The sequence below is a fragment of the Carcharodon carcharias genome, chromosome 1 (assembly GCF_017639515.1).
Source record: "Carcharodon carcharias isolate sCarCar2 chromosome 1, sCarCar2.pri, whole genome shotgun sequence".
Classification (NCBI taxonomy): domain Eukaryota; kingdom Metazoa; phylum Chordata; class Chondrichthyes; order Lamniformes; family Lamnidae; genus Carcharodon; species Carcharodon carcharias.
The window spans coordinates 183,832,579-183,904,667 of NC_054467.1; positions in this window are offsets into that span (position 1 = coordinate 183,832,579).

Below are 72,089 nucleotides of genomic sequence, written 5' to 3' on the forward strand. Positions count from 1 at the left end.
TGCTATTTTACGTGGGCGAGCCAATTACGGCCCGCCCAATGTGACGCACATTGGTAGCGCTCAGCGCTATTTGTACGGGTGGTGGGAGGAGGGAGAGTCAAACATGCACAAAATTGTGCAGAAATCTCCCTAAGGCACGGAGATGCCTCAGGGGAAATTAAGTTCATGTCAAAATATTTAACTAAAGAAAGGTAAAAATTATTTATACATGTCCCCTCATGTGACAGTGTCACATGAGCTGGGACATGTTTATGAAATGTGAATAAATTATTTATTGATTTTATTAAACCTTCAGGGAACCTCATCCCGCCCGTGGATGAGGTTTCTTGAAAAACACAAAGGCCGCTTGGGCTCTTCACCTGCCGCCAACCTTAAGGTTGGATTGGTGGCATTGATAATTAGTTTAATCGGCTTTTTACTGGCCTTAACAGACCTTTGACAGTTCAACGGGTGAGCAGCCACCTCTGGCACGCGCCCACCAAACGAAAGACCTGAATGATGCGCGGTGATGTTGGGACGCACGCCCGATGTCACCACGCATCAATTTATGCATTGATGTGCAGGGCCTGCCCCTCACACCAACATGAAAATTCTCCCCCAGGAAGAATAAAGTCCTCTACCGACCCACAGCACATGTATCTAATCCAACACCTTCAACTGAGCTTCATGATGAAGTGTTAGAAAATGTCTCTCACTTCCCATAACTTGGGAACTACCTGTCTCAAAAAACTGACATTGATGAAAATGATGAATTTAAAAAATTCATTCATGGGATGTGGGCTTCGCTGGCTGGGCCAGCATTTATTGCCCATCCCTAGTTGCTCTTCAGAAGGTGGTGGTGAGCTTCCTTCTTGAACTGTTGCAGTCCATGTGGTGTAGGTATACCCACAGTGCTGTTAAGAAGGGAGTTCCAGAATTTTGACCCAGCAGCAGTGAAGGAACGGCAATATATTTCCAAGTCACGATGGTGAGTGACTTGGAGGGGAACTTCCAGGTGATGGCGTTCCCATCTATCTGCTGCCCTTGTCCTTCTAGATGGCAGTGGTCATGGGTTTAGAAGGTGCTGTCTAAGGAGCCTTGGTGAATTCCCACAGTGCACCTTGTAGATGGTACACACTGCTGCTACTGTGCATCGGTGGTGGAGGGAGTGAATGTTTGTGGGTGTGGTGACAATCAAGAGGACTGCTTTGTCCTGGATGGTGTCCAGCTTTTTCAGTGTTGTAGGAGCTGCTCTCATCCAGGCAAGTAGAGAGTATTTCATCACACTCCTGTCTTGTGCCATTTTGATGGCGGACAGGTTTTGGGGGGTCAGGAGGTGAGTTATTTGTCGCAAGATTCCTAGCCCCTGACCTGCTCTTGTAGCCACAGTATTTATATGGTTAGTCCAGTTCAGTTTCTGGCCAATGGTAACCCCCAGGATGTTGATAGTGGGGGATTCAGTAATGTAATGCCATTGAACATCAAGGGGATGGTTGGATTCTCTCTAGCTCAGCCTATGTTAATTTACTTACTCAAGATTTCAAGAATCATGAATTGGATATAAGACTAAACTCAAGATCTATTGGGCAGTGATTGTCCCCAAGCATTTATATGGACAAATTATCGATGCCATTTCAAAGCCTGAGAACAAGACTATCAATGCTGTCCTAAAAGGATCGTGCAAATCTAACAGGAGGACAAACCATCTTGACCCTCAAGATGCAGATATGCCAAGCATAGGTGCCATAATAATCTCACAACATTTGAGACGGACAAGACATATCGTCAGAATGCCCTACTCAAGATGACTCAAACATGTGCTCTACTCAGAGCAACACCTGGGACCTCATTCACACAGCGCCCAAAGGAAATGTTTCAAAGACAATTTCAAAGTATCCATGAAGGTCTGCTCTAATAACATCAACACATGGGAAGTAGATGCCCAACTGATATCTAAATGGTGATCCATCACCAAAAATGGTGTCAAGACCTTCCAAATCAACATGAGCAGCCGCTTAGAAAGAAAGGTGGGAGAGACACAAAGAGAGGGTAGCTGCTCAAGCTAACAATCCAGCACTATCTTAATAGGCCAGCAACCAATGACTCACTGAGGGAGAGCCTGCTCATAAGCCATTGGTGAACCCACAGCCAATACTGACATCACACTTAAACCCAGCCATCCACAAGGAAGAATCATCCTTGATATAAGGGTTTGAAAATTATAAGTTTCCCTATAGCCCAGTGGCACTGTGGCCAATTGTTCTGTAGCTATTGATACTCCGGTTCAAGTTAGCAAATAAAACAGACAGATAATCAGATGTTGGGCCTTTCTGTGTGGCTCATTTCCACAAGGAGTGCTTGATGTATCAACTCAATTTAATGTAAACTAATTAACGATGGAACACAATGAGAATATAACGTGGCATTTTGTCTGCCAAATAATGGGCTTCCCAATTACATTGCCTTTACCCAGTGGATTTTAAAACTTTTTGGACTAAGTTAATGCAGAATTATTTACTTATCATCACTGAAGATTGGAGGCTTCAACACAATATCTCATACTCAGTTCACCCAGCTGCAATCAGCCAGCATATATGGTAATATGGTTAAGGACTCGAATGCTTTTTCAAATCTTCTAATATCCTGTCTGATAATTCTAAATTAGCCACACAATTTGGGCTGTGTGCTTGTTTTTAAATGCAGTCACCTAATACTTGAAAATAGGGTGTGAGGTGTGTGTGCACACATCTGATGGTGAATGTTAAAGGGGTTTGCACACGCAAGCTTAGTAATTGTTGGCAGCATGTAGAGTAGGCAAATCTTGGCGTGAATCAGTGTTTGACAGAGATTTGAAGCCAGCGTTACCATTTTTGAACTACACATTCCAGCCAATGCCCTGCACAACTGAACACAATGTTAACAGAATGAAGGACCGTCCATCAGTGTCACTTAAAGAGATCATGAAGTACTTACAGGTTAGTTGCTGGATTAGTTTTTCAGGCTTCTGATGTATTTGTATGCATTTTCTGAGCTTCTTATAGTTACTTAAAGTTTCTAGAGATTACAGGGGGTAGTTTGGCTGGTGCTGAAATGCTATTTTGCTCATTTAAAAGCTTGTGCTGAAATAAATTTATTCCAGGCATAAGTGGCCTACTATGTCTTCCTCTGAGAATTGAAAATGGCTTGGAGAATAAAAAATGAAGAGAGGTCATGCAGATCAGGACAAGTTGATAGGAGAGGGAGGAGAAGGAAGAGAATGGGGAGAAGGGCTCTCTGCAAGAGGTCATATTCTTCAAGGATCTTTATGGAACAATTCTCTTACTTCAACTTGATTGAGAACCAATGCATGATAGGTCTTTGCTTCACAAATGAGGTTGTGGTAGAAATCTGCCAACTGCTGTAGCCATAGCTGCAACATCAAAGCAAGGCGAGGACAACATTGCCTCTTGCTGTCTAGATGTCTGTGGCTTTGAATTTTTATGCATCTGGAACCTTCTATATCTCCAGCAGGAGTCAGAGATATAAACAATATCTTGTGGTTTGCAGCGCATTGCTGCATAAAGGGTGTCACTGGAGCTCTTTATACAAAAAGCAACCATTTATTCACATTCCCTCTTGCAAGTGACATGAAGGCGAAGCAAGCATGAGAGCAGAGTGCTATTGATTGCACACATTGCTTTGCATGGATAAAAGGAAGGAACTGTGGATGCTGGAAATCCAAAACAAAAACAGAAACAGAAATACCTGGAAAAACTCAGCAGATCTGGCAGCATCAGTGGAGAAGAGCACAGTTGACATTTCGAGTCCTCATGACCCTTCAACAGAACCAAGTAAAAATACTTAGTTCTGTTGAAGGGTCATGAGGATTCGAAACATCAACTGTGCTCTTCTCCGCCGATGCTGCCAGATCTGCTGAGTTTTTCCAGGTATTTCTGTTTCTGTTTTTGTTTTGCTTTGCATGGACCTCATTTGACTGTGGCATTTTCATGAACTGAAAGATACTTTTTTCCCACAAAGTTGGCTTCAGTCTCAGCGAGGCCTCTTCTCTTGATGATCAGCACTGTTTCCTTCATGAGGATCAGATATACAGTTCTTTTTGCTGCTGACTGCTAGGTGCCACCTTCTCCTGAAAGAAAGATAGAAGTGTGTCAGTGAGTGTCCTACATTAGATTTGGATGGTGCGGCTGCCATTGTTGAATTAGCTGCCAGTATGTAAGTTTTGAATTGTGTGAGAGGCTCTCAACAGTGCCATACGTGTGAAGGTGAATTTTTGGGTTTAGTACGGATTGATGGGGATTGTTCATAGGTGGGTAATAGGGTTGTAATGAATTGAGCAATGTATGTGGTACAATTGGTAAGATATGCCATTTAAAGTTAAACTCACCTTGATAACTCATGCCAAATTGGTAAACTTCTTTCTGCTCAGTATCCATGCTTTTGGAGTAACACTCTTGGCATTGACCCGCCAATGCTATATCTTCTCACTGTCTCACAACACATGGCTGGAGGGCCCCCTGCCTCCCTAAAGATACAGGATTTCTCTCCTTTCCACTTCTTGTACCAAAACCTCCAGAGTTCTGTCAGAAAACTTTGGTGCCTGCTCTCTCGCTTGCTCAGACACTCCTCAAAGTATCACTGTCCAGTTTCACTTTTCTAAGATGTACCTTCTTTTAAAGGAAGCAGTCTACTTTTAACTAGTGCTAGCCACTTGCAATATCAAGTCCCCTGCTGATGAGTGCAGCCAATTAACAGCACAGGGAGAGTGGATTGCCCTGACTGTATGCAGGAATCTTGAAACATTTAACACGCTGCCTGCAACGCAATCAGCTGGTGTGGGTAATTGTGCAGCACAAGCCCACACCAATATTCAGGGAATAGCCAACTTTACCCCTAGTGTCCACTCTTATTTTTTTTTTGGGTGGGGTGGGGGTGAAATTTAGCTGCTTGGTAATTCTTTCTCCTGCTAACTTTTTCCACTATAGCCTCCGGGGCATTTTCTGAGAATTGTGGAACTCTCCCATCAAACATTTTATCATACATAGGAAAAAAGGCATTACCTGCACAGCTAGCAGCTCTCCTTTAAGATGTGCATTTCTCTAGGAACTGGTATAAGGCCCATCCCAAAATTCCTCCCCTCCCTGCCAGTTTTGCACCTTTTCCCTGTCACTGCCACACACCCCCGACCTTCCCATGGACAATCTGTTTAATTACCAGTGCAATTGACATTGACAGTTCACCCATCAATTTTAAATGAGACACACCCAGAAAATGGCTCATGCCCCAGGCTGACACCATTGGGCAACACCACAGTCACCCTACTGCCTTTTGGGGACAAATCTCCCCCTCTTTTCAAAAAATCTGCAAGTAACACACAAATGATTATTTGGAATGTCAGCAGAGCAGTGTTAAAATTCTTTCTCCATGAGGAGGGTCAGGGGAGTGGAAGGATGGTGGTGGTTGGGTGGATGTTGGGGGAGCATGGGCGACACAACAGAGGGGGTATCATAACTGTCCCTTGTTGTACGCCCGCCCAATATTATGGCTGACTGACTTCAATAGAACTACATAACAGAGTGTTGCCTATTGAGCAAAAGATGTGATTCAACAGCTTTGTGTTCCTGCCTGATTCCAATTTCGCTGTTATGAGCAATAAGTAATTTTTCCAAGAACCACAGATGATGCTCGGCAAAAATAGGATTTGATTTACAACAAGACTAGTAGAAATAAGAACACATTCTAAGCTCGCAAATAGTTTGGATTAGTTGCTAATTCAATATAAGGCAGAATCAGTAGGCCTTTGGTGCACTAATCAATTCAAACATCCAGTCTTTACTAGTCGTCATCTAGAACAAAAGCATATATCCAAAGCCATTCTCCTCACTCATCTTAAATGCAGGGAGTTTATAAATATTTTGTAATAATCAAATTAAACAGGTTATTTATTGTCAGAGGAAATTAAGAACATTGGATTACTGGAGGCAACATGTGTTTTCTCACATACCATATATTTTCTAAAAAAAATACATTGTACTTTACCGTGCTCAGAAGGTTTGGAAGCCATTAATGTCTAACACGTAATATTTACTCACGTTTACAAATATTTGAACTGTACAGATTTTATCTGTATCATTAATCTTTGCCATACTCAATTCTGTTTTAACCTTCTTGGATATAGGAGTATGCGAACTGCAGCCTTTAGCTTTCACAGTTAAGAAGTAAACAATACAGCAATATGCACCCCATCTCTCAAAATCTAACAGACAAGATGATATAACATATTTCATGTGTATCTGTGCTTTGTGTGTAAAAAGTTCCTTAAATATGTAAAAAAGCTATCTTTATAGGTCTATAGATTTTAGACCTATAAATCTGAATCTGTAGAAGTTATACTCAGCAAGGGAACACAGGGAGAATTGAGGCTTTAATTCTTAGACCTTTTCTCTAACTCATTCAATGGCTTTTGAGTGGCGAACACTAAATTTATCCTTAGATTCCTACATAAACTTATTGGCCAAAAAGTTACTGTTCTACAATATCAATGGATGAATGCTTGATGTGTTGGCATGACATTCTTTTGTCTACTAATTTGCAGTGCAATCAACATCATTTTCTCCTCTGGTTTGAATTGTTGTGATTGTTTGAAATTTGGCATTTTTGGGTTTGCCTTGATGAGTTCAAGATGAAAAGCTACAATAACATATCACTCTTTTCAGCAATATTCAAAAACTATTAGTGCATTAAATGCATTAAATAACACACATAGCATTTTGATATTCCTTTTGTGTTTCTGATTTTTTCTCATTCTCCCTCTTAGCCTTTCCTATTCTACTCACAAATTGTTTTGTTATTTTCTCATATTCTACATTTTAAAATAAACTCTATGTTCCTTCAAGACCTCCATTTAACAACTTTAATTGGTTTCTAACCTTTTTATGTCTGCATAGTATCCTGAAACTGCTCATAGTTCCCCTTTTTCTTCATGAAATATACTTATTCTGTTTCTTTGAAATCCCTGTTGCTCCGCAGTGCTGGGTGAATTTATCCTTTCGCCTTTCTCATCTGATTTTTCTAACTCTACTCCAGTCCAACTCGATGTTCCAATTTTTGTACTGACTTGTCTTTCTAGTTGAGTTTAATCCTTATCACATAATGGTCACCATTCCCACAATGCTCACACTCTCACCTCCCTGCCCTATTTTGTTACACATAACTAGATCTAGCTATGATTCCACCCTGTAGGCCCACCTACTAACATACTGCTTGAGGAAGGAATTCTGTGCACATTTCAGGATTTCCAATCCCTTTCCTGCTTTCACTGCTCCACTGTCCCAAACAATAAGTAGATAATGCAAGTCTTCCAGCATGGCGATTTTGTTATTCTAATCTCTCTAATCTAACTACTTTCTTTCTCTATTAGTTTCTTCCAACAATTTGGGTAGCTGTAATATACTTCCAATTAAAGTGCAAATCTTTTTAGTTTTGAACTATAATCAATATTTACTCTATTGGTACTGCTTTCTTTACAACATCAACTGTACATATTTCCACTTTACCAATATTGTCTCTCAGTCACTTTTATTATTTTTTCTACCCCTCCTAAATACATTGGGAGCTAAATTCAATAACCCACAAAATAAGGACATGGAAGGGTGATGGGTGATTAAAGTGCACTTGAGGTTATCTGACATTGCACTGGAGGCTTTAGTGGATGAGGTAGAAAGGGTAAGAGATGTTTTGTATTCACAGGGGCCAGGAAGCCTTCCAAACACATGCTCAGAAGACAATGGGAGCAGACAGCTATGGAAGTTAATGTTAGGCATCACACCTGAGGATCTGGATGCCGTGCCACCAGGGGCAGCATTTTCTGTCGGTGAGCGGGGGGGTGGGGCCCGCTCGTCGACGCATAAAATGATGCGCAGTGACGTCGGGCGTGTGTCCCTACGTCACTGCGCGTCATTTAGATTGTTAGTTCGGTGGGGGCACAGCCAAACTGTCAAATGTCTATTAAGATATGTTAAAAACTAATTAACTCAATTTAATGAGCTGCCCGTCCAACCTTAAGGTTGTCGGCAGGCGAAGATCCCAGGTGGCCTTTGCATTTTTCATGAAACCTCACCCACGGGTGGGATGATGTTTCATGGACTGTTTTAAAATCTAATAAAAATGTGTACATTTATTCTTTGACATGTCCCAGCTCATGTGATAGTGTCACATGTTTTAAATGTTTAAAAATCCTTTATTTTAAAGCTTAAGACTGAAACAATCTCAAGGAGGTGCGCATGCGCGAAAGAGCGCAGGGAACCATTCAGGGAATCCCCTTCTGCCCACACAGGGAGTGCACAGCACTTTCGGGCGAATGTGACAATGGGCGGGCCTTAATTGGCCTACCCAGATAAAATGATGGCGCGGCCCCGATTGGGTTCGCGCCCTCCCCTGCCTGCCCTCACCCAACCCCCCAAAAGGGGGAAATTTCTGGCCCAGAAGTTCAGTGACCTCATATGATTGGTTGAGGTCAGTGAACACAACTTCAATGCTAAAACCAGCAAATCAGACACTATTAAATTCACTGCAAATCCATCATCTACCAGAAATCATGATCAATCAGGACACATAGCTAACAATCATATGGTCCACTGTATGTGTACATTATACACTTATCACTGTTTCAAGCCTCACACCCACAACTCACAGTTTGCACACCTTACCAGTTATTTAACCATGACAGTCACTGACACACTTACAATCTCTTGCAGGACAAGGAGGGGCACATCCAAAGTAAATAGGAGCTGGCCAGAAGGGGAAAGATGCACCTGGATTTCCAAATACCCATGGAGGAGACAGCACTGGCTATTACTGAGGCCATGGCTGGTGGCAGGGCTGAAACCATCAAAGATGACAGTATCTTTAAACCTAATTCTCCTTCTCAAATGACACCTCTCGCTCGTCAAACACTTGTTCCTGATATGCAAACTGCAAACGGTGCAAGCATGCGCCTTTACCTTCCCCACTCCTGCACCTCAACTTTGCATCTTTTTCCTTTCAGATATGCAACCTGGCCAGGCACTAGAGGAAAACAGGAAGAGAGTGGTGATGAAGATGTAGCACTATAGTTGTTTTCACACTCATGTTACCAATTCAGTTCCTGACACTGCATGTATTTTGGCAGATAACAAAGATATGGAATCTGCATGTGGCTGGGTATCAGGTATGAGCAGCCTGGAGTTTGGCAGGTGTCAATGATACACAGCTCCAGCTCACCTGAGGACAAAGTTGCATAAGAGTTCAGCTGCAGAGGATTTCTTGAAGAAGGCTGAAGGATATGATATGAAATGCTTGGTGTATTGGGAACTGGCCAGAAAACCTGTATGCAATATCAAGCAACATGGAGGAATCCAACACCAATTTGGCATAGGGTTTTGCCTCGAAATTGGCACCCATCCAATCCAGCATGGAAAGGGTGGCCAACTCCATTCACACAAATGTAGACACAGCCATTATACAGCTGCTGATGGCAGAAGTCACAGCTTCTGTTGCAGCACAAAGAGCAGCCACCCAACATCTGTGTGCTGTACTGGATGCTCATAATGCTGTCATGCAAGTTTGGCTTGCTGTGATACAGCCTGTTGACACCATAGCTGTTGATTACAGGGTTAAAAATTGGTTATCCTTGTTTTTTGGTTGTGGGCTGGTCACAATATAAAGTGATATTAGGAAATATGACCAAAAGGGTGGTGAAAGAATAGGTCTTATGGAGCATCTTAAAGGATGTTACGATCCAATTAGAGGCTGTTAACGTTTCAAGAGAAAACCAAATACCTCGTGATTAATTGATGGAACTACCCCACAAGATTTCATGTTTTAATAAAAAAACATTTAATGTACATAAAAGAAATAAAGGAATATAAGCACTATTAACTTAACATTACAGTTTATGCTATGAATACGGTCCTACTTTATGCTTCCTCCTAAGAGTTCCCTCATACAAGAATTTTCATTCATTCACATTTCCCGGGACCAACTCAAAGGTATGCCTTCCAGAATTCACTTTAATTCCCTCAGTGTTATAGCTATTCTCTGAGGTAGGACTTTATGGAAGTCCTTCCATTAGCTTTTTGGCTAAGCAACCCTCCAAATTTTATTTAATACCTCACAACAATGAATGCCTCAGCTCCCTATTTTCATTGCCAGCAGATATCCATCTGCCTTCTCACAGCCTCAAAGCTAACTCTACTGACTGCTTTCTGTCACAAGGTTCCGTGAGGATCACTATAGATTTCTTCCTCTTGCTTCAAATGAGGTGAATTTTCCAGCAGCTATATCCCTCACAAAATCCAAACTGAGCATGAGTCCCACCCATATTCTGTGTAGTGAATGATAAAATTAGTGTTTACTTTGCTTAAAGTGAAGATCTGACTAACAAACATCTCCCTTTGGCTCTCTCAATCCAGTGAGATTTGGTCTATGCCATAGCAAAACTACAACTGTATGCATTTTAAGCAAACACCCATATAAATTAAACAAAGGAATCTTCTACCCCTACAGCCCATCTCTATGACAACGTGGCATGCTTTGAGATGGTCTCAAACAGAAATGCAAAGTAATTATTTTCCCATCAACACAACTCTCTGATTATGGAACCCATATGAATAATTTATGTTTCTACTGGAATTTTATGACTGTCTTTCCCAAAATTGCTAGTTTTTAGTTTCCTCTATGGAGCTAATGAGAGACACCCTGGCTTCAAAAAGAGGTCCACAAATGGGTCATCTATTGTTTAGTATTTATATTCCTAACTCTGTCCTTGAGTATAAACATAGGTTAGCTATTAACTGTAATTAACCTCAAGCTTGAATGAATTGCATTTACTTTAGGGTTGCTTATCAGTTCCTCAATTATATGTTTCCACTGATCTTACAGTTAAAACTTCAAGTCCTAACTTAAGAAGTTATATTCAACTAGATATTCACCACAAGTGGGAAAGAGGGAAGTAGAAAGGCATGGAGGTTTAAGGGAGGGAATTCCAAATCTTATGGTCTAAATTGCTGAAGACACTGTTGCCAGGATGGGACAATAAAAATCGTGGATACACAAGAAGCCATAAATGGAGGAGCTCAGCTGGCATGAGAACTGCAACTGGGAAATTGCTTCTGGGTCAATCTATTCAGGAAAGGTCCCAATGGATTGCAAACCACAAATGCAACACCACTATTCAAGAAAGGAGGGTGACAGAAAGCAAGAAACTGTAGGCTAGACGGTATAACATCTGTCATTGGGAACATGCTAGAATCCATTATTAAGGCAGTTGTAGCAGGGCATTTAGAAAATCATAATACAATCAGGCAGAGCTATTTGAGTCAGGGTCATTTTCAGGTTGGCATACTGTAACAAGTGGGTTGCCGCAGCCATCACTGCTGGGGCCTCAACTATTTATGATCTGTATTAATGACTTGAATGAAGGGACAGACTGTATTGTAGCCAAATTTCTTGATGATACAAAGATAAGGCGGAAAACAAGTTGTGAGGAGGACACAAAGGGCAGAATTTTATGATTGTCGGGCGGGTGGCGGAGCCCGCATGTCAGGGCTTAAAATGCCACACATGGACTTCGGGTGAGTGTGTCAACATCAGCACGCACCATCGCAATATTTAGCTGGGCGGGCGCTATGAGGCATGACGCAAGCCCGCCATTAATTAAAGGCCTTGTTAAAGCCCTTAACTCGGCAATCGATGCCGATTTTGAGGTGCCCGTGCGATCTTCGGCATGGCGCATGGGCCCAATCGGCAGGTGGGTAACTGATTTTTTAACAAACCTCATCCATGGGCGGTATATGTGGGCTCAGAGTGGTTGTTAATGTTTTATCTGAAGTATTTATTGCATAAAGTGTTTTAAACTTGCCTGTGTGATTGTTAGCAGTTCAGATCGATTTCCAACAGCTTTCTCTATACTTTGAAGCTTCAGCTCAGCAGTCTGCAGACAGTAATCTTTATCGGGCCTGCAGCTTTCTGGAGGCCTCCATTTAGCTTGGGGGTAGGGGTTCTGACATCTCCACTGGAGGCAGCTCCTCTGAGGCGGAAGGAAGGGATAGAATAAGGAGGAGGCTGGGAGTGGACAATCAGCCTTCAGGGGAGCCACCTATGGGAGGCCAGGCGCAGACACAAGAGGCACAGGGCCAAGAGGTTGTCCAAGGTGGAAGGGGCTGCAGAAGACTCCACTATCCTGCTGCCAGGATATATAGACGGCGAAGCAGCTACCTCAATATGACTGAGGTGCAGTGCTGAAGGAGGCTCCAACTGTCAAGGGGGACAGTGAACTATTTCTGTCAGATGATTGGCCCTGAGATCTCCCTTTACTGTGTGGGTGGACACCCCACGCCAGCAACTCTGAAGGTCACAGTTGCCCTCCACTTCTATGCATCTGGCTCCTTCCAGGGCTCGGTGGGTGATTTTTCGGTGTCCCCAATCAACTGTCCACACTTGCGTCAAGCAGGTTACAAACGCTTTGTTCAGGCGTGCATTGAACTTCATCCACTTCCGCGGTGACCAGGCAAGTCAGACACAGCAAACCAGAGGTTTTGCGGCCATTGCTGGCTTCCCCTATGTCCAGGGTGCAATAGGCTGTACACATGTGGCCATCAAGGCGCCAGCAGGTGAGCCCAGTGCCTTTGTCAACAGGAAGGGCTTCCACTCCATGAACATGTAGATCATGTGTGATCACAGGATGCAGATTCTGCAAGTTTGTGCAAGGTACCCAGGCAGCTCCCATGACGCCTACATCCTCAGAAACTCCCAGGTGCCTGGGCTGTTCAGTTCTCCGGCTTGGCTGGATGGATGGCTGGTGGGTGACAAGGGCTATCCCTTCAGAAGGTGGCTCACGACGCCTCTCCGCCATTCAAGAACAGAAGCTGAGCAGTGGTAGAATAGGAGCCACTGCACCACAAGGGCTGTGGTGAAGAGAGCCAACCGTCTTCTCCAGATGTGGTCCCGTTGCCTAGACCGCTCAGGTGGTGCACTCCAGTACCCTCCAGATCGTGCCTCTGTGACAGTGGTAGCATGCTGCACTCTGCACAAACATGTGCTGGAAGGGGGGATACAGTTGACGATGAAAACCTTGACGCAGTGGATGAGGCTGCACATGATGAATCCAGCAGTGGCTCAGAGGATAAGGAAGCACAGGGCAATGATGAGGGGCAGCACACCGACCCACTACTACAACAAGGAGGCAGGGACATCTGGGACACTTTAATCCAACGAACCTTCAGCTCGCTCCACACACATGGATCAGCAGGACCAGCATTGCTAGCACTTCCACACATGGCACTTAGCTGCCACATCTTCGACCTCATCGGCTGCAACTAAGGGCTTAGTGCATAAACATCAATGTCCACTCAAACACTCATGATATGTCTGTGAAATATGCAAATGCAGCACAAAGGAAACACCCTCAGCCATGGTTAGAAAAATGAACTTTATTGCCACTAAAATAAACAAACAACGTCGCTCTGAAGCAGATAATGAAACATTCCCTAATCTAGGGCCAACACAAAATCATCAGTGACAAACCCGTGGAGTTCCTAACGTGCCTTATGCTTACGTTTGCAGATGTTACGTGTAGGTGCCGCCCCATCGCTCGGAGTGGCTTGTGAGACAGCCTGCTGACTCTGCTGTCCTGTTGGCCTCGATGACCTTGGCGGGCATCCTCTGGCCCGTGGAGCCTGTGTTGGCCCCGTCTGGGAGGGAGAGGCCAATTCCAGAACTGGGGCACCTCCCCAGTTGTCGCTGCCTCAAACACCGTCATGCAACCCTGCCAGATGCTCCCACACACCCTGCCGCTTGTCCTGCAGCTGCTGCATGGCTGACATCTCCAGAGGCACATCATCACTGCCAGACTCAGCATGTGCCTGGTCCCCTAAAGTCCTCGGGCTGCTGGCGCCATCGGCACTCTCTGTCCGTGCCATCTCCTCCAGCGATTGTGAAGTGCCCTCTCCACTGTGCCCCGGGACACTAGCCGAAGTCATAATCCCCACCGATGTGGTAGTCGCTGCACTGGTGCCTGGCTGGCTGAAAGGATATGATGCAAGTTGCAAGTGACACCCCTCAGGTGTGGAGGGGGGGCTCTGGACTTGGTGCTGGTGGCCATGCAGTGGTGATGCTGAAATTAACAACAAGGACAGTGCATCAGTTAGTGTTCAGTCAGTAACACCTTTCATCCCTTTCCCCCCCAGGCTCATAATGCTCTCAACCTTCAAGAACCTAAGGAGGTAAAAATTGGTGGGGTGGTAAATAGTCAAGAGGAGGCCCAAACGTTACACGCGCATACAGATAGGCTGGTCAGATGACCTAAGGAATGCCACATGGAATATTATGTGGATCAGTGTGTGGTTAAGCACTTGGGCAAGACAAGCAATGTACGGGAATACATGAGTAATGGTAGGACTGTGGAACATCATGATGATTACAGGGACCTTGCTGGGCAGACCAGTTAAGGTAGCAGAACAGGAACATAAGGCATTTAACAAGTCAAAGCCAGACTTGCCTTTATTAGCCGAGGAAAAAATGTAGGAAAAGGGAGGTCATGTTGCAAGTGCAGAAAACGCTGTTGAGGCCACAGCTACACTTCTGCATTCAGTTGTGACCTGCGCTTCATGGGAGGGATTGCATTGGAGTGGGGAGAGTGCAGAGGTCCCTGACCTGGATACATGCTGGCCTGGAGAGTTGGGATTATGAGGAAACATCGCAAACACTTGCGACATTTGCTGTGGAGCACAGGAGATTGACAGGTCACATTATTGACCTTTATACTGTTATGAGGGGCATAGAATGGGTGGACAGAAGGCAACATTTCCCCTTGGCGCAGGGATGAGTAACGCTGTGGCATTTGTTTAAGTTGAGTGCCATGAGATTGACAGGTGAGGTGCTGAGGACCTTTTGGACAGAGTAATGTGGGATGCACTGGCTGAAAGGGTGGTGGAGGTACAAACCCTCCGAAGATGCAATAAGACTTTGGATGTGCAGCAGCGATGCCATGGCATGTTAGGCCATGGGGATAGTGGACAAAAATGGGATAAGGTGACTTTGGAAGGTGGTGGAGACATGCATCCTCAAGGGGCCGAGGGACCTTTGTGTATGACCCACACGTCAGAGTGTCTCAGTCTGTGAATGAGCAGTGTTGCTGCATTAATGATTGCAGCAGTCATCAGTGCTTTGGATGGTGGGCACACAGAGTGGATGGGACTGTGACCCCAGCCTCACCAATACCTGCTGACCTGGCCACTTGCCTCCTCCCCAGCTCCATGACCTGCTCCTTAAATGTGTTTATGTGCTGCAGCACGGCGTGCCCACCACCAGTCCGCAAACGCTCCCAGCTATTGTGCTCTGTTTTTTCCTGAAGAACAGAAAAGAGCATTTATTGGGGCTGATCGCTCATGTACCCTGCACACGCATGCCACACCCCAACCACAGTGGTCCATCTGAGGCCTCCAGCGGCTCCTGTCCACACTATTGGTGATCAGTCAACAGAAGATAGCACAGCTGCTCCCAACCCCCTCCCTCAATGGCCACCTTGGACACACTCAACGTCCATCACTTTGAATAACACATGGGTCTTAGCGCCCATGGCAAGGTGGCGCAAATAGGTGCGGTGTTGAGGCCAATAGATGGCTCTTGGCCACGACATCTTGAGGCTCCCCTTCCACCATCTCATCACCATCTATAAGACATATGTTGGAGTTCTGAGTGTGTGTCTTGCTGCCTCCCCTGCAGGTTGCCCCCAGACTACTCAAATGTGACAAACACCAACATATGTTGCAGGGAGAACCCAGCTTCTCCTCAACCACTAAGGCTGATGTAAGCATGGTCACTATCTGTTTGCCCACCCAGTGTGCGCCAAATGCCCAATGCAGTAACGACACCAAGGCGTGGGTGGGGGGGCCTCAAAGGCTAAGTCTACCTGCTGGGTAAAATGGCCAAGACCAACATGGTACTCACCCTTCCAGAGCGCAACAAATCACTGAAGCATTTGCGGCACTGGGTTCCTGTGCGCCGCACAGCATCTTGAGCGCTTACAGCCTCCGCCACCTCCTGCCACACCTGCCTGGTCACATGGGGGGCCTTCCTCCTCCCATCCTCAGGAAACAACGCCTCCCGACGATGTGACACCTCTTCCAGGATGGCAGCAAGGCAGGCATCGGAGAACCGAGGGGCACATTGGCACCCCGCTGGCCTACCCTGCAGCCTGCCCCCTCCTCCTCTGTCCTGACCTCCTCTGGAGCCCAGTCGCTGGCCATGGTGAACAGCCTAAAGGAGGCTGCCTGGCCTTTCTTTATATAGTCTGCCGGTTCCCCATTGGAACCTGCGATCTGAACATGCCCGTCGCACATTTGAATTTCCTGCTGTACATGGGAGTCTGAAATGCGCTGGCTGGGCCTTAATTGGCCTGCCCATGCAAAATGGCGGCGCAGGCCATTTCGCCGGCAGCGATCGGCTCCGTGCTTGCCACTGATTGGGTCGGGCCCGCCCGTCCAACAAACATAAAATTCAGCCCAAGGTGTCTGCAAAGGGACATAGATGTGTTAAATGTGTTGAATGGGGAAAAAAATGGAATGTGCAGTATAATGTAGGGAAACATGAGGTTGTCCAATTTGGCAATAAGAATAGAAAAACAGAATATCATTTAAATGGAGAAAGACTACAGAAAGCTGCATTCTGAGGGACCTGGATGTCACGTGAAGAAATCACAAAAAGTTAGCAAGCAGGTATAGCAAGTAAATAGGAAGACAAATGAAATATAAAAGCAAAATACTGTGGATGATGGAAATCTGAAACAAAAACAGAAAATGCTGGAAAAACTCAGCAGGTCTAGCAGCACCTGTGGCGAGAAAGATTTAATGTTTCCTGTCCGTATGACTCTTCTTCAGAGCGTCAGGCGAGCTCCCCGACGTCATTGCGCAGTACCAGGGTATTTCATTCGGCGGGCACACACTGGAGTTGGCTGCACGCCCGCCCACAATTAAAAGGACGATTAAGCCATTTAGAAGCTAATTAAATTCAAATTTATGCTGCCTGTCCAATCTAACAGTTGGTGGGCAGGCGAAAAAGCCTTTACATTTTTTAGGAAACCTCATCCCATTGCGGGATGAGGTTTCCTAAAGCAAATAAACATCAAATAAAAATTTTAGTTTTCAATTATTAACATGTCCCAGCTCAGGTGACAGAGTCTCATGAGGGGACATGTCTTATGATAATTTTATCTCCTACATGCCTCAGGGAGATTGAAGTGGTCTTCCCCATGCATGCACAAAGGTTATGCTTGGCCCGCTTGCACTCTTCCCCCTGCCTGCTCGCGTTCCATGCTGGGCAGACCTTAATTGGCCCGCTTGCATAAAATCACGGCAGAGCCAATCGTGGGCGGCGGCCAACTTCCCGGCTGCCCCTGCCAGCCCCTGCCCAGCACACCTGCCAAGGGCAAAATCCTGCCCTATAATACTGAAGCCAGTGAATCAAATTGCTTGACCCAGCACCAACTTTGTGAGGCAGCTTATGCTGCACTGAGATCACATCTGGTTCGGGCATGATCCAATTACTAGGCTGGTGTCCCCGAACATCAGCCTTTGCATGGCATGCTGCTGACTGTTCACATTATGACTCAATGGTCCAACTACCTCTTTCTGACAGCTTCACGAGGATTCACTAATTTTAACAAGTCTTGTGAAAGTCTTTTAAAAAAATAAATCTGATGTGCCTTTTAAACTCGAAAAGAACCAGCAATTAAACATAGATGGAAAAAACACACAAGGTGTTTGCATTTGAATTGGAAGACCTGCCTTTTCCTTTGGCACCTGTCAGAAACAATCAAGACCATTTTCTGTAAGTGGTTTTTAACTCTATGGAGTAGATTTTCATCTTCATAAAGGGCAGATATTCACATTGCCCAGTTACCACCCAGGTAGCAAAGATGAAAATCTATCACTCCATGTGCTGTGATTTAGGTGCTTAAATTAAGGGCAGATTTAAGAAAAAAGGTTTACATGATAACCATGAAAGGAAAGGGGATGTAACCTTATTTTAATTAGGATGTTCTTTGATAACATTTTGACAGATTGCCTCCAGTCAATAGCAATAGCTCAACAATAAGTCCTCACAAAATAAGCTCAGAGCCTCACATATCAATTTAACTCTTTCACTTATTAATGAAAGAAAAGAAAGTCTTGCATTTATTTAGCATGTCATATTCCAGGGTTTTTGACTACTTTTGCAGAGAAAGGAATTGGGGAAGGGGGAAAAATACCTCATTTTTAAATGCTGGGTTTTTAAAAACAAGTTAATGATGGGTCACGAGGGAGGTGCCAGAGAACTGGAGAACAGCTAATGTAGTTCTGCTATTTAAGAAGGATTGTAGAGATAAGCCAGGGAACTACAGGCCAGTGAGTCTCACTATTGGTGAAAGTTCTGAAGGAGAGTATCTATCTCCACTTGGAGAGGCAAGGTTTGATCAGGGATAGTCAGCATGGCTTTGTCAGAGGGAGGTCATGCCTAACAAATTTGATTGAATTTTTTGAGGAGGTGACCAGGTGTGTAGATGAGGGTAGTGCAGTTGATGTAGTTTATATGGATTTCAGCAAAGCCTTTGACAAGGTCCCACATGGGAGACTTATAAAGAAGGCAAATGCACATGGGATACAAGGTAATTTGATAAGGTGGAATCAAAATTGGCTTAGTTGTAGGAGGCAGAGGGTGATGACAGAAGGATGCTTTAGTGACTGGAAGCCAGTGTCCAGTGGCGTACCACAGGGATTTGTGCTGGGTCCCCTATTATTTGTCATTTACATAAACGACATAGATGACTGTGTGGGGGGTAGGATTAGTAAGTTTGCGGATGACACAAAGATTGTCCAGGTGGTTAACAGTGAGGTTGAGTGTCTTGGGCTACAGGAAGATATAGGCGGGATGGTCAAATGGGCAGTTAAGTGGCAGATGGAATTTAACCCTGAAAAGTGTGAGGTGATACACTTTGGAAGGAGTAACTTGACAAGGAAGTATTCAACGAATGGCATTGCACTAGAAAGTTCTGAGGAACAAAGGGACCTTGGCATGTGTGTCCATAGATTTCTGAAGGCAGAGGGACATGTTAGTGGGGTGGTAAAAAAGGCAAATGGGACACTTGCCTTTATCAATCGAGGTATAGATCACAAAATTAGGGAGGTCATGTTAGAGTTGTATAGAACCTTAGGCCACAGCTGGAGTACTGTGTGCAGTTCTGGTTGCCACATTATAGGAAGGATATGATTGCACTGGACAGAGAGCAGAGGAGATTCACCAGGATGTTGCCTGGGATGAAACATTTAAGTTATGAAGAGAGGTTGGAAAGACTTGGGTTGTTTTCATTGGAGCAGAGAAGACTGAGGAGCGACCTGATCGAGGTGTACAAGATTATGGGGGGCATGGACAGGGTGGATAGGGACCAGCTGTTCCCCTTAGTTGAAGGGTCAGTCACACGGGGACACAAGTTCAAGGTGAGGAGCAGGAGATTTAGGGGGGATGTGAGGAAAAACTTTTTTACCCAGAGGATGGTGGAGGTGGGTTGCTTCACATCCTTTAAAAAGTACCTGTATGAGCACTTGGCACATGATAACATTCAAGGCTCTGGGCCAAGTGCTGGTAAATGGAATTAGGCAGGTAGGTCAGGTGTTTCTCACGTGTCAGTGCAGACTTGATGGGCCAAAGGGCCTCTGCTGCACTGTGATTCTTCGATTCTGTGTGATGGGTGATTGAAATGCTAATACTGTTAGTTTATTCATTCTCATTCTCAGAACATGGGCAATGCAGGCAAAGCCAGCACTCACTGTCCATTGCTTCCTGTCCTGAGAAAGAGGTGGTGGGCATTCATCTTGAACTGCTGCAGTTTCTGAAAAGTTTTATGTAACTGAGTAACTGCTTGCATAAGAATCAACCATATGTGATATAGTGCTGGAGTCAGATATATACCCGACTGGGCAAGAACAGCAGATTTTGTAAAGAATATTACTGAATCATTTGGGATTTTACAACCATCCGACAGCTTCACAGTCTGTTTTACTGTTACCAGCTTTTTGTTTCCAGATTCTAAACACTGAGTTCAAATAATTAAACTCATATTCTCTGGAATATTAGCCTTGCCCTCTGCACTATTAGTCCAGTAACATAACCACAACACAACTGTATCCATTAATGAACTAAGCTTTGATGTTGCTTCCAGAATCACTGTAAATAAGAAACAATTCATTTTCCTGATTCAGCAATCAATAAGCAGCTCATGCGTATTGTGTTGGGGAGTCTTTTGTCCCTTCTTGCTGTGAACTGAGGAAAAAAAAGGACAGAGACAGAATGATTACAGACTGTAACATCAGTATAGCTTTGAATATAAAACTGAAGGCAAGCTTAGAAGGCTCAGTAATTTAACATACAGGAGGTTAGTTAGGTTTATATTCTTTATTTCAAGTAAGATAACCCATCATTCTTACATTCTTCCATTCTGCCGTTCTGTATTTAGATATTGGATACCATTGGCATACGCCTCTACTCCAAGGGGTCAACCTTGACTTTGTGTGACAGTGTAAAATAGATGATAGTGAATTGACAGCCCATTTTACATCTGTATCAATTTTTATTTCTATTGACTTCAAAGGAGACCTGAAATGAAAATTAAAAACTCAGGTGCTTGTGCCACACAGTTCCTTTTCCAACAGGTTTGACCAGATGCCATCACTACTCCTCTGCTCTGGCATCCAGCTAAAATAACAGATTAACAGATCAATGACATAACCAGACAAATCTGCATATTTAAAAAGGAACCCCGTGTCTTGCTTCTCTGCTGAGAAGAGCTGGTTAATATTCGGACCCAGTGTCTGACAGGCAGGGGGATTTAAAATCGGAGCCATAATCTCGGAGAAGTTGATCAATTTATGCCGACTGGCTTTGGTGATTAATAAAAAACACAAAAACAATAAACAGGTGCCCATTAACAGATAAACATTATTTTCACTGTTGCAAAGTGGTTATTATTCTTTATGATTTTTTATTCGAGGGGAGCAGGTACCAAGTTTTGTGAAAGGCTAGTCATGTGATCAATGATAAACATTTCTAGGAGCTGTTTGAATGTTAGGACAACAACAACAGTTCTGGGTCTAAAAACCTGCACATACTCAAGGCATACATTTCTCACAGGATCCTGAAGAAAAACGTTATTATAAACAATTAAGGGCAGAAAATTGTATAGGTAATCACTTAATCTTTTCCTGAGCTTTCTGATTTTTTACGCATGAATTACTTCTGTTACTAAGCAGAATGAATTTCTATACGGATTTTCCTGATCCGTCGCTGTAACTTTGGCGGCAAGATAAAAATCTCTGCCACAATTTTGTATATGGATAAATGAAGTCGTTAGGCAGACAGGCTGGGGATGGTTTTCTTTGGGTGCCATGCAGAATGAAATAATAAAAATTTACAATTATGTTACAATTAGCTCACTGCAAAAATCTTTGCATTGTCACCTATGGTGAAAAGTGTCTAGACCCTGATTGTGAATTAACAAAATGTTCAAAGTTTTAAGTTTTTAAAACTACAATGTAATATTTCGTCACTGAATACTCAAATGTTTGTTTTGTCAATTCAATCAAAAGTATTCTGATCAGTGTCATTGCTAATAACTGTATGGGGCATCTCAGTTTTTGTTTGGCATTTTAAAATAGAATGGTTAAAATTCTATTTTGTATTCCCACACAGTGCAACAAATGAGCTCTGTTCGCACCTGATTGCTGCATCTTAGATTGCACAAGATGGGGCTCAGCTAATGCGTTTCTTGAAGAGGAGATAATCTTGAAGGTGACCCACAGATAGACAGAAGAGACCACTTACACTTCCATCACTTCAAAGACTTCACCATTTTCATTTTCCAACTTCCATCATTTCTGAACTTGCTAGCGTTCTGAAAGTCTGATGTAGACACCGCATCGACCCTGTGCAATCACTCTTTCCCAGAGGCGTGAAATGGTGTAGCTGCACTTTCATTTTATAATTGCGGCAGAATTCAGTTTTCCATTAGTGACATTATTGGTATTTCGGTCTTTGGTTTCCTGCATTATTTCTGATGTCACTAAAACTCTCATATTATGTACTCAGATGTCTATTAGATTCCCTGAATGAGATGAACAGAATCAAGTCAAGCCGAAATTTGATTCTGCAGCAGATCTGCCAAGTATTTGAGGATGCAATTATTGTACACATATACCAATCAAAGTACCACAGCGAAAAATGAACATTATAAAGGTTTTCTTACAATTAATTCAATGAAGCTTGCCACGTTGTTTCAAATATAGCTGCAAAATGAGCTGGACGTATTCTGAATTCATGTTTTAAGGAAGTAGAATTTTTGTTGCAGAAAAGGCAATTTTCTTTTTTTATGCCTAATTTTCTCTAAGTTTTCACCTCCATGGCTTTATGGAGGAATGAAGGATTTTCAGATATATTTCCCTGGTTATCTTCTGGCCCCTTGGTCAGTCAGCTATTCTGGCAGCTCTTGGGCTGTGAATTCTAATTCAGTATGGAATTCAGGGCTGTTCAGGGTAGTCGACTTGCATCCACTAGGAATTTGGTAAAAATTACCCAAACCAGTGCCACATTTAAAATGTCTGCCTTCTGTAGAAGGCCTCAAGTTTCATTTAGTTAGAATGTCAAGTCTTCCCTTGTAATTGTGATCTCAGTGGTCCCCTTGAAAAGGAAGCTGCTTTAAAAATGATAACTCAGGCCATGATTCTGGCCTGGGCCTCATGTCAATCCAACAACGGCACACCTGACCCCTTTGAGGCTAAGGTAGCAGGAGCTCCTTACCTAGGGGGCCCGTTCCTTTGGTTCTGCCCACCAATGTATTGATGGCTACATTTGGGACAAGCAAAAGGTCTTTCTGCAACAGACCAACATGGAAATTTTCACACAAGACTGGACATGGTGTCTCACTTCTGACCTAATTTCCACAAATTCCCTCCAAAGTTATGGTGGGGGCACATTGGAATGCACAGTGAGAACATCCACCCATAATCTCATGGCCTAGCATATCCCTCACTTTAACATTAGCATCCAGCCAGGTGACCAACTCTGATTCAGGTGTGTAGACATCATGTATTCCAATCCAGAAAGCCAGTTGGTGAAGGACAGAAATGGAGTCAATCTTCATGCACTTTTGTATTTATTTACAGTTACATATTATAAGTACACATTTTCTTCTCTAACAATCACAATAGCTCGTGATGACGTTGGGCCAGCGTCCCAACTTCATCCCACGATCGTACGATATTTTGGTCGGCAGGCGCACGTAAAAGCCGGAAGCGCGCCCACCGACAATTAAGAGGGCAATTAAACCCATTAAAATTTTAATTGTCCCTGACTTTTCTAAGTCTGTCCAACCTCACGGTTGGCAGATGGGCAAATCGACCAGGCGGCTTTTGCATTTTCCATGAAGCCTCATCCGAGGGTGGGATGAGGTTTTCATCATTAAATAAAAAAGACTATGGACAGAACTTTTATAATGAATGTGTTCAGGTGACTTTTTTTGATGCTTGAACATTTTTGCTCTGATTTTTTTTTATTCATTCACGGGATGTGGGCTTCGCTGGCTGGGCCAGCATTTATTGCCCATCCCTAGTTGCCCTTGAGAAGGTGGTGGTGAGCTGGCTTCTTCAACTGCTGCAGCCCGTGCAATGTAGGTACACCAACAGTGCTGTTAGGGAGTTCCAGGATTTTGACCCAGCGACCGTGAAGGAACGGCGATATATTTAAAATCTTCATTTAATACTTTTGAAGTCTTCAGCTCCCTGAGGCAGCTCTCTGCTTTCAGGGAGCTTTCATTCCATGCTCGCCTATGCCCACGCCCATGTCAGTGCCCACCCACCTTCCGCCCCCACCCTGGCAGCACTGAACATTTCAGCGCATGCTTCACACTGGCTGGCTGGTAATTGGCCTGCCAGCGTGAAATCATGGTTCGGGGCTGATCGCGGTAACTGTCCATTCCCCAAATCTGACAATCATGCCTGCCCGCCAGCCTGAAAATTCTGCCCCATCTTTTGTATAAAGCATTACATTATGAGATACTATTCTTCTGGGACCCTTAGCAACTTCTTTGTACATGCATTTATTTTTGTCAAACAATGAGACAGTTTTTCACCCATAAGAAATACTATGAAACCAGCTGCAATAGGAAGATAAGCATGTGAAGCACAGCTAAAAAAATGACTAGTTTCACTGGGCATCTGAGCATGGGAACTTAAGTATGCAGTCCTTCAGATTTACATTTTTAATGTTCTATTTGAAATTAAAACATTCTTCACTTTGAGATGTTTCATCTTAACTCCAATACATCAGAACTAGTCTGCATGCCCACCCAGTTTAACTGACCAATCATGCTTCAAAATTGCTCTGTCTCTCCTTTGGCTATAACATCATCTTTCTGGGATGGTCTAACACAAGTAATTGGGATTGGAGTAACACTCTCTAAATAGAATTGCTGATTTAAAGTTATTCTAGACCCAAACTGCTTAATCTAAACCAATATATTAAAAAAAACCTGATGGCCAATTTTAAATTCTACCTAATTGGGCAGAATTTTGCTCTTGTCAGGTGGGCTTGGTGGCAGGAAGCTGACCACCACCCACAATCAGGGCTGGACTGCGATCTCATGCTGGTGGGCCAATTAAGGCAAGGAGGCAAGCAGGGTGAGCTGGGAACTTTGCATATCCGTGGGAAATCTCTCGGAGGCACAGAGCTGCCTCAGGGAGATAAAGAGTTCTGAGAAACGAAAATAAGGGATTTTTAAATGTTAATAAACATGTCTCCTCAAGTGATGTAAATTATTTTATTTTATTTTTCTTTACTTTAGGAAACCTCATCCTGCTTTTGGATGAGATTTCCTAAAAAGTCCAAAGGCTGCTTGGCCTTTTCGCCTGCCTGCCAACTGTATTCATAATACAATCCAGCTATGTGACAAAGCTGGTTGCCCGTTATCTGGAACCTCAGAATAAACTCCAAATACTCTCCAATCGTTAATTCCCATTGTTTTGCCTATCTTTATCCTCAAGTTTATTGGCAGCTATCAGAAATTTAAGATCATGAGGACTTTTCCTTCTAGTTCTGTTTCAGAACTGCTCTGTAGCCTTTATTTTATTCGTAACCTATTCAAACTACAACCTCTACTTGCACTTTAATGTCTGTTGGGGCTACTACTGTGAGTTTGCTTTCACGTACTTTCAGGGGGTTTTTCTCCTGCGTCCGATTGTTTTCTGATGTAAGGTTCACTTTCGGACTACTATCAGTGTACTTTTTTACTCTCCAAACTTTCACCCCATTCTGCGTGTTCACTGGCCTTGTTTCTTGGCCATCATCCTGAACATTCAATCAAACTTGAAACTTGTCAGTAGCTTTTCCTTCAGGTCCCACAGTTGTCACATCCTGGACCCCTCTACAATGTGCACCCAAGTACCCAGCCTAGGGGTTTTGCATTTGAATGTAATAGCTCTGTCATATGTGGTATGATAAATCATATTACCACTATCCAGCCCTTCATCTACCATATTCTCACAGTCCAAAGCTTAGTAATTAACTTTAATTAATTGTGAGGAATAAAGCTTAATAATGCATACAACAATGTCTGACTGGATAAACTGCAGATCCACTGACTTTCCAAAAAATGTCAAGTTCCAGTCAAGATCCATTTGTGTCTTTTTCATAGAAGATTTACTCAACAGCATATGTATCTTATTACAGACGAAATTGGTACTTATTATAAGGTTTACTCCAGCTATTTTACATGGAATTACAACACTGTTTAATGAGTTCAATGTATTGTTATTTACAAACATAAAGCAAGTAACATTTTTATATTCCTTAACTTTGCCTTCATCTTTACTACTTTGTGAATCAAGGTACCATTTTAACCAAAAACAAAATACTGTGGATACTGGAAATCAGAAATTAAAACAAACAAAAAAATAATGCTGGAAATATTCAACAGGTCAGGCAGCATGTGTGGAGAGAGAAACAGAGTTAACATTTCAGGTCAACGCTGCCTAACCTGCAGCATATTTTCAGAGTTTTTACCAATCTGTTCCACATACTGTATAATATCCAACACTTCACAGTTAAAGGAGTCTGAGTAATACATTCATCAATAAAACTGCTTGAGACCAGTACAATTTGTTCATCATTATTTTCATCCTCTTCCTCAGAATTCTCTTTGCCATGTGTCATTTCAAGGACCCTGCCTCTCTGCTTATGCAGTTCACCGCATAATGATACTTCGAGTGACACCTGAAGCACCAATTAACTATTCCTTATACATTCCTGGGATTCATTCACCATTCATTCATCATTGCTATTCCAATTCTGTCTTATGCTGTAATAGCCAGATCTACTAAAAGTACTTTCATCCACTCTGCCTGTCTTTAACCCTTCCATTATATTAACACCAGTGTTCAATATCTGAAGCTTAACAAAATTTGGCAATCACTGAGTTCTCTATTCTTTGTGTCATTTTTTTTAAAAAATCATTCACGGGCTTCACTGGCTGGGGCAGCATTTATTGCCCAACCCTAGTTGTCCTTGAGAAATATAGAAACATAGAAAATAGGAGCAAGAGTAGGCCATTCGGCCCTTTGACATTGCTCCACCATTCATTATGATCATGGCTGATCATCCAACTCAATAGCCTGCTCCCGCTTTCTTTATCCTTTGATCCCTTTTACCCCAAAAGCTATATCTGACTCCTTCTTGAAAACATACAATGTTTTGGTCTGAACTACTCTCTGTGATAGCGAATTCCATAGGCTCACCACTCTCTGGGTGAAGAAATTTCTCCTCATTTCCTAAATGGTCTACCCCATATCTTCAGACTGTGACCCCTGGTTCTAGACTCCCCCACCATCAGAACATCCTTCCTGCATCTACCCTGTCTAGTCCTGTTAGAATTTTATAGTTTTCTATGAGATCCCCCTTCATTCTTCTGAACTCCAGCGAATATAATCCTCACCGACTCAACTCTCCTCATATGTCAGTCCCGCCATCCCAGGAATCAGTCTGGTAAACCTTCGCTGCCCTCCCTCTATAGCAAGAACATCCTTCCTCAGATAAGGAGACCAAAACTGCACACAATATTCCAAGTGTGGTCTCACCAAGGTCCTATATAATTGCAGCAAGACATCCCTGCTCCTGTACATGAATCCTCTGGCTATGAAGGCCAATGTACCATTTGCCTTTGTTACCATCTGCTGCACCTGCATGCTTACCTTCAGTGACTGGTGTATGAGGACACCCAGGTCTCGTTGCACTTTCCCCTCTCTCAATTTATAGCCATTCAGATAATAATCTGCCTTCCTGTTTTTACTACCCAAGTGGATAACTTCACATTTATCCACATTATACTGCATCTGCCATGCATTTGACCACTCACTCAGCTTGTCCAACTTACATTGAAGCATCTCTGCACCCTCCTCACAGCTCACCCTCCCACCCAGCTTTGTGTCATCTGCACATTTGGAGATATTACATTCAGTTCTCTCATCTAAATCATTAATGTATATTGTGAATAACTGGGTTTCCAGCACCTATGCCTGCGGTATCCCACTAGTCACTGCCTGCCATTTGGAAAATGACCAGTTTATTCCTACTCTTTGTTTCCTGTCTGCCAACCAGTTTTCTATCCATCTCAATACACTACCCCCCAGTCCCATGCGCTTTTATTTTACACACCAATCTCTTATGTGGGATTTTGTCGAAAGCCTTCTGAAAGTCCAGATAAACCATATCCACTGGCTCCCCCTCATCAACTCTACTAGTTATATCCTCAAAAAACTCCAGTAGATTTGTCAAGCATGATTTCCCTTTCGTAAATCCATGCTGACTCTGTCCGACTCTGCCACTGTTTTCCAAGTGCTCAGCTATTAAATCTTTTATAATGGACTCTAGAATTTTCCCCGCTACTGACGTCAGGCTGAATGGTCCATAATTCCTTGCTTTCTCTCTACCTCCATTTTTAAATGGTGGGGTTACATTAGCTACCCTCCGATCTGTAGGAACTGTTCCAGAGTCTATGGAATCTCAGAAGGTGACCACCAATGCATCCACTATTTCTAAGGCCACTTCCTTAAGTACTCTGGGATGTAGATTATCAGGCCCTGGGGATTTATTGGCCTTCAATCCAATCAATTTATCCAACACCATTTCCCTACTAATACTGATTTATTTCAGTTCCTTCCTCTCACTAAACCGTGTTCTCCAACATTTCTGCAATGTTATTTGTGTCCTCCTTTGTGAAGACAGAACCAAAGTATGTATTTAGTTAGTCAGCTATTTCTTTGTTCCCCATTATAAATTCCCCTGTTTCAGACTATAAGGGACCTACATTTGTCTTCACCAATCTTTTTCTCTTCACATACCCATAGGAACTTTTACAGTCAGTTTTTATGTTCTCTGCAAGCTTACTCTCGTACTCTATTTTCCCGTTCTTAATCAATTCCTTGGTCCTCCTTTGCTGAATTCTAAAGTACTCCCAATCCTCAGGTCTGTTGTTGTTATTGGCCAATTTGTATGCCTCTTCCTTGGATCTAATATTATCTCTAATTTCCCCTGTAAGCCATGGTTTGGCCATTTTTACCAATTTACTTTTGCGCCAGACAGGAATAAACAATTATTGCAGTTTACCAAGTACTCTTTGAACATTTGCCATTGCCTATCCACCATCATCCCTTTAATTAATATTCTCCAATCCATCATAGCCAACACGCATCTCATACCATCGTAGTTTCCTTTATTAAGATATAGGACCCGAGTCTCAGAATCAACTACGTCACTATCCATCTTGATGAAGAATTCTATCATGTTATGGTCACTCATCCCCAAGGGGCCTCGCACAACTAGATTGCCAATTATTCCTTTCTCATGATGCAATACCCAATCTAGGATGGCCTGTTTTCTAGTTGGTTCCTCAACGTATTGGTCCAAAAAACCATCCCGTACACACTCCAGGAATTCCTCCTCTACAGTGTTATTAATTTGACTTGCACAATCTATATGCAGATTAAAGTCACCCATAATTACAGATGTTCCTTTCTTGCATGCATCTCCAATTTCTTGTTTAATGCCATTCCCAACATCACCACTACAGTTTGGAGGCCTATATACAACCCCCACTAATGTTTTTTGCCCCTTAGTTTTTCTCAGCTCTACCCATACAGATTCCAAATCGTCAGAGCTAATATCTTTCCTCACAATTGCGTTAATTTCCTCTTTAACCAGCAATGCAACTCCACCGACTTTTCCTTTTTGTCTGTCCTTCCTAAATACTGAATACCCCTGGATGTTCAGTTCCCATCCCTGGTTACCCTGCAGCCATGTCTCCGTAATCCCAACTATATCAGGCCTGTTTACATCTATTTGCGCAGTTAATTCATCCAATTTATTGTGAATGCTCCTCGCATTAAGGCACAAAGCCTTAAGGTTTATCTTTTCAACATTTCTTGTCCCATTCCCACTATTTTTCACTGAGGTGTTGTTTGATTCATGCCCTTGATTTCTCTGCCTATCATTTTTCTTATTCCCCTTTCTGTCTTTTGTTCTTGACCTTGATTGCTCCTATCTCTGACTCCTTGCATAGGTTCCCATCCCTCTGCCATTTTAGTTTAAACCCTCCCCAACCACTCTAGCAAATGCTCCCCCTAGGACATCAGTCCCGGTCCTGCCCAGGTGTAACCCGTCCAGTTTGTACTGGCCCCACCTCCCCCAGAACCGGTGCCAATGTCCCAAGAATCTGAAACCCTCCCCCTCACACCATCTCTTCAGCCACGTATTCATCCAATATATCCTGCTATTCCTACTCTGACTAACGTGTGGCACTGGCAGTAATCCTGAGATCACTATCGTTGAGGTCCTACTTTTCAACTTACTTCCTAACTCCCTATATTCTGCTTTTAGGGCCTCATCCCTTTTTTTTACTTATGTTGTTTGCAACCAGCGTGTACCACGACCAGTGGCTGTTCACCCTCCCCCTTCAGAATGTCCTGTAGTCACTTTGAGATGTCCTTGATCGAAGCACCAGGGAGGCAACATACCATCCTGGAGTCTTGTTTGCGGCCATAGAAACACCTATCTATTCCCTTTACAGTTGACTGCCCTATAACTATTGCATTCCCACAATTTTTACTCTTCTCCTGTGCAGCAGAGCCAACCATGGTGCCACAAATTTGGCTGTTGCTGCTTTCTCTTGAGAGGCCATTCCCCCCAACAGTATCCAAAGTGATATATCTGTTTTGCAGGCGAATAGCCACAGGAAATACCTTCACAGCCTGCCTAGTCCTCTTGCTCTGCCTGATGGTCACCCATTCTCTTCCTGCCTGTGGACTCTTCACCAGCAGTGTGACCACCTGTCTATACGTGCTATCCACCTTGCGGATGTTCCACAGTGTCCCCAGCCGCCACTCCAGCTCTGAACCTGGGCTTCCAGGAGCTGCAGCTGGAGACATTTCCCACACACATGCTGGCCCTGGGCATGGGAAATGTTCCTGGCTTCCCACATAGAGCAGGAGGAGCACATCACACCTTTGAGATCCCCTGCCATGACCTACCCCTTTAAATTAAATTAAACCTTTTAGAAGATACTTAATATTAAATAATATCAATTGCTCTAGGGCCCTTTTTCTCTGTCCCTTGTTGTTACAGAATATAGCCCTTACAAATGATGAACCATAAAATAAGACCTTAAAAACTATTAGGGATATAAGCAGTAAATACTTACCCGACCGTACTCACAGTACTCAAAGGATCACCTTGTTCCCTCCTCACCGAACTCCCTCATTCACCAAACTGTAACTTAAGCACTCTACTGCAGCCCAGAGCAGCACTCCAGTGCAGACAAAGTCAGCACTGTAAGATGGGCTATTTTTATACTCTCTGAATCTAACCTTGGAAGGTGATGGTGAGCTGCATTCTTGTATGTACACCCACAGTGCTGTTAGGAAGGGAGTTCCAGGATTTTGAACCAGCGACAGTGAAGGAATGGTGATATATTTCCAAGTCAGGATGGTGAGTGGCTTCGATGGGAAATTCCAGGTGGTGGTGTTCCCATCCATCTGCTGCCTTTGCCCTTCTAGATGGTACTGTAAGATGCTATCGGAGGAGCTTTGGTGAATTCCCGCTTTGCATCTTGTAGATGGTACACACAGCTGCTACTGTGGGTTGGTGGTGGAGGGAGTGAATGTTTGTGGATGAAGTGCCAATCAAGTGGGCTGCTTTGTTCTGGATGGTATCAAGCTTCTTGAGTGTTCTGGGAGCTGCACTCATTCCGCCAAGTGGGGAATATTCCATCACATTCCTGACTTGTGTCTTGTTGATGGTGGACAGGCTTTGGGAGTCAGGAGGTGAGTTATTTGTCGCACTCTGACCTGTTCTTGTAGCCACAATATTTATATGGCTAATCCAGTTCAGTTTCTATTCAATGGTAACCCCCAGGATGTTGATAGTAGGGATTCTGTCATGGTAATGCCATTGAATGTTAAGGGACAATGGTTGGATTCTCTCTTGTTGGAGATGGTCATTGCCTGACACTTGTGTGGTCCGAATGTTATTTGCCACTTGTCAGTCCAAGCCTGGATATTGTCCAGGTCTTGCTGCATTTGGACATGGACTGCTTCAATATCTGAGGAGTTGTGAATGGTGTTGAACATTGTGCAATCATCAGCAAACATCCTCACTTCTGACCTTATGATGGAGGGAAGGTCATTGGTGAAGCAGCTGAAGATGGTTGGGCCTAGGACACTACCCTGAGGAACTCCTGCAGTGATGTCCTAGAGATGAGATGATGAGATAATTGGCCTCCAACAACCACAACCATCTTCCTTTGTACTAGGTATGACTCCAACCAGTGGAGAGTTTCCCCTGATTCCCATTGACTCCAGCTTTTCTAGGGCTCCTTGATGTCACACACGGTCAAATGCTGCCATGATGTCAAGGGCAGTCACTCTCACCTCTCCTCGGGAATTCAGCTCTTTGCTCCATGTTTGAACCAAGGTGTAATGAGGTCAGGAACTGAGTGGCCCTGGCAGAAACCAAACTTGGCATCAGTGAGCATGTTATTGCTAAGCAAGTGCTGCTTGATAGTACTGTTGATTACTTCCATTACTTTACTGATGATGGAGAGTAGACTGATGGGGCATTAATTGGCCGAGTTAGATTTATCCTACTTTTTGTGTACAGGACATTCCTGGGCAATTTTCCACATAGCTGGGTAGATGCCTGTGTTGTAGCTGTACTGGAACGGCTTGGCGAGGGGTGCAGCAGGCTCTGGAGCACAAGTCTTCAGTACTATTGCCGGAATATTGTCGGGGCCTATAGCCTTTGCAGCATCCAGTGCCTTCAGCTGTTTCTTGATATTATGTGGAGTGAATCGAATTGGCTGGAGACTGGCATCTGTGATGCTGGGGACCCCTGGAGGAGGCCAAGATGGAACATCCGCTTGGCACTTCTGGCTGAAGATTGTAGCAAATGCTTCAGCCTTATCTTTTACACTGATGTGCTGGGCTCTTCCATCATTGGAGATTGGGATATTTGTGGAGCCTGCTCCTCCAGTGAGTTGTTTAATTGTCATCACCATTCATGATTAGATGCCGCAGGGCTGCAGGGCTTAGGTCCATTGGTTGTGGGATCGCTTAGCCCTGCCTATCACTTGCTGTATATGCTGTTTGGCATGCAAGTAGTCCTGTGTTATAGCTTCACCAGGTTGATGCCTCATTTTTAGGTATGCCTGGTGCTACACCTGGCATGCCCCTCTGCACTCTTCATTGAATAGGGTTGATCCCCTGGCTCAATGGTAATGCTAGAGCGGGGGATATGCCGGGCCATGAGGTTACAGATTGTGTTCGAGTACAATTCTGCAGCTGCTGATGGTGCACAGCGCCTTTTGGATGTCCAGTCTTGAGTTACAAGATCTGTTCGAAATCTATCCCATTTAGCTCGGTGGTAGTGCCACACAACACAATGGAGGGCAATGTGAAGGCAGGACTTCGTCTCCACAATGAGTGTGTGGTGCTCACTCCTATCAATACTCTCATGGACAGATGAACTGCAGCAAGCAGGTTGATGAATATGAGGTCAAGTATGTTTTTCCCCTCTTGTTGGTTCCCTCACCACCTGCTGCAGACCCAGTCTAGCAGCTATGTCCTTTAGGACTCAGCCAGCTCGGTCAGTAGTGGTGCAACTGATGGACATTGAACTACCTCACCCAGAGTACATTCTGCGCCGATGCTAACCTGAGTGCTTCCTCCAAGTGGTTTTCAACATGGAGGAGCACTGATTCATCAGTTGAGCAAGGGCAGTACATGGTAATCAGCAGGAGGTTCCCTTGCCCATGTTTGACCTGATGTCATGAGACTTCGTGGGGTCCAGAGTCGATGTTGAGGACTCCCAGGGCAACTCCTAACTGTATACCACTGTGCTGCCACCTCTGCTGGGCCTGTCCTGCCAGTGTCTTGGACATTACCCCTGAGGTATGATTTCATGAGGATGACTATGTCAGGCTGCTGCTTGACAAGTCTGTGAGACAGCTTTCCCAATTTTGGCACCAGTCCCCACATGTTAGTAAGGAGGACTTTGCAGGTCAACAGGGCTGAGATTGCTGTTTTCGTTTCTGGTGCCTAGGTTGATGCTGGGTGGTCTGTCCAGTTTTAATTATTTTTTGAGGCTTTGTAGCAGTTACTTTGTTGCATTTAAGACCACATTGCTGTGTGTCTGGAGTCACATGTCAGCCAGACCAGGCAAGGAGCAAAGATTTCCTCCCCTAAAGGGCATTAGTGAACCAGATGGGTTTTTACAGCAATCAAAAATGGTTCCATGGTCATCATTAGGCTTTTTTAATTCCAGATTTTTAATGAATTCAAATTCTACCATCTGCTGTGGCGGGGTTCAAACCCAGGTCCCCGGGCATTACAGTGGGCCTCTGGATTACTAGTCCAGCGGCAATACCACTAAACTATTGTGCCCCTTTTAATTCTTTGTGGAATATACATTATGGAATATCCCATTTGCATCATGAAGGCTGAAGGAAATGGCTATTTCCCAGAAACATTTTCAAGACAACAAACATGTTATTCATCAGGGTCTCCTCTAAGAGCCAAACATCAGTTAGAACCAAGAGCTGGGACATCATCATATAGCACAATCCAGCAATTTAAATAGTCGTACTGGTCCAGGTATCCCCAAGTTGAATTGTGTCAATCTTTTATACAATGTGTTAAAGTCCACGATATATTCCTCCATTGAATGAACTGCTTTTTGAAATCTGACAAAGTCTGACCATGTTTCAAATCCATTCAACAGGCCATCTTGCTTGTAAATTTCAACCAAGGATTCTAATAGAAAGTCTAAACCTTTATCACTATCTAACTGGTGGGCATCCAGCTCACAAAATACTTTACTTTTGATTTTGCTTCTGGAAGGAATAGATAATGCTGAGGTCATAACGTGCTTCCTGTTTGGTAGCAACATAATCCAAGTCCACATACACACCGGACATATGGGTCAGACGCAGGGTGAAATCATACTTCAACAAGTTACTCTTGCATTCTGCAATTTTTCACAATGGCTACTAGGACTGTAGTTTGCTGTGTGAAAATGTTTGCTTAGCTTCCAACCTTCAAGTTTAGACAACTGTTTTCTGCTACTACACTCTCATCCAGAAAGCCAGTTCATCAGGAATAGAACTAGAACCAATCTTTACACACTTCCATATTTATTTGCAGAATTATACATTACAAGCATACACTTCCTAATGCAACAATCACAGCTTTAGTCTGTGTCTATTTCTTGGGGGTTCAAGTGATTGCCTAGTTAATGCCCACCACCTGCATACGATTAAGTAACATTAACATAGAATTGACAACATGCCACATACAGCACCAGACATACTAAAAAGTAAGGTGCAACCCAGTTGTTATAACAAAGGACTACATGCATGCTAAACCGTGGAAGCAGCATATTATAGAGCTGAGTGGTCCAACAGTCAGTTGATCAGGTCAAAGCCCTGCAGCCCTGCCATACCAAGTCTAGTAATATAATTTAAAACTCTATTCCTGTTATTTATTGTTGCTTTTCAGTTTTGATATCTTAAGTACAGAATTTACAGTTGCATCCAGATCCCTTTCCAATTCACCTTCACCTATTTCTGTATTGTCCATTCAATATTTATGAAACTGGGGCTCTTTGATGCCACATTCAGTCAAATTTTGCTTTGATATCAAGGGCAATCACTCTAACCTCACCCCTGGAATTCAGCTTTTCATCCATGTTTAGGCAAAGACTGCAGTGAAGTATGGAGCTGAATGGTCCTGGTGGAACCCAAACTGAACATCAGTGAGCAGTTTATTGGTGAGGAAATCCCATTTTATAACACTGTTGACATCACATCCATTACTTTGTTGATGGTTGAGGGTAGACTAATTGAGCAACAGTTCAGTTGTGGCCATATTACAGATGAGCATTATTCTGACTTCACTTGAAGTATTTGCTTGCCCATTTCCAGATTATTGGACAGGTGCTCTATTTAAGATCCCTTTCTAATCCAGAGAGAATTGTACCATCGGTGTCACTGCCCATTGGAGAACAGTTGACTCAGCACACACTGGGACTTGAACATGAGACCTTCTTCTCTGCATGGATTAATGGCAGATGAAATTCAGCCCAGAGAATTGCAAGGCCCTGCAATTTGGAAGGAAAATGAGTCTCATAAATATACAATAGGCAATGTAGAAATATCTGAAGGTGAAATGGGAAGGGATTTGAATACAACTGATACAATTGTAGACGCAGTAGTAAAGATGTCGAAATTGAAAAACAGCAATAAACTACAAAAACAGTGTATTAAATTATATTGCTAGACCAGCTGAGTGCAAATCAGAAGTTGTCATTTTAAAGTTATGACTGTGCCTCAGGTAATCTGCTTGTTTTTGATCACCAAGCTATAAGGGAACTATTGAATTAATGAAGGTGATACGCAAAGGAGCTTTTGTGCATCCCTGAAGGTGAATGGCTGTGAGCATATTCGATACCCCACAGCTCGTTGAGCTGATTGACCTGTTAATGAAGCTAGTACCTTGAAATCATGGTCTTTTTTCTGCTTGGTATGAGCAATCAGCTGGTGCACTCGACTAGTCAGCTGTCCAAAAGCCAAATCAACTCCAAAGATTAACACATGGAACATTTTTTCTGGGTGAGCAATGGAGGTAAAATCACAGAGGGATTCAAGTACAGTTAAATTGTTGGGAGGAACATAAACTTGTTTTTAATTCTGATAGGACGAGCTAAGATTGGCCAAAGGGCAATCTTCCTCATTGCCACTTCCTCAGAAATGCCAGCATAACTTTACTGGAAGTCACAGCAGAAACAGCACCTATGAACATAAATGAGCTTTGTATTGAATCTGTCAGTGGCCCGAGACTAAATCCCAGGAGGGGAAAGGTGGAAGGGCAACACATGAGGAGTGCGATGTCAGTTAGAATATTGTGGAGCCAGGAGTGCACTCTTAGTTCCACAGTAATGATATTTTTACTTATTTAAAACCTTAATTACCATCAAAGAATCATAAAATGAGCAAAGCTGGTGCTGGGTCCACCCTTCCCAATCCAATTTTGGAAAGTGAGCATAAAAAACGAAATAAGCCCCATCATTTAAATATGAAAAGGGCGTAACACTTGTTCTTTGGAGAATACTGGAAATATCTGAAAAGAAACTGGACCCAATTTCAGGCTACATGCTTCTCTGGTGTATTTTGGGTAGGTGACAATGGTCCCCCAAAATGGCCCTTGTTGTATCCATTTCATGCCTCCAAAATTGCTGCCACGGTGCATCAAGCAGTGTTTAGTTTTCAACTGCAAGTTGTACTTTTTAATCTCAGTATAGCCACTGAAGTATTTAAGTGATAATATATTTAAGTGATTATTAATCCTCATAAACCTTTATTGTAAATGCCAGCTGGCTATTCAACTGCAACAGTATCACAATCTAATGCACTCTGCTCATCATTCATTTTTCCCAAGGGAGTGCAGCAGAGTGGAAGTCCCAGTCACCCATTGACAAAGACATCCCCAAATCCATTTCTAAATAATAGATAAGGCTCACTGCAACACTCAGGGTGGGCAACTCACACCAGGAAGAACATATTAAAGGTGCCTGCCCTGATAATCTACAGGAAAATCATAATGATGCCAAGTCACTCAAAGACATCTTAATTTGAGATCAGGAACTACCCAGGCATGTTCCCCTGATGTGCGAGGGGTTGGGGGTGCAGCATGAAATAAAGTCTCACTTTCCTCTCCCCGTCTCTGAAATTTCTTGGGTTTTTTGAATGGGGCAGGATCAGGTTCTGCAAGAAATAAGCAATCCACCAACTTCTATCATGGCCCCAGTCGAGATTTAAAGTCCAATGTCTGGTACTTGTCATAATCTTACTTGGTTTTGCTCATGTTCAACATTTGATACAAGTTTTAAAAAAATCTGCTATTGAATTGGGGTTAATCGAACCTAGTAATTACATCTAACGCCTGAGTCACTTCACTTTGAGTCAAGTAACCTCCACTTCAAGCTGGACAAAGGAACGGCTGCTGACACCTGGCTCAGAACAAAAATCTTTCGCTAATCTATCTATTCTTAGAGTGGTGAATCAAGTTTGTAAATAGACTGAATCCTTACAAGGTTACACAGGTAGCAGGAGTTCAAAGAGCTAGCCTAGTGTGGGATAGACAGAAGGGATATTTGGAAAACAAGAACTTCCTGAAAAATAAATACGACAAGCTACTCGCCAAAACAAGGCCTTTTCAAGTGCCCAAGAGTGTTTAATGTTCAATTCTAGCATTCTATTGACTGTTTTCACAAATATTTATCAGCACTTTTTTCTTTAGTTTTTTTGATTCAGATTTGTTTTGAGAAAGTAGAAATCAATTGTAAGAAACATGCAAACCAGATTGAAACAAGGAAAGCTTCAACTTCCCCAGGGTCTCCAAGGAGATTTAATTGGTTGGCGGCAGGACTTACGCCCCTCTGTTAGGAGGTGGTCCCACCTTAGAGAGCTGCCAGCCAGTCTGATTGGATGGCAGCTCTCTAACCCCAGCAATGCCAGAAGCTGCAATGGACAGGACTGGGGCTACAATCAGTCCCCAGAGCCTGTCCCGGGAGCTCGGGACTGGGTAAGTGTAGGGGGGGCCTCAGGCTGGGGAGGGGAGGTGAGGCCCAGGGGTTGGACAGTGGAGTTGAGGGGCTTGGTGGTTGTTAGGAAGGCCAGGGTAGGGGGAGGGGAGAAGGAGAACCTACAGGGGTTACACCTTGTTGTGGATGGGGGATGTGGTAGTGGCGGTAGATGCCGAAAGTTGAAAGGGGGCTCTTGATGGACCACCAGCCTCCAGTATTCCAAATCAGGCATGGCTGTCTTCTCATGCTGCAAAAACTCCAGCTCCTTCAAATCCTTTGCCCAAATCCTACCCTGCAACTTTTTCCACTCACCCACCACCCTTTTCTTTCCTCACCTACCTTGGTTCCTAGTCTCCCATTGCCTCAAATTTAAAATTTTCATTGGGTGGGATCGTCCCAGATTCTCACCCGCCGGTCGCAATGGTAGTTCTTCACACTGTATTATCCCAATCCCGCCTCATTAATCATGCATTCCCGGGAAACACGTTGCTGGCGTGCGGCCTCTCATTTGCCTGCCACTCTGTCAGCTCGCCACTTCATCTCACCCGGTGTCATATTTAAAGTGCAGCCATGTGCATACCTCTCAGTCCTTCCAGCCCAGAATCGTTGCACAGAAGACATGGCCCCAAAAGACAAGAAGGCTGCAGGCCCCCAATTCAATTATGCATCCCTAGAATGCATGTTGGATGTAGTGGAGGCTCGCCGTGATGTCCTCTACCCCAGCTCTGGCTGCAGGAGGGGCAGCAACATCACTAATCTGTCTTGGGAGGTGGTGGCAGCGGTGGTCTGTGCCAATGCCCTGCAAAAGAGGACAGCTACCCAGTGCCATGAGGGGATAAATGATCACTTTTCTCATCACTCTCAACTCACACACTCACAAACCTATCACACACCCACAGGGCCCTCACTCACTACCAGTTCAAGGGCATCACCATTCACTCTCTCACACACACCTTCATTGTCCTCATCCCATCCATGGGACCACTCACCACCCACACATACCAGGCACACTTATTATCTGGCCTGGTAGGCATCCTGATACACTCTCCCCATCTGTATTCAAGCAGGACAAACTGGCACACGACAAGAAGAAGAGGTCGCAGGCAGGTGGAGGAATGCCCATCATCAAGTTCTTCACAGACTTTGAAATTAAAGCCATCCAGCTGGTCAGTGAGGGTCCGGATCGGTCCTGTGCTGGTGGTGAGGTTGGCACTGCTCTACCAAGTGGGGATCCAGCAGTGCAACATCCATCAGACAACCATGCCGTGAGTGATGTGTCCTGTTTCACAAGCTACTGCCAAGTGCTAATTGCCTCCCCTTGTTTTCGCAGGCACATCTAAGAAGCAGCCGATGAAGTCCATGACCCAGATCCTCGACTCAAGCCCTAAAGTCAACTCTGAAGAGGAATCTACTGAAACCCTCATTGAAGTCCCGTCACAGCACTCATCCACACTCTCCATCAATGCAGAAACATACCTTGGTGGAACCAAGCTTTAGAGTAGCCTCAGGATCACAACCTGGTGAGCACAATGCACTGTCTAAAGCACAGCATGCAGTGGCAGGGACTTCCCAGGTTTCTGGCACTTAGAGGATGGCTGGTGGCCAGAAATTTCCTGAGTCTGAGTCAGGTGACGAGCCTTTGGAATCAGTCATACCTCAATTTCTGGAGTTACAAAGGCAAGCTCGGGAACACCAGGAAGGGATGACCGCTGCACTCCTCAGATTGCAAGGGACGATGAAGAAGTCTGTCCGCCTTCACTCTGAGGCAGTAGTGCTGGCATGCTAAAGCACTGAGATCAACACTGGTAGGATGGCAGCCGCCATGGAGACCTTGGTCCAGGACATCAGCCCTTCACTGCTGAGCGGGCTTAACTCCATCGCTGAATCCATAGTTGGCCTCCAACAGTGTCAACGTGAGAGGGGTGCGGGGCAGCCCAATCTCACTCCAGCTACCCCTTCCCAAGAAGTCAGCCAGAGCCCTCGGTAACCCATAGGAAGGAGGATCAGCAGGTGCACACCACAGGGCCATCCACCCAGGTGACTCTGGGAGTGTCAAGCCTATCCAAATCCCCTTTTCCTGTGACTCCAACAGCTTCAGGCTGAGGAGGGTGTACTGACACACAGCAAGATTCTGAATGCAGGCTGGGGTCCTCCAGGTCTAGGCCCTCCAGGTGACACCCCCTGAAGATCATCACAGTCAGGGCATAGCAGTCAGCAGGCTGCCTTCACCTCCACTGTGGATGTTGGGGAGCACTAAGATATAGTGACAGTGTTAGGAAAGTTAAGAAGGTGTAGTTGCATAGCTTGGGCATGAGTGTTAATCACTTGTACATAATGTTCACTTTGTTAATAAACTCCCAAAAATTTCTCCTTGTCCACGGCTCCTTGTTCTGATGAGCAGTGTTCGTGTCACTCAGATGTGAAACCTTGATTCCTGCACAAGATGAAAGCGGGTGCCTCAGTCCGGTGTCTCTTCCCTGTACTTTGTGCGACCTTCCCAGCACACTGATGATGCGCCTTCACTGTCACTGGACACATCAGTCATGTCTACACCTCAATGGGGCTCATCATTGCTGCCAGAATGTCCTGGGCCAGCAGCAAAGAGTTCCATCATTCTCTCTGTGTGTTCCCAGCACCTCTGAGGTGCGGCTGGCCCCCATCCCCCCATCTCATCAGTATCTATGTCCGGTGATAATGTGGTCCTGAAGGGTTCAGTTCCTTAAGGATGCCATAGGATCAGGAGAAGCTAAAGTTTACCTGCTGCATCTCCATGATATAACCTGTTCACAGAGCACAAGTGAGCTGCCATCAGCCAGACAGGAGTCAGACATTCACATAAGCTCTGTGAAGATCTATGGCGTGTCCCCACTGCATGTCATCATCATCCTCCTGGAATGTAGGGAATAGGGGCATCCACTGCATCTCCAAGACTGGAGTCTTATCACAGAGGGTATGTGTGCTGCCATCAGCCAGACAGGAGTCAAATGTTCACAGATGCAATGTGAGGATATATGGTGTCTCCTCACTGCATGTCGACATCATCCTTCACGAATCTAACAGCTATGAGGGCCTCCTGAGTGTGCCCATCTCATCTGGCCAGTGTGATGGCCTCATCGCCATCATCCTCGCCTTCGAGGATCTCCACACCCTCAGCCCTGTTGACATCCTCCTTGTCGGAGGAGACATACAGCTCTTCCATCTCCTCCTCTGCCAGCTCCTCTCCCTGTTGCAGTGCCAGGTTGTAAAGGGCATAGCAGGTGACAATGATGCCTGACACTCTCTGTGGACTGTATTGCAGGGCTCCACCAGACCACTCCAGGCACCAGAACCTCAATTTCAACATCCCGATGGTTTGCTCCACCAAGCTGCAAGTTGCTGCATGAGCCTTGTTATACCTTCACTCAGCTGCAGTCTGAGGCCACCGCTCGAGTGTCATCAGCCACATCCTCTGTTGGGTAGCCCTTGTCCCCAAGAAGTCAACACTGCAGCTTCTGTGGACCCTGGAATATGTCAGGGATCTGTCACTGACTGAGAATGTAGGAGTCATGGACACTCCCTGGGAACTGTGTGCAGATCTGAAGGATGCATTTGTGGTGGTTGCACATCAGCTGAACATTCAGCGAGTGTAAGCCTTTGCAGGTGACCTAGTTGACCGCTTGCTGCCATGGAGATCTGAGCACCACATGATGCAGTCAATGGCACCCTGCACCTGTGGGAAACCTGAGATTTGGGCATATCCAAGTGCTTCTGCTTCCTGACTTTCCTGATTCTGGATGAAATGCACAAAGTTGGGTACCTTCGTTAAAATGGCATCCATGACCTCCTGGATGCATTTGTGCACGCAGCCCTGAAAGGAGCCACTAGCGTAGAAACTGAGTGCTGCAGTCACTTACACGGCCACTGGCAGTGGATGCCCTCCATGTTCTTGTGCTGCCAAATCCTGCAGCATGTGGTAGATGTGACCGGCCAGTTCCCTGGACATGCACAGTCTTTGGCAACACTAGTTCTTCGTCATCTGCAGGAATGACAAGCACTATATGTAGACCCTGGGCATAGTTCGGCACTGCCCAGCGATGGCTCACTGTGGCTCTTCAGCAGTGTGTGCCCGAACCCCAGCTGTTCCTTCATCCCTTCATCCTGAGTGTGCTGCTCCTTCTCCTGCCCAGTCACACGCTTCTGTCACTCTCTACTCCTTCGTCTCTGCTCTCTGTAAGCCATGAGGCACACAGCTAGGTTACCAGGTTCCATGCTCCTGCAGGATGAAAGAGAGAGACAATTGGGTTAGCTTGGGTATACTAAGAACCTTTCTTGGTTAAGTCTGAAGGCCCCTTAATGCATCCTGGAGAGTGCCAGCCACCATTTGGATGGCTAGAGGTTAGTGCGCTGTATGGCTGCCTGAAACACCACCCACCTCCACCCCACTCCACCTAACCAATTGGCAGCAGCTTTGTCCACTGGACTGCATGCTGTACTCTCAGCTCAGGCACAGGCATTCTCCTAACCCGCACTGCAAGGCTGCAATGTTAGCTTGAATCATGGGGAAGTCTGGTCCAAACTGAGATGATGACATTGCAAGGGTCTTTGAGTGCTCCCAGCAGTGACTGCTCCATGGCCAACATTGGTGAGGAGATTCTACAACCTGCCCAGTCATCCAATTGTTCTGCAGTCCACTAAAATGCTCATTAGTTTGCATTCTGCGCTCAAGGGGTGAAAAGCTCTGGAGAATTTGGTGGCAATTTCAGGCTTCTGCGTTGCTTGAGTGAGCAGATAAATTAGAGGCCCAACTCCAACCCAGTCAATATGGCTGCACCTGAACTGTCTCAGCTGCGGACAAATGGTCACTTTATACAAGGTTTCCCTAATGCATGGCCACTTCCCACACTGTCCCCCGCCCTACATGTGCTTGTGCACTACCATCAACCACTGGGCAGCGCTTGTTCCCCCTACAACTCACCTCAACCACAGTGCAGCCCTTGCCCCAGCACCACACTGTCAGCCAGCTGGGAAAAAGCGACTTGCCTGTGCCCCTGCCTGAATGCATGGTGCCTCAACCTTGAGGTCCAACAGACGAACCTCGCGAGCACTGTGCAATGTTACTGTGCATTCACCTCCCAGTTCCCCTTGAGGTACAGCTCACCAGGTACATGCCTTATAAATGATGTTGTGAAGCATGAGCCAGGGCTGCGGATTCCAGCGAGCTGGGCTTATAATGATGTGCAGATCTATTATGATGAAGTTCCTGACGTGCAATGACAGGAAATGAGGCCCGCCATTGACAGGTGGAGCGGACAAAGGCAAACTAGTTTCAAGGCATAATGAAACTGGTTTTTGGCCCTCCTGCCATATTGTCCACTCACACCCGCCATGATGCCCGATATCAGCTGGCACAGAAAGCTCCGCCCATTATGTTAAAATCCCTCCATGGCCTCACCTCTCTATCTCTGTAACTCCTCCCACCCAACAATTTCCCCTCTTCCTCTGTTTCTGGCATCTTGAACATTCCTCCTCTCTTCATCCCAATTTTGGTGGTTCCGCCTTTCGTTACAACGCCCCACACTGACAACTAAATGGAATTGATGTACAAATGGCAGAATCGGCTTTAGGGGCTGAATGGCCAACACCATTTCTCATGTTCCTAATTCATTCTGCTACTTCACCTCCCTGTCCTCCATTAAGACCTTCCTTAAAACCCTCCTCTCTGACCAAGCGTTTGATTACCCTTCCAAATATCTCCTTTTCTGGCTCCCAATCCTTTATTTCAAAACGCTTCTGTGAAGCACTTTGGGAAGTTTAATTCTGGTAAAGGTGCTATATAAATATAAATTGTCATTCTTTGCTTGGCATAATTCCGGCACAATTTGAAAATAATAGCATACAAATCTTTACTTTTCTTTTCTGGTCTTGAATGACCTGTTGTGAAATCTTAACTAAACCAGCATGGAAGTAATTAGATTTTCATCATCTTTTCAGTTTAGTTCAACTCAGGCTTTTGGCACGTCCTTTGACAATCAAATAGAGTGAGCTTTTTGAGCCTGCCCATCAACCAGAGATACTTTTTTAAATTAAAAAATACTCTTTTGTGTTCTGTGAATTTGGGAATTGGAAAATTGCCAGACAGATGACCACGTTCTCGTCTGCCTTGCTGAGGTGAGTGGTTTCCCAAAAATTTGTCATCAAATTAGAGAGAAAACACCTGATTGCAGACAAAGCAGGTGACACCTGCAGAGCATCACAAAGAGTTTTATTTCATTGTTTTAAACCTTCAAGTAATGGCAAATTTGCTCTAGGCTCTGCATGCTTATTAATTATACAACACTTATTGTATACAGCAAAACACTTTGATTTCTTTTTTGTCATTATTTCCGTCTCCAACTGCTTATAATATTTAGGTAAGGAGCAAATAGTTTATAAAGTTGTTATGGTTTATAGCAGTCACGTTAACAGAGGAGCCATTGCGGAGAGTAATCAATTCTTAACTAAAGATTTCCAAACGATATTCTAAACCTGTTTATCGAGAGCTTTCTAAACTGATTAGTATTGCAATTAGGAGAAATCAACACATTCATTATTTTAACTGTAACAATTTATCTAAAGCATGCCATAAAAATGCACAATGTAAATTTATTCTTTTTATAATTTGTGCTCTATGGACTCATTGTACAGCTGATTTTCCGAATGATAAAGCACCAAGTGTGAGAATGTGGATGTGACAGATGTGTCTAACCACCTACACAAAGGGTAATTATGAAAGGCAACATTGTGCACCTCCCTTGTGATCTCAAAGTCTTTTTCCTGTTCGCCACTTTGGTATCTTTCTCTCCCATATGTTTTATTGTTGCACTTAGACAGACCTGTGGGAATAACATGCCTCATTGCAATACTGTGCTGTACGAACCTATTACAAAGAGTGCACAGGCATTTTTTTAGTTTGAACCATGAACTGCGGTTGGTGCAAAATGCGCATTAAAATCTTTTTAAAATGGTAATGAGTCTATGACTATCTTCGTGATAGAGCAGTGATTTACAGTCAGTGAATTGGGGAAAATTTATCCTATACCTTGGCAACTGATGTTTCTCAGGTGAACAGTAGAAGAAAAAGGGGCAGAGATCCATTGAATCCTGTTGCCATCCCAGTTGTACTGTCCAGAAATTTTCCATAGGTGATTCTGGGCTGATAGATTCTCATCAAGTGCAAAAACGTGTGTATGAGTATAATCGACAGCCCAAGAACAGCAAGGTCAAAAAGCATCTTTTTCCTTCTACATTGCTGCCTTAGCGATTGAGAAGTTCATGTTTCAGATTTATATTACTGATTAAAGCAGCAGAGACTCAAATCATTTAGATGCTGCTGGCTGACTAATGGCTATGATTGGCCTTGGGCAGGGCCTGACAGTTGTTGGTAACACTGAAGGTGGCACTATACACAGAGTGTAATTTATATAATGCTGATTTCATTTCCTCCCTTACTTTCTTGCTCAAGTCATAATGCGTTCAGTTATTAAATTCAACTCTTTGAAAACAATGCATATCAGACTGATCAATAAAACTAATGGAATGTCTGCAAGTCTCGAGGCGCCTCGTTTTCTACAATACATTATGATGGTACCACCAACTGATAAAAATAAACCTGAAAATGGAAGCCAGTTACACCCTTGCTGTTATTTGAAGCACTTTAGACTGACATAACAATGACACAGAAAATTAATACTTTACATCATGCTTTTTCTAAAATGTGGTGTTGCTACTTCAATCAGTAATATGATAAAGTGGCTCATTTATCTCCCGGCAAGATGCAGTGGTTCCTGAAAATGTGTGCCATGCCCTGTGCAAAGGTAAAACATGCTTTATTTGTAATTTTTGGAAATGAATAGAATTTGGATGCATTTGACAAATTTAAATTCATAAAAAGCTAGAGCTAATCTTATTTAGCTCTACCTATACCATAAATATGAAGATACACATTAGTAACTGAGATTGCTTCATGATACAGATATTAATACCATTCCAATTATAAAGGGGTGATGCAACATTGGTTGTCGCAGGTGATGGAAGGCCTTGTGCAAGTCACTCTGATGTGGAAAATGGCTGAAAAATTCAACAACATGGGAGATCTTGGACTTCAAGGTTTTTGGACACTTTGCTGGAGGCCTTGTTGTAGATGCACTAAGAAGGAGAAATGTCCTTCACAGGGGCCAGAGGCCTGCCAGCTAATCACTCAGAAGGCAGTGTGACCAGACAGCTGAGGCAGTCAAAGCCAGGAGACAAGTTCAATGGCCTCATATTAGTGGTCAAGATCAGTAAAAACATCTTCAAATGCCATATGCTACCAACTGCACCACTAACCTCAGATACTGCTCAAGTCACCATAACCCCATCACTCATCTATAAACAATCTCTATCAGGACTGTTACCTAACATGCATAACTGCACATTGCCCTCACATACTGAGCATTGCTGCAAGCCTCACACTCACATCTCACAAGTTGCACACACTGCCAGCTATTCAACCATGGCAGTCACATCACTCAAGCATTTCACTCTTTCTTGTAGGACAAGTAGGCACACGAGACAGTGGGAACTAACTAGTTGTACACCAGTATGTCATTGTCCTCATGTTGGTCATTTTTTGCATGCTGACTATGTGTACATGGGGCACAGTCATGAGGCATATCGTCAGTTTTTGTCACCCAGTACCAGCCCTTTGGTTTCTTATGGTGGCTCAAATGTGGATGGCAGATGTCAGAGAACGATGGCATCATGACTGCTGCCAGCATTCCAGGTATTACCAGCATGATTCTCTGCATATGGTCACTCAACAGCTTCACCATTTAAGAGAGTGGAATACCTTTTGGTTTTGGTATATTTCAGAGTTGATATGTGACACCCGCAAAGTGACATGCGTGCTGTCACAGAATCATAAAGCCATAGAATGCTTACAGCACAGAAGGAGACTAATTTTCCCATCATGTTTGTATTATTACTGTTCAAGAGCAACTCTGCTAGTCCCACTCCCCCACCTTCCCCTGGAGAGAATACTCGAGTTGAGGCTGAACCAGTGTTTTATAAAGGCAATCAATGGCACCCTGCACCATTGGGAAATCTGCAAGGCTCAATACCTCTAAGGGAACTTGTAGTACCAAAAAACAGGTGCTATGGATCTAAATTTTGTGCCGAAAAACCTCTAGGATCTGTTTCTATCAGTAATGTATATGCTTACAGTTAGCAACTTTCATCAAAATGAATCCAGCCACTTACAAATTGGTTAATTTTTTAAAGGTAATGATTGAACTGTATAACTATTCTACAAAATTTAACCTTCTTCAGTAATTGAAACAGAATGTAGAACTGCACAAATACTAAAAACATAAACTATAAAATTCCATGACAGACAAATAGTATCCATGAACAACAACAAAGCCAAAAAAAAAAACAATTCCTTCTAGTACTAATCATAATGGAGGAAATGTTGTACTTTCAAAAAGAGCAAGAAGTGGAAACTAAGTAGGGGGAGATAGCAGGTGAGTGAGAAGCATTGTTTGTCTACTGGCGCCAAATGGTATTCTTAAGCTTAAAGGACCCAAGCATTTCATTCAGAGCATTTATAAACTGACTGTCATAATCCTTTTGTTAAAACTACACTACAAAAGGAAAAGTGATAAAAACAAGTTGTATCCACAATTAGCAGGCATATTGAGGGCAGTATTCTTATGGGTGATGTATAGAAAGTCTTCTCAAGTTGTGAGTTAAGGACTTTTTTTGAGAAAAGAATTTGGCACAGCAAGTTTTATGGTTTGAACAGCATTAAATGAACATTGCTTCAAGTGTTTTTGGAATTGTCATCCAGTTCAGGTATCCCTTCTGATAACTCACATTGCAGCATCAGCACATAGCACCATAGATTAGAGCAATGGAAAATCAGCTGCTCATATAACTGTGCTACTGCAGGATCACTGACAGGGAGGGAAAACCTTTGAGATTTTATGAACTGTAAATGGAATGGAGGACAACAGTATTATTTCCTTACCTCCAAGTATAGGTGAAGATATTGGCTGATGCGTTCTATACCAGCAACAATGTGCACAGGAAATAGCTGCACTTTAAGCAGATTTTACATAAACTATTATTCTGTCTTCCTTGACAACCATTTGATAATTAAATAAAATTGTTTCTCAGCATAAAGAGTTTTAAAATTGCCACATCCCTAATGAACTTTTAGATAGTTTTATAAATCAATCCTGGAGAGACATATTTTACCACAAAACTGAAATATGAAAGATAACTCAATTGATAGTGTAGTTTTGGCAGACTGACACTCCTCTGATTAACTCCTCTGTTAGCATGGTCTCTTCATTTCTCTCCATGCATTACTTCACTTTCTATCCACCATCCTATGGATGCCCATGAAGCCCTGCTTTTCTCTTGCCACAACCTCCCTTATCCAGCATTTCCCCCTTCTACAGAATTGTGCTAATATCATCCAATTGACAAGAGCTTCTCTGAATCTGTATATTAACATCTGTGTATTCACAAGCACAACAGGGTGCACCGGGAGGTAGAAAGAAGCTATACAGACTATAGGCCCTCAAAATTTGGGGTCTGTGACCCATTGCTGCTCACTAGTGTTGACACGGCTAAAATTTGTGTTACCAGTGGGAGGGCATCTAACTTACATAGAACTTATTGAACTTAAATAGCTCTGTCAAAACATCATTTTCAGCACCTTACCCTGCCCATGTACATCTCCAAAGTTAAATTACTTGTCAAATGGACTGATCCAAATGTGGTTTAAAAAGAAATAATCATTGGCTTCACAATCAGCAGGCAGAAATTCTGACCCTGCAAGGCTGAGTAAGGGATCTTGGAATCGATGGAAATCCATCACAACTGGATCCCTGCAGTATCTGATAGGTTCTGCCAGACTCTTATCCAAGTTACAAAGGAACTCCCACATATCCCTGATAAATTCAGGGTCTATCATATTATCTATCACTGCTCTTCTTTTCTGTAAGAAACTGCACAGCAGAAATGAAGTGGGGGTACATTGACTTTCACCATGTTACCCTATTTGAGAAGTGGTGGCAGAGGTTCATAGTCAGGACTTGCAGGAGACGGCAGGAGATGAGGAAACAAGTGCCTGGCACAAGATCAAGGTTTAAAAGACAAAAAAGTATCCCTCGTGCTCTGGCCTAGGTACTCCCACAAGTACTGATATATCATCCACAGCATCATGTCAGCTGCTTGGCATAGAAAACCCTTCAAAAAGTTGTGGTGAGGATATTATTCCAGCAGCTTCCTTTTTCTGTCTCATCAGGTGTAGAATATATAGCCCTCACAATCCAAAACTCAACAATATTCCACTTGATGCCTTGTCATTCCATCGTTGATAAATAAAGTTAAATAGTTCTCACCACTGCATGGTTTTTGACTAGTGGCCACATAAACGTATCAGAAGCTGACAGGATAGGCACATGTACAACCACCATGATCTGCCAAACAGATAGTAGATTCTGCTTGTGAATGATTTAAGCAAACCACAAGACACATGCTGTAATGTAAATCATATCAGCGATGTTCGGGCTTTACTTTTAACCTGCTGGTTAGAATATTTCTTTATGTTTGATGATCAAGTGTGGATTGCAGATTTTAAGCTTTGTCTTTTTCCTTCATATATTTTACAAATTGGTAATGAAGTTGAATATGGACCACCGGAATTAGGAATAGATAGTGCCAGAATATTATTAATAACATTTTGAATATAAAGCAGTGGCCTGACTACAAATTGTAACTTTGACCTTGTAATTATGATAGGCAAGAATGACTAGATATTTTATTCAGTGCCATTTTTACCATTGGTGCACTTGGAGGATCCCTCCTGATTTTCGGAGTCCTTTTTCATTAACAGTTGGTGCTGCATTTCCAATACACTTTGCATGGTGTAGCGTGAGCATGGATGTTGAAGTGACAGGATTTTCTTACATGCAGCTCTCCCAGCACTTCCAGTAGACAGGAAGAAATGTTTTGGAGAACAACAAATTTTGGAAAATGAGTGTGAAGCCAATTCTCAGGGCTGCTCCATTGATAGTGTCTTGGAAGCCATGTTCAGGGAGGTGAGGCATGTACATACACCATCTCTGGATAGAATGGGCAACCTTTTCAACTACATGTAATCAGGCTGCACAGAAAGAAGTGACAGAAAATGTGAATGTAATTAAGAAGACACCTTCAATTTGCAGAAGTTTGACATAAGGTACATAACACACTTTTGCAACACGGTCTGTTCTTTCTCCCCTCTTTGGGGAGACACAATGCTCAGGTGCAACAGGAAACACTTGGTCATTTATTATTACCTCTCACTACAGGCCAAGGAGGCACACAATAGCAGAGGCCTCAATTGGAGTATTGTGGACAATTCCGAGCAGCACACTTCAGGAAAAATTAGAAAGGATCTGACAAACCAAGGAGATTTCCCACAATGGAAACAGGGATAAGGGATTTCAGGTAAAAAAAGAGGTTGAAAAGATAAGATTGTCCTCCTTGGAACAGAAAATATGGAGAGAGATCTAACAGAGGTTTTCAAGATGACAAGGGGATTCAAATGTCAGATGGTCATCTAGCTACTGCGAGCCAAAACATTTCTCTTTTTTTTATTCCTTCATGGGATGTGGGCATCGCTGGCTCAGCCAGCATTTATTGCCCATCCCTAATTGCCCTTGTTCAGAGGGCATTTAAGAGTCAACCACATTGCTTTGGGTCTGGAGTCACATATAGGCCAGGCCAGGTAAGGACAGCAGATTTCCTTCCCTAAAGGACATTAGTGAACCAGATAGGTTTTTACAACTATCGACAATGGTTTCATGGTCATCACCAGGCTTTTAATTCCAGGTTTTTATTGAATTCAAATTTCACCATCTGCTATGGTGGGATTCAAACCCTGGGTCTCTGGATTACTAGTCCAGTGACAATATCACTATGCTTTATTGTAAATTTCCCAAGAGCATTTGAGTGTTCAATGATCAATTGCTGTTGGGAAATAGACAGTAAGCCCTCATCAGCATATTGGAAAATTATATACAACAATCTGACTTTCACTTGGCCCTACAGAATTGGTGATTCGAGGGTTGATGTTGGAGAATGTTGGCTTCACTTTGCAAAGCTGCCTCTTTGAGAGATGAAAATGTGCAAGCAAGAGAAGTGCCCCGTCCCCTCCTGTTGGAATTTCCCAGCTTAAAAGAAAGGCTGGAAACCCAAATGTGCCAAGTCACTTCCAAAATTCTGGCCTCCCCACCAGGCTTAAGTCCTCCAGCCAACCAGCTCTCAATTTCAAGGCTAACCATATGTACTTTTATCATAAGGAGATATCTCGGAAGCAGAAAGTAGAAACACATAGAAGTGGACATGATTACAAGGGATATTGATGTGGTTCTTTAGAGCAGCACTGCCTTTGGGCCTGAACTTTCGCGGAGTGGCAATCCGAGTTGGATTGACACTCCACTCTTATATTCTCATCTTCGAATTCTTCTGATACTTTCTCACCTGACCTTCTGATTCAGGCTGGGCGAGAACTGTGAATGGCAGCACATTCCCAGGGCCTTCTGTCGAGGGCTGCAGAGTCGGTTGCACGACTGCCAAGCCCCATTTTTTTTACAGCACCGGCTGCCATAAATCAAGTAGGTTTAAAGGTCCAGCCACTTGCAAACCAAGGAGAAAGTAGCTTTGTCAGGTAAATGGGTAGATTTTGGATGGGATGGGGGGAGTGTTGTTGAGTTGGGCATTTGGGGGTGGGGTGGGGTGGTCAGACAGTTGGGGGCAGCAGTGAGTTGGGTAGTTGGGGGAGGGGGTGGCCAACAGTCAGTAGGGTGGTGATCGGGCAGTCGGTGGGGGTGCGTGGTTGGGTAGGGTCAGATCTGGGGGGAGCGGTCAGGGGCTGGGGAAGTCCCTGGGGTGTGGGGAGTCCCATGGGGGGTAGTTGGGATGTGGGGGAGTCCTGTAGAGCAGATGGAGACCCATATGGGGGGAGTCCCATGGTGAGGGAGCCCCATGGGGGTTCGAGGGGGGATGGGGGAAGTCCCATTGGGGCTCAGTCTGGGTCTGTACCATAGTTACCCAGAAGCTAGAGGCGGTTTTAATTCTTCTAATTTTTTCTGGGTAGCTATTGCTGTATGACAGCCGGAACCATCCAAAGTTTCCAATTTAAATCACATTTTCGGATGGTTTCCAGTGCAGGGCAATTACCTAAAGGAAGTTTTGCCTGGGAACCTCCAAACTCCAGGGGAGGTGGTGGAGTGGGAGGTGGGTGGTCCCCAGCACATCTTTGGGGTACTCCCCCAGATATACCGCCCTACAGCTCGGAAGTTATGGCTCAATTATGTCTCAGCACGTAGCAAGCTGTCTATTAATGGTTGCAAAGGAATAATGAAGATTCACCATGAATTGTGTTGGTTTGTAGTCAGTGAGAACTTGATCTAATAATGTTTCTTATTTACTTAGCTGAAGTGAGTTTTGGATTAATCTTTGTCTCAATTTACAAGCATGTTGCTGCTCAATGATGATAACAAGTCCTGATGCTGTGCCTCTTGTTCTGATTCATCTGAGAGTTCTTCTGCTGTTGTTAATGATAAGTTTCCTCCTCATGTTCCATCCCTAGAAGAGCCAAGAGAATCCCTGTCAGAATGTCCATGATATGGGTGATGCTTTCTTGGTTGGATAGGGTGGCTGGATACTTTGGGAAAAGGAAGGTAAAATTCCCAAATAATAAGCCGCTGCACTCCAATTAAACCAAGTATAAAGATACATTCCACAGCTGTCAACACTCAAAGAATGTAAACTGTCAAAATACAGAACAGACAATAAGCTCATCAAAATTTGACAAAAAGGCAATGAATATATCTTTAAGAGACTCTGGAGGCTGCTAGACCATCTAGCCTGGCCTCTGTTTCAGCTGCCTCTGTTACATTGGAATGTCATTGTGCCATTCGAGCAGCAAAAGCTTCCTGTCACAAATCGAGTAAAAAAAAATTATGCATGAAATAAAATCCAGGTCTTCTGCTTCCTCTGTAGTATGCCTGTGCCTTGGCATGTGCATCTGCCTGTGCATGTAACTGTGCCTATGCCTGTGCATGTGCCTGTGCCTGTGCATCTACCTGTCCGGTGCATGTCCATCTACCTGTACATCTGCCTGTGCATGTGCATGTGCCTGCACCTATGCCTGTGCTTATACCTGTGTGTGTGTGTAAGTGTGTGCCTGTACATGTGCCTATGCCTGTGTGTGTGCCTGTGCCTGTAGATATGCCTGTGCATGTGTCTGTGCATATACCTGTGCATGTACCTGTTCATGTCCTTGTGCATGTGCCTGTGGACATGCCTGTGCCTGTGCTGCTGCACAGGGAGGGCAATTTCAGACTGCTCATTGTTAGGATTAAGTTAATTGAAAAACTGTTGCATAATTGACACCTACAGTTCCTGAATATTTACCAGAACTCATCTTGACCCTTTGTGTTTATTTTCTTTTTGTGCTGCTTTTTTCATATTTTGTTATTAAGTTGTTACCAAACCTTGGGCAAATCTTCCGGTATCCACATTGTCAGAGACTGGGCATATGGCAGAAGCTGAGTATCGGGACCCTGTGGAAGCACTGATGTATTGACTTATGTTGGAATTACCCAGGAATTTTCAATTTCTGATGGGGTACCAGAGCCAGAGTCGGAGATTTGGGACAACTCTGCAGTACTTATCTGAATAGTACCCAGGAAATGTTAGACAGATTAAAACCTGCGTAACTCCAGAACTGACACTGATTTAAATATGACACCAGGACCTTCAACCCATGAGGTAAATGCGAGGTGGGTGACTTTCTGCCCTCTCTGCCATGAGATTTGCCGAGCTCCTCACAGATGCATAATTAATGAGCTAACCAGCAGAAGATTGCGCATGTTCAGCCATCCTGTCACCCTGTAGGAATCACTTTCCCACCTGCCGCTGGACTTAATCTCCAGAATGGAAAATTCAGCCCTTAAAACTTTATTTTATTTAACCTCAGCATGCATCCTGAGGCTTGTCCCTGTTTGATACAGGGTGAGTTGGCATGAAGAGTGTAAGGGCAAAAGGTGGTGGTTGGGTGGGCCGGGGTTGTCATGAGTTGGCTGTAAGTTAGCACAGGGGCTATAAAGGGCCGGGGGATGGATAAAGGGGCATACATTGGCACGGAGGGTATGAGGGTCTGTGGGTAGAGGAGCATATGTTGGCATGGTGATTATGAGGGCCCATGGGGGGTGAGTAGAGGGGCATACAGTGGCATGGATGAGGCATGGGGCATGTGGGGTGATGAGAGGGTGTGAGGGATGATGGTTGGAGGGATGTTTTATATTTTATTGCCTCTTTTAAAAACTTCCACATAGAGCCAGTGCACCAAGGCCTGCCCTTGCACCCAGCAGCCTCTACACTGTTTCCAGGGTCACCAGCCATGACTCCCATTTCCACACAAACTCACCACCACTGCCAGACCAAAGATCTGACCTTCCAGGGCACTTACTACTGGGTTGAATTTATGGAGCTGGGAATTGTCCTGACTCTGCGCTCCTGACTCAGGAGCAAAAATTCAGGCCTTAGTGTAGCATCTCCTGAAAAAATTGAGTATTAGCAATTCCAGAACTAATGCAGGTGAGCACTGGAAATTATAAAAATTCCTGTCAAAAAAACACTGGCACTGAGAATTGGATTGTCTTACAGACATCACGCTTGTAAATTTTATTACTGGTAATGATCTCAAAGCCTATTTAAATTATATAATTGCTAAAATGTATATTTGATACAGAAAATCCTAATAGCATGCAATATATTATTTCCGAGTAAAGTTCTCCCTTCCTGTCATGTGATCCTAGTTGCACTACCTCTTTTATTACAATTCTGTACAATAGTGTACTTTCCTGTTAAGTGAAATATGCAAAGACTATTCAGATAAATGTGTAATGAAATCTTAGCGTTCTGAAGCAGAAGCCTAAAGGCATAAACTGAAAGCACACCTCTTTGCAAGATGTATATTTTATGTAAAATATGGCATAAATGGAAATGTTATTGTGATGTAACAAATCTTTGTTTTATTTAACACACAAATTATAGATGATTATTAGATGATAGCCGATAGTTGCTGTTTGGATACAAATGAGGAAAAATAACAAATTTGTAACTCATTATCAATCAGTTTTTAAAATGTCACATTATGACATCAAAATATTGTTAAGAAATACATTTTATTAAAAGACTCTAAATTATATCAGAACCCCTTTTATTTTCGGGTGCCTTAACAACATCATCAAGATTTGCCTCTAGTTGTGTCCAATGAGTGCGGCTTCTAAAAGAATTCAGATAATAGTTAGCTTGAGGACATCCATTTAAACATTTGGAAAAAAAAAGTTCCACTCCAAAGCGTTGCTTGTGTGGAAGAGATTAATGCAGATCGGCCTTCACATTCTTGTTAAAGCATATTCGACATGCCGCCTTTGAGAGTCGTGCACAGAGTCTAGAGTTGAATTAATAGTATTTTTTTTTGTCCTTACCTACCACAGAGGTTGGGTGAGGGAGGCCACACCAAAGGGTTTGGAGAGAAGAAAAGGCTTCCAAAGTGTGAGAAGTGATGGGATTCAGGTATCTGACAGCCTGGAGCAGCACCCTGACAACCAGTCAACTCGTGTCAAGCACCACAGGATAGCTTCGATATCTTTAGGCATTTTGTAGAGGAAAGGAAGTGTGACAACAATTGCTTTAAAAAAAAGAGGTGGAGAGCTGGGAGGTATTTGCTTGCCTGGTGAGCACAAAACAAGTAGTTGTCATGCTTCGTGTAACCTTTCCTGAGAAAAAAGAAAACTCTCTCCCAGGGCCAAGCTGTCTTCAGACAGCTTCTTAGCTGGGATCACTGCCCATGGGTCACACACATCTCCTGTCGTCCTCGGCTCTGGCTGAGGCTGGATATATAATGAGTCTCACATTACATGTGGATTAGATTTGTAGAAATCCTGTAATTCAATAGGTACCTGCCTATTCTCTCCTGGCGTCAGCCTGCCTGCGTTGTGCTGCTCTGTAGACATACCTGGCATTCCACCCATGCCGCCTCACTTGCTAAGTGGACTGGAGCCTGCCTACCAAAACATTGGGTTATTGTTGTAAATGAAAAAAAGCCCTTGGTGGACAAGCTGAGTGTGAAGTTGGTCTTGTAATGCCTTATTACCTTCTTATGATGTATACTCGCAGTTCTTTTCTCAAGTCCTTCATGCTACAGTAACATTACAAAGCATATATTCAGGGTCAATCGTGGCACCAGTCTGTGTGACTGCATTTGTGTGAATGTGTGCTTGCAAATGCAGTGGGGCAGTGGTTACGGTTAACAGGACACATTGTTAGAATTTTAAAGTGAAAAGATTTGTGGGTTCTGGCTGTGTGACCTAAGTACAATTAAATGGGATGTAGCAATCACTTTTTTAACTCTTTCTGCTGGACCAGAAACTTGGACTCAGGTGTAACTTCTATGTGACATTTTAACTGGAAACGTACTGATCATCTGATTACCTGCATATGTGTTGCTCTGTAACCATTTATATGCTTCAAATTAGCAAACATCTGCTTCCCATTGCAACACACACAAATTAGTTGGGTACATATACTCACATTTGGAAGCATGATCTTTGAGGCTGACTTTTGCCAGAGGTCAACCTGTGAGCACTTTACTGCGTTTTGCTGCCATCTCACTGTTTGGCAAGTAAATGCATCATTAATTAAAAACAAAACATGTTGGTGGGGAGGCAGGTACATATCTGAGAATTAAAGAATGCTGATCAATTGTTTCTTTCTCGGATTTATACATGAATAATGGAGTTTCAATCATGCTGAATATAAATATTGTTTTCTATTTAATATGTTGCAATTAACTATTTGTGAATTTTGCCTATTATTTATAGCGCCTGTTTAGCTCTAAAACATTTTCCCACATCTCTTAGTAGTGGCAGCATTGATGAGAAAATGGCTTATTTAGAACTTTTTTTATAACCTGAATTGTATCTCATGCTGTGTCCATGGACACACACAAAGCAGGAAAATCAACACTTCAACACAGAATAATTGCAATCTTAGAGTAAAATTTCCTCAGACTAAAAACAAGTGTGGGGCACGTACACTGGCAAATGAGTGTTTCATGAGCTATTGTTGTGCTTCAAATGGTTTATTACCAAATCCAAAAAAGTCCCTGTCCTGTTAATGAACTTGCAGTGTTTTACACAAGATTATTAAATAGAAAACTGATTACATTATGTGCATGTCCATGAATTTATCATGCACGCCACATATTAAAATAATTTACTTTATGCTATTTCAAAAGTCATGGGCTGAGAATTTACAGTAAAAGTTGCATGTCAGCTATGTCAGACTGCCGCCAGGATCTTCCCGTCCCACCACAAGTCAATGGACTTCTGGCTGGGTGCCGCCTCACCCAGGGCCTGTCCTGCCCGCAATGGGGCCAGAAAATTCCAGCTGGTAACTTTGACTTTGGGTGACAAATGAAATACAGGCATTATTGAACCAGCTACCCATTATACATCTTTCCTGATTTTTCAGAAGAAATATATCACCAATGTTCCCTCTATTTAAAAATGGCATCTACTCAGGGTCGTGAGTTTCTGCATGGGTCTTCATGTAACTGAATAGGCCGATTCTCAGCCTGCAAATCTTTGAGCAGATGTGGCAAAATATCCCATGAGGTAGTGGAATCTGGGATGCAGGTTTGCTTCCTTTTCTTTCCTTCTGTCCACCACTCTGCCCCATCATGAAGACATTGTATCTCAAAGTATGATGCAGTTTGATGGGCAAGTTGTTGCCATTTTGAGAGATTGGTAGCAAATTCCTCCTTGTCATTAATGCCAATGCTGCCATGCTTCAAGAAGGGCTCCAAAGCGTTTTCTTTGTTCTGTCCTGGAATGCTGGCTATTTGACTTGACCTAGCAGGGGAGAGTCTTTTCAGCCATCTGGACACGGTGTCCAGTCCACCATAGTTGGTTTTGCAGGAGTTTTGCTTGAATGCTTACAGGGTTGGCTTCAAGAAAGAAACTAACGTGTTTGAGGGTCCTCCCATTGAATCGAAAGTGGGGCATTTTTGTTGGAATTTCTCTAGCACTCTTATGTGTTACTGATACACAGTCTAGGTCTTAATGTAGTACAGGAATATGGTGATGACAGCTGGTCTGTACACTAGGACATTTGTTGACTCGCGAAGGTCTTTCATCAAGTTGTCAAACACTCATTGCTGTAGTTTGTAGAAGGCTGAGCTGGCACAGCTGATCGGGTGTTGGATCTCCTCGTCAATGGTGACATTTTGAGAGAGGTGGCTGCCAAGGCATGGGAAGTGCTCAACATATTCCAGAGTCTCTCCTTCAACATATATAATGGGCAGCTGAATTGATAGTGCCCATTTTACACAATCATAAATAGTCAAAGTTACCTCATCAGTGTTTGTCCTCTGCTTCTGGTGTTTTATTCTTTTAATAAATCCAAGTGTCAAAAATATAACCAGGGTCAAATACAATGGTCAGATATCAACATGGGTTGGGGTAGGGGTGAGGTGTTCAAAGATATAAAGAAATCAGGTGTTAAGTACTTTATAATAAAAACAAAATACTGTGGATGTTGGAAATCTGAAATAGAAAGAGAAAATACTGGAAAAACTCAGCAGGTCTGACAGCACCTGTGGAGGGAGAAACAGAGTTAACATTTCGAGTCTGTATGACCCTTCTTCAAAGGGTTTCTGTTTCTAGTTAAGTACCTTATGTTGTTTTTTGAGTTTTGAAAACAGTGCAGAAGTCACTTGTTTGGAGTTTAGTTAAAAATTATGTTTTTTTGTTCTTTCATGGCTTGGGGGTGTCACTGGCTGGGCCAGCATTTAGTCCCCATCCCTAGTTACCCTTGAGAAGGTGGTGGTGAGCTGCTTTCTTGAACTGCTGCAGTCCATGTGGTGTAGGTACACCCATAGTGCTGTTAGGGAGGGAGTTCCAGGATTTTGACCCAGAGACAGTGAAGGAATGGCGATATGTTTCCAAGTCAGGATGGTGAGTGGCTTGGAGGGGAGCTTCCAGTTGGTGGTGTTCCCATGTGTCTGTTGCCCTTGTCCTTCTAGATGGCAGTGGTTGTGGGTTTGGAAGCTTTTTGAGTGTTGTTGGAGCTGCACTCTTCCAGGCAAGTGGAGAGTATTCCATCACACTCCTGACTTGTGCCTTGTAGATGTGGGCAGGCTTTGGGGAGTCAGGAGGTTAATTCCTCACTGCAGAATTCCCATCCTCTGACCTGCTCTTGTAGCCACAGTATTTATATGGTTGAAGCAGTTCAGTTTCTGGTCAGTGGTAACACCCAGGATGTTGATAGTGGGGGATTCAGTGATGGTAATGCTATTGAATGGCAAGATGAGATGGTTGGATTCCCTCTTGTCGGAGATGGTCATTGCCTGGCACTTGTGTGCCGTAAATGTTACTTGCCACTTATCAATCCAAGCCTGAATGCTGTCCAGGCCTTGCTGCATATTGGCACAGATTGTTTCAGTATCTGAGGCGTCGCAAATGGTGCTGATCATTGTGCAATCAAGAACGAACATCCCCACTTATAATGGAAGGAAGATAATTGATGAAGAAGCTGAAGAAAGTTGGGCCTAGGACACGACCTTGAAGAACATCTGCCTTAGGACTGAGATGATTGGGCCACAATTATTTACACTTGGATGAGGGAAGTGATTATACTATCACCAATTTTATGGATGACACAAAAATAGGTGGGAAGGCAAGTGGTGAGGATGACACTAAGAGTCTACAGAAGGATATAGACAGTTTAAGTGAGTAGGCAAAACTTGGCAGGAAGAATAGAGGAGCTGAATATTATTTCAATGGAGAAAGACTACAGAAAGCCGCAGCACAGAGAGGTTTGGGGGTCCTCCTGCATGTTTCACAAAAACCTGGCATACAAGTTCAGCAGGCAAATGGAATGTTGGCCTTTATTTCAACGTGTATAAAAATAGGGAAGTCTTGCTAAAACTATATCAGGCACTAGTTAGACTATGCCTAGAATTCTGTGAACAGTTTTGGTCCCCTTATCTATGGAAAGCTTTACTGGCATTGGAGGCAGTCCAGAGAAGGTTCACTAGGTTGATCCTGGGTGTGGAGGGATTTTCTTATGAGGAGAGGTTGAGTAGGTTGGGCCTGTACTTGTTAGAGTATAGAAGAATGAGAGGTGATCTTATTGAAACATAAGATTCATCGGGTGCTCGACAGGCTAGATGCTAAGAGATAAAAACAAAAAAACTGCGGATGCTGGAAATCCAAAACAAAAACAGAATTACCTGGAAAAACTCAGCAGGTCCGGCAGCATCGGCGGAGAAGAAAAGAGTTGACGTTTCGAGTCCTCATGACCCTTCGACAGAACTTGAGTTCGAGTCCAGGAAAGAGCTGAAATATAAGCTGGTTTAAGGTGTGTGTGTGGGGGGCGGAGAGATAGAGAGACAGAGAGGTGGAGGGGGTTGGTGTGGTTGTAGCGACAAACAAGCAGTGATAGAAGCAGATCATCAAAAGATGTCAACAACAATACTACAATAGAACACATAGGTGTTAAAGTTAAAGTTGGTGATATTATCTAAACGAATGTGCTAATTAAGAATGGATGGTAGGGCACTCAAGGTATAGCTCTAGTGGGTTTTTTTTTTATTTTATATAATGGAAATAGGTGGGAAAAGGAAAATCTTTATAATTTATTGGGAAAAAAAAAGAAGGGGGAAACAGAAAGGGGGTGGGGATGGGGGAGGGGACTCACGACCTAAAGTTGTTGAATTCAATATTCAGTCCGGAAGGCTGTAAAGTCCCTAGTCGGAAGATGAGGTGTTGTTCCTCCAGTTTGCGTTGGGCTTCACTGGAACAATGCAGCAAGCCAAGGACAGACATGTGGGCAAGAGAGCAGGGTGGAGTGTTAAAATGGCAAGCGACAGGGAGGTTTGGGTCATTCTTGCGGACAGACCGCAGGTGTTCTGCAAAGCGGTCGCCCAGTTTACGTTTGGTCTCTCCAATGTAGAGGAGACCACATTGGGAGCAACGAATGCAGTAGACTAAGTTGGGGGAAATGCAAGTGAAATGCTGCTTCACTTGAAAGGAGTGTTTGGGTCCTTGGACGGTGAGGAGAGAGGAAGTGAAGGGGCAGGTGTTGCATCTTTTGCGTGGGCAAGGGGTTGTGCCATAGGAGGGGGTTGAGGAGTAGGGGGTGATGGAGGAGTGGACCAGGGTGTCCCGGAGGGAGCGATCCCTACGGAATGCCGATAAGGGGGGTGAAGGGAAGATGTGTTTGGTAGTGGCATCATGCTGGAGTTGGCGGAAATGGCGGAGGATGATCCTTTGAATGCGGAGGCTGGTGGGGTGATAAGTGAGGACAAGGGGGACCCTATCATGTTTCTGGGAGGGAGGAGAAGGAGTGAGGGCGGATGCGCGGGAGATGGGCCGGACACGGTTGAGGGCCCTGTCAACGACCGTGGGTGGAAAACCTCGGTTAAGGAAGAAGGAGGACATGTCAGAGGAACTGTTTTTGAATGTAGCATCATCGGAACAGATGCGACGGAGGCGAAGGAACTGAGAGAATGGGATGGAGTCCTTACAGGAAGTGGGGTGTGAGGAGCTGTAGTCGAGATAGCTGTGGGTGTCGGTGGGTTTGTAATGGATATTGGTGGACAGTCTATCACCAGAGATTGAGACAGAGAGGTCAAGGAAGGGAAGGGAAGTGTCAGAGATGGACCACGTGAAAATGATGGAGGGGTGGAGATTGGAAGCAAAATTAATAAATTTTTCCAAGTCCTGACGAGAGCATGAAGCAGCACCGAAATAATCATCGATGTACCGGAGAAAGAGTTGTGGAAGGGGGCCGGAGTAGGACTGCAACAAGGAATGTTCCACATACCCCATAAAGAGACAGGCATAGCTGGGGCCCATGCGGGTACCCATAGCCACACCTTTTATTTGGAGGAAGTGAGAGGAGTTGAAGGAGAAATTGTTCAGCGTGAGAACAAGTTCAGCCAGACGGAGGAGAGTAGTGGTGGATGGGGATTGTTCGGGCCTCTGTTCGAGGAAGAAGCTAAGGGCCCTCAGACCATCCTGGTGGGGGATGGAGGTGTAGAGGGATTGGACGTCCATGGTGAAGAGGAAGCGGTAGGGGCCAGGGAACTGGAAATTGTTGATGTGACGTAAGGTGTCAGAGGAATCACGGATGTAGGTGGGAAGGGACTGGACAAGGGGAGAACTGCCCCGGTAGACCGATCGTCTCAGCTTGCTCCTGCCCCACAGAACTCATTTCTCGTTATCTTGACTCCCTTCTCTCTCCCCTTGTCCAGTCCCTTCCCACCTACATCCGTGATTACTCTGACACCTTACGTCACATCAACAATTTCCAGTTCCCTGGCCCCTACCGCTTCCTCTTCACCATGGACGTCCAATCCCTCTACACCTCCATCCCCCACCAGGATGGTCTGAGGGCCCTTAGCTTCTTCCTCGAACAGAGAGAATAAAAACAAAATACTGTGGATGTTGGAAATCTGAAATAGAAGAGAAAATACTGGAAAAACTCAGCAGGTCTGACAGCACCTGTGGAGGGAGAAACAGAGTTAACATTTCGAGTCTGTATGACCCTTCTTCAAAGGGTTTCTGTTTCTAGTTAAGTACCTTATGTTGTTTTTTGAGTTTTGAAAACAGTGCAGAAGTCACTTGTTTGGAGTTTAGTTAAAAATTATGTTTTTTTGTTCTTTCATGGCTTGGGGGTGTCACTGGCTGGGCCAGCATTTAGTCCCCATCCCTAGTTACCCTTGAGAAGGTGGTGGTGAGCTGTTTTCTTGAACTGCTGCAGTCCATGTGGTGTAGGTACACCCATAGTGCTGTTAGGGAGGGAGTTCCAGGATTTTGACCCAGAGACAGTGAAGGAATGGCGATATGTTTCCAAGTCAGGATGGTGAGTGGCTTGGAGGGGAGCTTCCAGTTGGTGGTGTTCCCATGTGTCTGTTGCCCTTGTCCTTCTAGATGGCAGTGGTTGTGGGTTTGGAAGCTTTTTGAGTGTTGTTGGAGCTGCACTCTTCCAGGCAAGTGGAGAGTATTCCATCACACTCCTGACTTGTGCCTTGTAGATGTGGGCAGGCTTTGGGGGAGTCAGGAGGTTAATTCCTCACTGCAGAATTCCCATCCTCTGACCTGCTCTTGTAGCCACAGTATTTATATGGTTGAAGCAGTTCAGTTTCTGGTCAGTGGTAACACCCAGGATGTTGATAGTGGGGGATTCAGTGATGGTAATGCTATTGAATGGCAAGATGAGATGGTTGGATTCCCTCTTGTCGGAGATGGTCATTGCCTGGCACTTGTGTGCCGTAAATGTTACTTGCCACTTATCAATCCAAGCCTGAATGCTGTCCAGGCCTTGCTGCATATTGGCACAGATTGTTTCAGTATCTGAGGCGTCGCAAATGGTGCTGATCATTGTGCAATCAAGAACGAACATCCCCACTTATAATGGAAGGAAGATAATTGATGAAGAAGCTGAAGAAAGTTGGGCCTAGGACACGACCTTGAAGAACATCTGCCTTAGGACTGAGATGATTGGGCCACAATTATTTACACTTGGATGAGGGAAGTGAATATACTATCACCAATTTTATGGATGACACAAAAATAGGTGGGAAGGCAAGTGGTGAGGATGACACTAAGAGTCTACAGAAGGATATAGACAGTTTAAGTGAGTAGGCAAAACTTGGCAGGAAGAATAGAGGAGCTGAATATTATTTCAATGGAGAAAGACTACAGAAAGCCGCAGCACAGAGAGGTTTGGGGGTCCTCCTGCATGTTTCACAAAAACCTGGCATACAAGTTCAGCAGGCAAATGGAATGTTGGCCTTTATTTCAACGTGTATAAAAATAGGGAAGTCTTGCTAAAACTATATCAGGCACTAGTTAGACTATGCCTAGAATTCTGTGAACAGTTTTGGTCCCCTTATCTATGGAAAGCTTTACTGGCATTGGAGGCAGTCCAGAGAAGGTTCACTAGGTTGATCCTGGGTGTGGAGGGATTTTCTTATGAGGAGAGGTTGAGTAGGTTGGGCCTGTACTTGTTAGAGTATAGAAGAATGAGAGGTGATCTTATTGAAACATAAGATTCATCGGGTGCTCGACAGGCTAGATGCTAAGAGGTTGTTTCCCCTTGTGAGCGAGTCTAGGACCAGAGGGCATAATCTCAGAGTAAGGGGGTGCCCACTTAAAGCAGAGATGAGGATGAATTTCTTCTCTCAGAAGCTAGTGAATCTATAGAATTCTTTACCGGAGCGGGCTGTAGATGTTGGGTCATTGAGTATATTCAAGGCTGAGATAGACAGATTTTTGAGCAGTAAGGGAATTAAGGGTTATGGCAACAAGGCAGAAAAGTGGAGTAGAGGATTATCAGATCAGCCATGATCTCACTGAGTGGCAAAGCAGACTCGATGGGCCAGATGGCCTACTTCTGCTCCTACGTCTTATGGTCTGATGGTCTGATGGTCTTATGGACCTCCAACAACCAGAACCATCTTCCTTTGTGCTAGGTATGGCCCCAAACAGTGTTTCCCCCCAATTTCCAGTGACACTAGTTTTGCTAGGGCTCCTTGATGCCACACTTGGCCTTGGCAGGCACTCACACCTTACCTCGGGTTTTCAGCTCTTTTGTCCATGTTTGGTCTAAGACTGTAATGAGGTCAGGAGCTGAGCGGACTTGGTGAAACCCAAACTGAGCAGCAGTGAGCAGGTTATTGATGAGTAAGGGCCGTTTGATAGCACTATCGACCACACTTTCCATCACTTTGCTGATGATGGAGAGTAGACTGATGGGATGGCAATTCATTGGGTTGGGTTTGTCCTGCTTTTTGTGGACAGGACATACCTGGGCAATTTTCCTCATTGCCGGCTAGTTGCTAGTGTGGCAGCTTAAGCACCAATTTTTAATATAGACAATTGTGGGGAAATTTGACACCGCAGTGTGTTACAGAGAGGAGGAAAAAAATCACAACTAATCAGTTTATTATAGATAGATTACAGAGGAAATTTTCAGCGATGGCCTTTTAATTTCTGGAGCCTCAGATTGAACCAGTTTGGGATGGTGAGAGGAAGACTCTTCTGTGGCAGCTGAAAGGGTCCCGGGTTAAATAAGTTTGAGATATCTCAGCCCCTGTACAGTAGCGCTTAGGCAGAGAGCACAGAGCACAAAATTACTAATTTTGATACAAAGGGCTGAATTTTCAATTGTACAAAGGGGCGAGGCTGAGTTTGGGGAGGGGGGAGGGGCCTGGAAAATCTCGCACTCATAATGTGTCACTGGTTCCTAACAACTTAGTGATGCAATTATATTTTCAAAGGCAGGGTGGATGCGGTGAGCCAGCAGCCAGCATGCCAGTTTTTTTTTGTTCCTTCATGGGATGTGAGCTTCACTGGCTAGTCCAGCATTTATTGCCCATCCCTAACTGCCCTTGAGAAAGTGGTGATGAGCTGCCTTCTTAAACTGCTGCCGTCCATGTGGTATAGATACACCCACAGGGCTGTTGGGAAGGGAATCCAGGATTTTGACCCAGCAACAGTGAAGGAACGGCGATATATTTTCAAGTCAGGATGTTGAGTGACTTAGAGGGTAACTTGCAGGTGGTGGTGTTCCCAGAGCCTGCTGCCCTTGTCCTTCCATGTGGTAGTGGTCGTGGGTTTGGAAGGTGGTGTCTAAGGAGGCTTGGCGTGTTCCTGCAGTGCACCTTGCGGATGGTACACACTGCTGTTACTGTGTGTCGGTGATGGGTGAGGTGCCAATCAAACAGACTGCTTCATCCTGTCAAGCTTCTCAAATGTTGTTGGAGCTGCACTCAGTGAGGCAAGTGGGGAGTAGTCCATCACACTCCTGACTTGTGCCTTGCAGATGATGGGCAGGCTTTGGGTGTCAGGAGTTGAGTTACTCATCGCAGGATTCCTAGCCCCTGAACTGCCCCTGTAGCCACAGTATTTTTATGGCTAGAACACTTCAGTTTCTGGTCAATGGTAATCCCCAGGATGCTGATAATGGGGGATTCAGCGATGGTAATGTCATTGAATGTCAAGGGCAATGGTTAGATTCTTTCTTGTTGGAGATGGTCATTGACTGGCACTTGTGTGGCACGAATGTTACTTGCCACTTCTCAACCCAAGCCTGGATGTTGTCCAGGTCTTGCTGCATTTGGACATGGACTGCTTCAGTATCTGAGCAGTCGCGATTGGTGCAGATCATTGTGCAATAATCAGTGAACATCCTCACTTCTGACCTTATGATAGAAGGAAGGTTATTGATGAAGCAGCAGAAGATGATTGGCCTAGGACACCACCCTGGAGAGGGCTCATTGTAGTTATTTGGGGTTATGGGGAGCAACAGTTAGCAATTTCCAAATGGCCAAAGTGGGAAAAATGGAGATTCTGGGAATCATTTGAGCATAGATGTAGGAAACACAGCTGTGCTCTAATAGTGCTCATGACTACAATGTGAACATGTTATATAAAAAGGGAGACTGAAACTCAGTTTCTCATATAGACGCACCAATTTAACATTTCTAGAGCTGAGAAGCTTTATTATGTGAAGAGGGAATATTTGAATTCTTGAGAGGAACATAGGCCTGCTGACCACAGTGGCTGCTTCCAGCCATGCCTGCTTGGTTTGGCTCTTTGCAGCTCTTCTTCCAGATGATGAGTGTTGTAATAAATTGTTCAATTATTCAATTTTATTATGTGCCTGTTGACTGTTCTCTGAGTACTATTAGTCAAGCCTTGGTGGGGTTACTGAGAAAGAGAAACTAAGCAACGGTAAGCTTGTGCAGCAGACATTTTAGAAGCATTGCGAATATAACCTCCTGTTCAGTCATAGAAACTGATGTGTCATCTCTACGTATCGCCAAGGCATAAAACACAATAGTTAGCAACAAGATGGAGAATAGTTTTAATTTACCGGCTCCAGCATATTTCCTTCCTTCACCAGGAGATCCACCCATGACATGGCATCAAAAGATTTTGAGGTTCAAGACCTACTTGCTCGTTATGGGGATCAACAGTCCTGATGTAGCAGCCACCCGCAATACTCGTTTATTGTCTCAGAGTTGAAGGTCAATGACTATTCAAGCAGCCTACAGTAGGTATGTCTACGTTTGTTACAATAGTAAAGTGTTCTTGAAAAATACTTCAGGCCAAAGAAATGTATATCAATCCAATGGTATACCGTTAGGTGTTAGAGAGCCTATCATGGTCAGATACCCTCAAAAATGTGCCCAAATTGTGGAGGTACCCATCGATTCACAACACCATGTCCAGCTCAAGGGAAAAAGTGTAACTCCTGCTTAAAGTGGAATCAATTTCCAAATGTGTGCAGGTTGTTGAAGAAGAGGACTTCATCAGTTCAACACATGGGGCAGTCTTTTTCTGAGAGTGAAATATGATATGCGTATACCATCAAGGACAGTAAAACACCAGGTAATTTTAAGGATTGCAGAGTTGAGACCGCAGACATTTCAGTATCGCTTCTCATCGATGTTGTCACAAAAGTATCTATATTGAGTGACAAATTCTGCCATTCTCATTTTTCACAGCTTTCTCTCATGCCTGTGACAAACTCTTCAAGCTTACATTGACATAATTATCCTGGTTTGGGGCAATAATAGTTCCAGTACATTACAAAATTTCACTCAAGACAGTTTCACATTCTACATAGCCAAAGGCAGCCTTTTGAGGATAAACCTGTTTGATAAACTTGACTTCAAACTTGAAGACCGCAACGGAGCACACAATAACATGATCAATGACACTGATAATGTACAATGGTATCCTTCCTTATTAATTGGATTTGGGGAGCTTAAAGGGTACTGACAAGCTTCTCATGTTGATATGTCATTTCCACCCATTTCGTAAAGTTTGCCATTTGCAATCTGCACTGAAGTGTCACAAAAACTGAAGCGACTAGAAGCAGATAGTACAGTTGAGAAAGTTGACTCATCGCTATGGATATTGAACCTAGTCACTGCACAATACAAAATGGCAAACTTAAATTATGTGCTGACCTTAAAGTGGTCAACAAAGCAATCAGTCATATAATCCAAGCATTATTAATATAATCGGCATTATTTCATGACTCCACAGTCTTCATGAAGCTCGACATGCAACAGAGCTATCTTCAGCTACGACAAGCAGAGCAAAGCCAATATCTAACAGATTTTATTACTCACAGAAGTATGTTTCAGTATCGCAGAAAGACCTATGGACTAAGTTCAGCACCAACGCATGGCAGAAGATCATTTCTCAGTCTTGTCAGACGTTTAGGGAATACTCAGCCTACTTTAAACATCCCTTTGTCCTTTTGTCTATGACACCTTTGGCAATCTCTTCTTTGTCTCCACCTATCACTGGTCCTCTATCCAGCTCTACCTGTCCCACCACCCCCCTCAATCAGCTTATGTTTCACCTTATTTCTATATTTCTTAGTTCTGATGAAGAGTCATACGGACTCGAAACGTTAACTGTATTCCTCCCCGCAGATGCTGTTAGACCTGCTGAGTTTTTCCAGCTATTTCTATTTTTGTTTCAGATTTCTAGCATCCACAGTATTTTGCTTTTATCTGCTTTAAACCTTGTTGTCCATGGAAGGGACAAAGCAGAACACCACCAGTGGTTATCAGGAATGCTCACTCGACTTGAACAGCACAGTTTGATGCTCAAAGAGGACAAATACGCGTTTGCAGCATCTGAAATTGACTTTGTAGGATAGAAAGTGACAGCAGTTAGAGTAAAGCCTACACAAAACAATATCAAAACCATCCATCTACGTCTGACCCTGTCTAATGTGAAAGTGTTGGCATCATTCCTCTGTACTATATCAGCTTTTATCATAACTTAATTCCCAAATATGCAGAGATTGCAGGGCTTCTTTGAAAGCTAGTGTGCAAAGATGCACCACAGAAATGGACATTCACATAGAAAACAGCATTTTACATGTTAAAGGCAAAGATAGTATCTCCATCAGTCCTCGCAATTTCAACCCTTACGCAGAAACATATCTCAGAACAGATCTGTCAGTAAATGCAATAGAAGCTGCACTGTCACAGTACATTGAAGTAAGCAAATGACCAATCACTCAAATGTCATGTCCATTGTTGGAAACTGCATGTAAATACTCTACTGTAGTCCATGAAGCACCAGTGAACATTGGCACATGTACCTCTAAAGTAGAAACTTCAATCACCAGACTGATCATCCACAATATTGTTAGCCATGCCGGGATCTGTTTATTGACCTCTACACATCTACAGGTGGTCAGATCATCTTCATCAGTACTACTTCAAAGTTGAGTATCTCAGATGTTCGCGCAACCAAGTAGCTGACATGTTTTGCTGTACTACTATCGCAGGCAGCATTAGTGATAAATGAAGCAACTTGTGACATTGTGATTTCACCTGTGAATCTTGTTTCAGGAGGAGTTGAAGGCAGAATCGGCAACAGACAGCATGCTGCAGAAAGTAAGCAGTTCCTAAAGACAAGTGGCCTCGTGAAATAGAGGAATAATTGGTCCCATACAACAGAGTATGCAATTAGCTCATTGTTTTTTGATGCCAACTGTTTTGCAGCAGAAATTTTATTTATTTGTTCACATCGGGCATCATTGGCCAGCACTTATTGCCTGTCCTCTAATTGCCCTTGTTCCCAGAAGGCATTTAAGAGTCAACCAGTAAGAGTCTGGAGTCACATGTAGGCCAGACCAGGTAAGGATGGCAGATTTCTTTCCCTAAAGGACATTACTGAGCCAGATGGGTTTTTTAATTTATAATTCCAGATTTTATTGAATTCAAATTCCACCATCTGTCATGGTGGGATTCAAACCCATGTCCCCAGAGCATTACCATAGGTCTCTGGATTATTAGTCCAGTGACAATGCCACTATGCTATCGCCTCCCCCAAGTGGTTATTCTGAAAGCATTACAGCATCTTGTCCATGATGGGCATCCAGGTGTTATTGTGAAGCAGTCTGGTGGCTAGCAATAGATCACCACATAGAAGAAAGCTATGAAAGTATAATAATTTTCATAATATTATTCTGGTTTATTGTAACGTAGGTTTATGGGTGTGAGTGCAGATGGTTCTGCCTCTGTGATTTAATTGCATTGGGGTTAAGTAGACTGCAAGCTTGAAATTATCAAAAAAGCTAGGTGTAGAAATGTACTGGAAATGCTAATGAGTAAACATGGATGCTGTCTTAGCATACAATGTGTGAAGGAAATTTGCATTCTTAGACAAGTGAAGTATATCAAAGGGATGTTCTGATGTTTACAACTAGCCAGATAAGCAAGGCCAAGCAGTATGTTTATTTTTCCCAAAGTTTATTGACAATATTGGCAAAATGAATTTTTTTTTATATTATGGGAAAAGCAAATTTCCAAAAACACATGGAACAATGGAATGTACAGATTAAAGAGAGAGAAACATATATAAAGGAGAATGAAAAGCTATGTTGGGGGGCCATGTAAAATCTAACAGGAGTGTGTGAAACAGCCTTCAGGAAGCCTCCAACCATTTGTGCATAAGTCTGCTGTGCCCAGTAACTAAATTTGGAGACAAGCCGTTGGGAATTCCTCTGTCAAGTGGGTACTGTGGTAATTTTCTGGCTTGCTTTTTAAATTTAAAATCTAATTTGGACTGTTGCCTTAAATGGGGTGTATAATTAGGTTAATTAGGAATTTTAGGATTTGTTATATTTTAAGTCATTGTAGTTTTATTTATCTTCTTTTTGCTAATAAATATTTTAATTTAATTTTTAAAATCTTAAAGGTCTTAGTGGACTCATTACTTCTGAATTCAGTACTCACATCTTCTTGTTATAAATATAAATTGCAAAACCGTTGTCACAGTGTGGCCAAGTTTCCCTTGTGGATTTAGTCTGCCTGGCACACACCATCTGCCACATCATAACAAGAGTTCTTTAGAAAGTGTGTAGCTTGTACACTAAGTGAAAAATCTGTTACACTGTGTCCCACACCTCTACAACTGACCCCATGGTCAATAAAACATGGCAACAACTCCAAGTAGGTATTTTTGGAGAAGTACAATTAGCACCTAGGAATCAATGTTTTTTGCTTGTTGCTCACAATGTACATAGCAATGGCCAAGAATTACTGCAACATAACCACCACTTGGATCATTGACATTCTTAACAAATTGTTTACAAAATGGGGTTTGTCAGAATCTATCCCTATGGACAATGCATCACAGCTTGTTTCCAGTCATTTTATGGAGTTCCTAGCAAGCTATGGAACTCACCACCCATCATTGCAATACAATCTTTAATTGAATAGCGACACTGAGTGATTCAACATTTTGATCAAGGGCAGTCTGAGGGTTGCTATGTCAGAAGGGGAATTTTTGAACAATCCATTCACATCCTACTTCTCATATATCAATCCAAACCACACTCTCTGAGCAGAAAGACACCAGCCAAACATATGACTTTCATAACTTTCGCTTGCCGCTGACCATTCTTAAGCCATCATTGCTATCCAACAAGAATATCAGAGTGAAAGCAGAAGAAATCGCAAAACGACAAGGTAAAGCAAAAGTGTACTTAGACATGTGAATATGCACAAGGGAACCCTGATTTGAAGTGGCAGATTGGGTTCACATCAAGCAGAAAAATTTCAAACGCAAACGTGCCATATGTTTGCTGTTTATGATGATTTAATTTAAATTAAGGTCTTTTAATTTTACAAGGGGGAAAAGATGCTATATTCAATTGTTCGCTGTTTGATTATGTGTGCCTGTTAAGTGCTC